At 35.9% G+C, this 72089-nt stretch overlaps 1 protein-coding gene across 1 annotated transcript; it reads right to left on the bottom strand.

Annotated features, from left to right (window-relative positions):
* Positions 1-51331: 51331 nt before the first annotated feature.
* LOC121456239 (coiled-coil domain-containing protein 70-like) lies at positions 51332-52156 on the bottom strand. The gene has a single exon (XM_041664180.1). The coding sequence runs from the start codon at positions 52154-52156 to the stop codon at positions 51332-51334; it is 825 nt and encodes a 274-aa protein (XP_041520114.1).
* Positions 52157-72089: the final 19933 nt, after the last annotated feature.

Below are 72089 nucleotides of genomic sequence, written 5' to 3'. Positions count from 1 at the left end.
AGATATACTGTATTTTCTTTATCATTTCTTAGATTGAGAGGAATCTTTAGGTTCTGGCTAAACACTGCTGCTATGAGCAAACTCAAGCAAGTATCCTTATGGTATGATTCACCATCCTTGGGGTATATGACTAAGAGTTATATCACAGGGTCTTGAGGTAGATTGAGTCTAAGTTTTCTGAGAAGCCACCATACTTATATCCAAAGTGACTATAAAAGTTTGCACCCCTACCAACAGTGGAGGAGTTTTGCCCTTACTCCCCATCCTCTCCAACATAGACTAGAGAAGCTAGGTAGCAGAAGCTTGGGATCTATGGAGTTCCCTGACTTAGGCCCTCTGCATGTGAGTGACAGTTTTGTAACTTTGTCTTTTGGGGGGCCCCTAGAAGTGAGGCTAGGACCTGTTTCTGATGCATGAGCTGGCTCTTTGGCATCTATTCCCTATGATGGGGTGCCTTGCTCAGTCCTGATGCAAAGCGGACAAGCTTGTTCTTGCTTCAATTTGATATGCCACATTGTGTTGACTCCCATTGGAGGCCTCGCCCCATCTAAATAGAGATGGAAGAATATGGACAGGGAGGTAGAAGGGAGGTGGAGGGAAGGCACAGGAAGGGAGGAGGAGAATCTGTGGTTAATATGTCAAACAAATAAATAAAAACATTTTTGAAAAGATAATTATTGCTTCTCTCTCCTACAGGCCTGGCCATCAAAGATAAGTGACCTCATCTATAATGCAATCATTTCAACTGGACTGGACTGTCCCTGGAATCTAAGATTAATGAAGACTCAGACAACAACATTTATCTTTATGCCTACAGACTTTTAAGCAGATACTCACCGAGTGAATACAACGGTTAAAAGAGCCAAGGAGGAGTCTGTAGTCAGAGAATAATCACACAGAAACTACATTAATTATAACACTGTTCTTCTGATGGCTCAGACATATTTCTAGATAGCTCTTAAAAGTTGAATTAACCCATTTTTATTATTTTGTGTATCACTACGAGGCTGTGGCATATCACCAAGGTTCCAGCATGTCCTTCTTTTTTGACAGATTCATGGTGTCTCTCTGACTCTGCCTACTCTCTCCATATGTATCTCTACTGAGATTTCTCATCTGGCTTTATTAAGCCCTGTCATAGACTGAAACAGTTTCTTTATTAACCAATGGTAATAAAACATATTCATGGCACACAGAGGGGAATCCCACATCAGGAGTCTGATCCTAATTAAAGGAGAAAGAGTGTAAATGAAAGGTGTATCAAATTTCCACAATGCTCTCAGTTTGGGAATTGTGCCCCAGTGAGAAAGAGATGCTTCATAGTACAAGCAACAACAGTTTTTGACCGGGGAGATTGTATTTATTTCTTCAGTTGAGTCAGTAAGAAACTGATGACACATTTCTCAGATACCTTACAAATTTAATGACTTTAAGATCAACCAAAATAGAGAGAAGTGGAGAATATATTTGGGATGCCTCTAGGTAACACATCTATAAAAATACAACAGTAAGAATGCAAGGCACACGGAGTAAAAGACTGAACAGAAGTAGCAAAACAAGCACGACTGATTATTTATTAAAGGCTAGAAATAATGAGTTCATTAGTTCGGCTGAGAAGGGCATTCATAGTGCTGTCATTTAAACCTAGTCACACTTTTCATTTAGCATGCATTTGTAGACAGCATGCTATCTCCTACATGCATTTTTAGTTGTAACAAATGAAGTAATGATTGCAAGAAAATTAAATTCACCACATGTAGCCATTAGTATAATCTCATAATATTGTCTTTAATAACTATGTCAAGCTCAATCAACAAGCATTGCTTGCACAGCTGTTCTGCAGATATTTTGCAGCTTTTTATGTTCCTAACACAACTTTCCTTCAGCTTCAAAATTCCATGCCCTCACTACCACGAGGCTCTTTCATTAGGATGTTCCTTGAACTTCCAGTGTAAACTAAAGAGCATTTAATATCATTTTTTCACATTAGTGTTTAAAGCATCAATTTTTATTTAATTTGTAATTATTTGTTTAGTTTTCCCAACTGACCATAACTTTCTTACTTTCATTGTATATGTGTTATAGGAATTGAAAAATTATTTTTTCTTTCTTTTACTTTTGAGATTCTAATATAATTAGATCATTTCTTTCTCCATGTCCTCCCTCCAGTCTTTCACACATACCCTTTCTTAGTCCTGCTTGCTCTCTTTTGAAGTCATGTCATTTTTTTTTCTTTCGTTAATTGTTGTTACATACACATTTGTGTGTGTGCATGTATGTGTTTGTATTTCTAAATATAATCTTAGTTTGCATAATGTTCCATATATATATATGTGTGTGTGTGTGTGTGTGTGTGTGTGTGTGTGTGTGTTTTCAACACTGACCCCTTGTTATTAAATAATCAATTGACGTACTCGTTCCACAGAACATTATTTCTCCTATTCTCAAAATTTGTTATCTGTAGTTCTTATTTATATAGTTAGGTCATTGAGTCCTTGTTTCTCCCTTCCCCCTGTCCACTTTGACATGCCTATTGTTCCTGTCCTGGTTTATCTCATCCTGACATAATCAGGTTGGTGAGATTTTAGGGGTGTAAATTCTGACATTACTGGAAGACACAATCTCACAGTAACCTTCCTTGTCCTCAGGCTCTTATAACCTTCCCTCCTTCTCTTCAGCAATGTCTCTTGAGCCTTAGGTTTAGGAGTGTTTGAGACTGGACTCCACAACTCTACATTTTGGTTGGTTACAGTTTTCTTTTATGGTTTCTGTGTATTTCAAAGAGACATTTTCTTAACAGGGGTTATGGAATACCTTCATCCTTAGTAATAAGGACAAATGATTTGAGTGCATGTATGGATTATTTTGTTTCAGTAAAGGGATAATTATAGATTCTCCTCCAAGGTAAGTGAACTCACTAGCCCTGGGTACTTGACTAGTTTCTAGCATCATTTTCATCTTGTGCAATGGGTCTTCAGTTCAACGAGAGAGCTGTTGGTTACTGCCAAGTTGTAAATTCCAATGTTGCACCCTTAGAACTTTTGTACTATGCTGGTCATTGTTGTGGCTCAGCAGCTTCATTGCTGGGTAAGACTGTTGACTACTTCACTCTTTTGGAAGCTTGTATATTTCCTTTTTTGGTTTTTGTTTTATATTGGGTTTTTAAATGCAATCGCAATCTTTTTTATTTTACATACAAATCCCAGTTCCCCCTCCTTCTTGCCCTTCTGCTACCCCAAACTTTTCCCCAAACCAAACCCCCATTAAGTCCTCAGAGAGGGTCAAACCTCCAATGGGGAGTCAACAAAGTCTTTCACATAACATTGAGGCAGGACCAAGGTCCACCCTCCTGTATCTAGACTGAGCATGGTATCTCTCTATAGGGAATGGGCTCAACATATTTCCTTCTTTTACAATAAAATCTAGTGCTCAGGGAGGAGGCATTTAGGTCAAGCCTAGCTCAGCAACCTCTGGGTCCCACATCTAAAGTGAATGGTCTCTCTATTAGCTCTTTATATTCCACTTGTGGGGTGGTAAACAAGACCGTTTGCAATAGCAAGAACTTATAATATTTTGGGAGTCTCTTGGACAACCCTGACCAAAACCAGGCTACAATTCACAATCCCAGAGATCCTAGACAACAATGAGAACCCCCCCCCAAAAAAAGCATACATAGATCTAATCTACATAGGAAGTAGAAAAAGACAAGATCTCCTAAGTAAATTGGGAGCATGGGGACCTTGTAAAAGGGCAGGGGTGTAGAGGAAGGGAGGTGAGCAGAGAAAAATGTATAGCTCCATAAAAAGTCAATAAAAAATGGCTTCTCATGTCTGATGTTGGGGTTTTTGTTAGGTGATCTTTGTTCTTAGAGGAACATTGACAGTCCGGATGAGACTATTTCATTTAAAATATGTATGCCTGTTTATAAATTGGCATATGTTTGTCTTTCTATAAATTTTAGGTAGATGGTTAATAGTATCCTTATGATTTTTCAGATATGTTTGTTGTTATTTTACCCCCTTCTATATTTATTTCCCTTATTAATTAGAGTTCTCCTTTTTTTTCTCTTTTCTCTAATCAAACTCCTTGTGTTCTTCTATCCTCCTCTATTACTCTCAGTCATGTCTTACCTAAGCAATGGTCTTTTTAACTTTTCTTGAGTGGCATTTAATTGGTTGGTTTGTGCTTATTATTCTTATTGTTGCTATTATCTATTTATTTATTTTTAGTATTGATTTGCAAGTACTCTAGGATATATGCATGTGTAGATTTGTAGATAGAAACATCAGATTCAAAAGAATGTGTAATGCTTGTCTTACTTCATATGTGTTTACTCAATAGAATTTTTCTAGTTCTATCTGTTTGGCTGAATATTTCATAGTGTACATGCCCTTCAGGCAAAATGCATTTAGGTTGTTTCCATTTCTAGCTTTGGTAAACAGAACAGCAAAGAACACAGTTAACCAAGTTAAATGTGGAGTGGTGTGCAATCCTTTGTATCATGGCAAGGACCTATGTTGTTGAGTCAGAGTAGATTTATTTTTTATTTTTGAGAATTCTTCACACTGATTTAAATAGTGACTACCCCAACAAGTTTGTACTCCCACCAAGAGTTACACGGGTTCCTTTCCTCACAAACCTTCTAGCATTTGTTAATGGTCATTTTTTTTTATTCTTGTGCAGTTTGACTGGGGTAACATCAAATTGATAAGTTACTTGATTTTTATTTCCCTAATTGCTAGGGACAAGAAACATTTTTGAAATATTTCATGGGCACTTTCCCCCTTATTTTGAGTATGTGGCTTGGGTCCCAGGCCCGTTCTTTGAATTAATCTATTGTTTGTTTGCTTTAAATCTCTAGTTCTTTAGTTCATTACTGAGTCTGTATATTGAGTCACTGTAAACTGCTTGGGCCCTCTGATGGTCACTGCATTGTTAGTACTTCTTGAAAGTATGGAATCTATGAACAAACGCTTGAAAAGAAAATAGATCTGAACCAATGTTTCATCCATGTATATTTCCCTGTAATTCTATAAACAAAATATAGTGATTGGAGCAGACTAATAAATACGGTAACCACGTATACATACTCATGTTTTTAAGGGGCTACAAAGGTTATTTAGTCAATTTCCTGATTCCCCAGAGAATCAATGTTCTGTTCCCAACACTCAAGTCCTTCGGCAGCATATGACTATACTAGCGTCAGGGGATCGTAAGTCTGCTACTTTTCAGACCTCTGCAGTATACATATTGCATTCATTCACACAAATACACATATGAATGAATGAAGTTTTAAATAGACTATTATCACGAGTCTCATATGTAAGCATTGATTTTTCTTTGTTATACTGTTCTCTTATACTTGTTTTCAAATAGGTAGGAAAACTTGAGCTAGAAAGTTCAGTTCTGGAAATAAAGCATTGTGTGGAGTTTGCCTTTCAGTGTTGTTTCGAAGTGCACAAGTAAAGTTTCTGTTTGGGATTTGAATTCCAGCTGTGTGAGTAGAGCCCGCTCCAACCCTGTTTTCATTTGGTGAATGGCAGCATTGGCAGTTGAAGTCCATCTGGAACACCTCAAGCATTCACTTCATTTATTAGCTTATTACTGAGCTTGGCATATGAATTCCCAGACTGTCAGTGGTGCAGAAATTTAAAAGAAAATAAATAAGTGGACTTTAATAGAAGAGCATGCATATTAGAAATATTGAAAAGACTTTCCTCATTTTTGCTGTTCAATGGTGTCTGTCTGTTTATCTATCTTATGCTAGATTATTATAAATGAGCTTTACAGTAACTTTGTAATACAATTGAAGTCTATGAGACAAAATAAAAATAGTTGAAATAATTTCTGTGGCCAGAAGAGGGCGACCTTGTAAAAACTATTTGAGGCAAGAATTTAGAAGAATTTTTGTTTGTGCTAAGTACAATTCAAAGAAAATATTAACATTTCAGAAGTTACTTTTCCCATAATGAGAAGACTATATTGTAAAATGCATCTCATGAAATTAAATATAGCTTTTCAATAACATATGCACACACGCACAGACAGTCACAACACATGCTGGTTGTGTGTATGTATAAATACGTATATACAATACATATAAATAAACACATTATATATGTATATTGAATAAGAGATAGCACGTTAAAATATTTAAATTGTAATATTAAATTTTCAACATGACTAAAAATTAAAACAAGACAATCAAGTAGAGAACATTATTAATAAATACATTTTCCTTATTTTAAGAAATAAGAATTAATTACTATTAATTCTTCTAAATTAATTGACCTAAATTTAAGTCATTTATATTATTGATACTTTGAAAAGGTGTCTAAAAGTGACACAGTTACACATAGAAAGAACGACCCTGTCATTATTAGTCATAAACCTGTTAATCAATTCTGTACTGAACAAAATAATATAATACAATCTCTTTCACATACAGAGAGAAAGGCATGCATGTTTATGCAAATGTATTATGTGTATAGATTTATATTGTATAATAAAACCATCCATCTTTGCCCTATCTTTCCAGTTATAAAATTCATGAACGAGTCACAGATGGGACACTAATTATACCACCTGGAGGGTTTCACTTGATGAATTTGTGACATGATATGGAGAGAAGTTTGTCACAGACTATTATTAATTTTTCTCCTAATCAATTCATAAAACCAAATAATTGGCATGTGTTTCACATTGAATGCCAACAGTAGCTCTTCCATACTTCTCTAGGTTTCCCCCAATTGTACTTTCGACTTTTAGAAAGGTTCTGATGATAACCAATAATGATGTTATTAATGATAATATCACTTGTTGCCCTACATACATGGGCCATGGAATGGCCTATAAACTTTTTTGAAACTCCTTTGCTTCCTTTGTTCAAGGTCTGTGGTGATGTGTATAATTCAAGTATTTCAGATACTAAAATATAGGAATTGACATAGCTTGCGATTAAGCATTGCTATAGGTTATACCAGACTCCCTATGATCATACAGCATGGGCCCATTTTAAAAGCAAAACTGGAATCTCAGAGATGGCTCTATAGGTAAAACACTGTGTCAGCATGAGACCTGTGTAGGATCCCCAGAACCCATGTATAAGATTGGATGCGATGGTGCACAAGCAGCCAAAGAGCAAATCAGAGAGACCCTGTCTCTGAACAAGGCGGAGGAGGGAAATATGATCTTGGAAGCTGTCTTCCATTATGCACATTCACATCATCCCACATGTACAACCATGCTCACACATGTACATACAAACACCACACAAACTCTCACACAGGCAGGGGTCTCTTGCTGTGTTTATTTATAAAATTTTGCTAATGATAAAGTTTACACTCTAAACTATTTTAATATGGACACTAATCTTACATATTATATTTATATATCTAGGAATTCACCTATGTATTCTTATATCTAACTTGATATATCATAAAACAGTAAAAGGATAAAATATAGGAGAATTATTGGTTTGATTTCTTCTTGTTATTCACTTTTCATTATTATTATTTTCTGGTTTTCATAAATTCTGTAATTGTAATACCGTTACTTATGTTTGCAATGAGTACTATTCCTGAGTGCTAGCTACCACAAAGGAGTCTAATATAAAACCATAGACAACCCGCGGTAACTTTATGTCTAATGAAAGATCATGAAACTTGACCAGGCATCCATAGTTCCATCTATATCTAGAATTGTAGCTATCTGAACCCATATCAATGTTTGCATTCGAGTCAAATGCTTCAGTCTAAGGACAATTTGTTTTAAATCACTGTGTCTAAAGAAGAATATAGTACTAATAAATATTTTCATTTCTTTTGTAAACACCCAATATGATTTTAACAAAAAGAGTGACTAGCAGTAGTTTATAAAAAAAAATAAGTTTGTTTACCTCTGACCTCCATTACTTCATCAAAGCTTCAACTTGCTTTAATGGAGTCATTTTTGAAAGCATACTCTGGGAATTAGTGGGATACTCTGTCTATACAGTCTTGTAAATGAACATTTGATTACTACATTTCTTCAACTTCATTATTACAAACGGGATTTTTTCAGATAAATAAACTGAGAGAATGCCATTTGGGAAGTTGTCTGCTACCAAAGTCTTAAAGTGACTGATTTATCAAATCCATCGGAGCAATTTGCTTTCATGTTTCATCATTATTTTGTATGTTTGCTTTGTCGTGGGTATAAGGTCTTCCTATGTAGTCCAGGCTGGCCTCAAACTCCCTGTCTTCCTGTCCAAGATTTCACTTTCAGGTGTTTCAGGTTTGTACAACCAGTATTCTGAAGTTACACAAACTATGTTTATCCTTCCTTATGTCCTAATTGAAAGTCCCATTCAATAAAAAAGATCATTTTGAAGACTTTTCAATGATGATGTATTAAAATATGTGCTATATAAAATAAAAGTTTAGTAGATAGATACAAGATATATATGTAGGGTTTCTATTTGTTTCTTCAGGAAAAGTATAATAAAGAAAGTATTAGATAAAGAATTAAGTACCATGAGTGGAGCAAAGATGAACAGAAACCTGTAGAGTTAAAATTGAGAGGACCGAGTTTCCACCATCACTGTGTATTTATTCATCCCTGGTTAACTTTATACACTTGATACTGCCCTTGAATGGTTTAAGGATTTCCAATTGTTTCAGTTCATTTCTCAAATAAGCTCTCAAGAAAGTGATGATTCTGAGCCAATAACTCTTATCTATTTTTAATTGCTCCATCTTTAACTCTTCAATGTACAGTTTCTTTAACATGTCAAATATATATATATATATATATATATATATATATATATATATATACACACACACACACACACACACACACACACACTGTTATTTTTTTTGGCACTGGTTCTATGTATGAACTACATTTCCTTGGTTTTCTGTGTTACATAATGTAGTGTCGGCACGTGCATACTATCATGTTACATTTAAAATCCCTGTGAATAACACAGATCTAGACATACAGGGTGAAGCAAGCCTGGCATTCTATGAGACATCTTTAGTTAGCAGCTGTCAACATTAAACCACTCTTCAGTACTCAGGTGCGTGTAAGGATAAGTCCCGCCCCTTAAGGGGCGTGTTCGCCTCGGGCTAATGTCTGCCTATAAATTTGGCGAGCAAGCTCCGAGCTCTTACTTTTGCTTTCCTGGTCTCCGCTGGAATGGTGGTTCTGTAAGTCTATTTCTACATTAAAGCTATATATATATATATTTTTACACTCTGTCTGCATTCGTTTACGCCGCTACATTTTGGCGTCCAACGTGGGGCTATTTTGCCCCCGACTCAAGCGTGTAGCCCGCTAGCTAACACAGCACCCTCCCGGGTGCTGTTTTTCAGTTCGTGACTCCAGCCCCAGTGCTGAGTCCTAGACCCACTCGGCGACACAGGCCCATTCTGCCTGCCTTGGCTAAGTTTTGCAGCGGAACCCCACTGCCTGAATTAGCAGAAGCTCAAGTACTTGCGGTTTTGCAACAAAAGCTGCCACAGCTTCAGATTTGGTCTGTTACAAAGTGACTTGGCCGGTTGTGGTGGCCCACGCCCGTAGGATTTGCTGAAGGAGGCAGAGGCAGGAGGATCACAAGTTTGAGGCCGGCCAGGCAGTGGTAGAGCACGCCTTTAATCCCAGCACTTGGGAAGAAGAGGCAGGCAGATCTCTGTGAGTTTGAGGCCTGCCAGGCCTTGGTAGTGCACGCCTTCAATCCCAGCACTTGGAAGGCAGAGACAGGCGGATCTCTGTGAGTTCAAGGCCAGCCTGGTCTACAAGAGCTAGTTCTAGGACAGGCTCCAAAAACACAGAGACCACCACTGGCAGGAACCGATCATTGCAGGTAAAAAAATTTTCTTTTATAAATAAAATGTCTGAACACATTACTGTTCAAGAATTTAATGATTTTTTTAATTGTACCATGTGGGAGATTTTACAAGAGGTGTCTATCACCCCACATATATGGATCCTTCTGGGATTCGTAGTTTTCATTGGCACCAAATGGTTTGATAATAGAAATATGATAAAGTCTTTATGAGACGAATCCAGGATTCTTAAGGTAGAGATTGAACGCTTAAAAACAATTGAGAATGACAACAATCTTCTCAAGAATCAGTTTGAAGTTCTCCAGGCTGATAACAATCTTCTCAAGAATCAGTTTGAAGTTCTCCAGGCTGATAACAATCTTCTCAAGAATCAGGTTGAAGTTCTCCAGACTGATAACAATCTTTTTGAGAATCAGTTTGAAGTTCTCCAGGCTGATAACAATCTTCTCAAGAATCAGGTTGAAGTTCTTCAGGCTGATGTTAAGGAGAAATTCATTACTATGGAAGAGGGAACAGCTGATCTGGACCATAAGATTCAGTCCCTTTCTGTAGGAAATGAAACATTAACTGAGAGAATCAAAACTGCTGAATGTGACAATCGGATTTTGTCTAAAGCTTATGACAGATTGATGGAAAGATTGTCAATACAAGAAGGCACGGTTTATGCCATAAAAATTATGTCCAAAGATGAGATGTTATCTCTAACGGACAAACTTCATACTTTAGAATCCTCAATGACAGCTTTGGAACATAATTCTGGACAGGAGATTTAGACATTGCAGAAGGCAATGGTGAATAGAATTGAAAAGATTGAGGAATTTCTAAATTCTGATGAGGAAGAGCAAAGGGTAGAAAGGCAAATTTTAACTACATCTGTGGGTAAGTCTCTCCGGGACAATTTCCACAAAGCTCTACCTACAGCTCTATCTGCCTTTCCAGTAATAACAACAGAGAAGGTGATTGGTTCCAAAAACCCTAGGGTCATCAAGGAGGATACATGGGAGCCTGTCCGTTTGAATGATCTCAAGGAAATAAAACAGGCTGTCATGACTTTTGGGATGCAAGCCTCTTTTGTTAAAGAGATGCTAAGATCTTGGGCCACGACAAGCAGAGCAACCCCCTCAGACTGGCTCCAGCTGAGCTCTGCGGTACTCGAGAGTGGACCGCAATTGAAATGGAAAGGCTTATTCAAGCAAGAGGCTAGACTCTTAGAACAGCAGGAAAAAGCGAAGGGAATTGACATTTCCCTAGATCAAATTCTAGGTGAAGGGCTCTTTTCTGATCCTCAGGAACAAGCTAATTTGGATGAAAACACACTCTCCATGTGTACTACAGCAGCCTTAAGGGCTTGGGACAGGGTACAAGACCCAGGACAGAGAATGGAATCATTTGTCAGAGTTAAACAGGGTCAGAGAGAACCCTTTAGTGACTTTTTACAAAGATTAACTAAGGCTGTACAAATAGGAATATCTGACCCAGAAACAAGACGTATAATGATTGAGTCTTTGGCTTATGAAAATGCAAATGTGGAATGCAAAAGGATTTTGGGTCCTTTAAAGCTCAGATCAGCGCCGTTGGAAGAATGGGTCTTGCATACACTCAATGTTGATACATTTGATTATGGCACTGAAGCATGGGTAGAAGAAGCAATTTCCAATGGTAAAAGGAGACACCAGAATACCAAATGTTTTAATTGTGGAAAAATGGGTCATATTAAAAGGAATTGTAGTCAACGGATTTTCAGAAATAATAATAATAATAATAATAATAATAATAATAATGCATCTTTCAGAAATAATAATAATAATAATGCATCTTCTAGAAATAACAGAAATAGGAGGACTCAGCCTTCAGGTTTATGTAGAAGATGTGGAAAGGGCAGACATTGGACGAATGAATGCAGGTCTACAAGAGATAGACAAGGCAACCTGATACAGACGGGAAACGTGAGAGGGGGGGCCTCACAGGCCCCATGGCAAACATGGTTCAGTCATATCCAGTTTCTGCAGAGAACGTGCCTCATCAGGACAATTAGGAAGCCCCATGCCTACTGTTACAAGCAATAATGATCAGAAAGATAAGTTACGTGTGTTTTGGCAAACTTCTATAAATGATCAAAGACCTAAACTGAGAGTGTGTGTAAATGGCATTTTTATTACTGGCCTGCTGGACACAGGTGCTGATGTAAGTATCATTACCCCAGAATCTTGGCATCCGTATTGGCCTCTTCAGAATGTAAATGTTCAGCTCCTGGGAATTGGAACCCTATCTCGAGTAAGGCAGAGCACGAGATGGGTTGAATGTATAGGGCCAGAGGGACAAATACGAAAATTAAAGCCATATGTTGCCAATATCGCAATGAATTTATGGGGTCGTGACCTATTACAACAATGGAATACCGAAATTAACATTCCTGCTAAATCTAGAGCCCATATTTCTGAGAATAATATTAAAAGATATTACAAACGGAGAAAACCAGCCATTCGGGCTGTACAAGAACAAGCAATTGATGTCCCTTCAGAGATACCAACAGCCTTGCCTCTAAAATGGTTGACTGAGAAACCAATATGGACAAAGCAATGGCCTTTAGCTGAGGAAAAGTTACAGGCTTTAGAACAGCTGGTACAAGAACAATTAGATGCTGGACATATAGAAGAATCTACCAGCCCTTGGAATTCTCCTGTATTTGTGGTTAAGAAAAAATCAGGTAAATGGAGAATGGTGACAGATCTCAGGGCCATCAACAAGGTTATTCAACCTATGGGCCCTCTGCAATCTGGAATTCCTTTGCCCTCTTTATTACCAAAAGGATGGCCTCTCATAGTTATTGATTTAAAGGATTGTTTTTTCACTATACCTTTGCAAAAAGAAGATAGAGAAAAATTTGCCTTCACAGTGCCTACTTATAACAATTCTCAACCTTCGAGGAGGTTCCACTGGACCGTTCTCCCCCAGGGTATGTTAAATAGCCCCTCCCTGTGCCAATATTTTGTGAACCAACCATTGCAAATAATACGCAAGAAATTTCCCAAATCTATAGTATACTATTACATGGACGACATCTTGTTATCCGATTCAAACATGGATACCTTGAACAGACTGTTTGAAGATATAAAGATACTTTTACCTAAATGGGGATTGCAAATAGCTCCTGAAAAGATTCAGAAGGGAGATTCTGTTAATTATTTAGGTTATAAAATAGGTTTGCAAAAAATTAAGACACAAAAAACACAAATTAGGAGAGATCGCCTACGGACTCTTAATGACTTTCAAAGACTGTTAGGAGACATTTCCAGTCTACGACCAGCTATTGGAATAACACCTGATCTAATAATGCATTTGAACAAAACCTTGGATGGTGATAAGGATTTAAACAGTCCCAGAGAATTAACAGCTGAAGCAGAAAAGGAACTGACAATGATTGAGGAAAAATTACAACAGGCACATGTGGACAGGGTGAATCCAGAGCTCGATTGTATTCTCGTCATACTACCATCAAAAATTTCTCCTACAGGAATTTTAATGCAGAGAGATGATATTATTTTGGAATGGATCTTTTTACCACATAAACCAAGTAAGTAACTGAAAACTTATGTGGAAAAAGTCTCTGAGTTAATTATAAAAGGCAAGCTGAGACTTCGTCAACTAGCAGGCATAGACCCAGCAGAAATTATAGTGCCTTTCACTGCTGATGAACTAAAGAAATTATGGGAAGATAATGAACCATGGCAAAGAGCTTGTGCTAATTTTTTGGGAGACATTAATAACAACTATCCAAAAAGCAAGCGGCTTAACTTCATAAAGAGAACTTCTTGGATTCTTCCTCGAATCGTCCGTGATGCTCCGATAACTGGAGCCCGTACATTCTATACTGATGCCAATAAATCAGGGAAGGCAGGTTACAAATCAGAAGACTTGGATAAGGTGGAACAAAGTCCATATACTTCTGTCCAGAAGGCGGAATTATATGCCATTCTTATGGTGCTAAGGGATTTTAAAGAACCTATTAATATAGTTACAGATTCACAATACGCAGAGTTATTTTACATATTGAAACTGCTGAATTTATACCTGATGATACTGAACTAACCTCATTGTTCCTCCAGGTTCAAGATTTGATCAGGAACAGGCTTTGCCCTATGTACATAACACACATCCGATCCCATACGGGTCTGCCAGGTCCTCTAGCACAAGGTAATGCAGAAATTGATCAATTATTGATTGGTAGTGTGCTACAAGCCTCTGAATTTCATAAAAAACATCATGTTAATAGCAAAGGTTTGAAGAAAGAGTTTTCAATTACATGGCAACAAGCTAAGGAGATTGTAAAGAAATGCCCTACTTGCTCTTTCTATAACCAAATGCCACTGCCTGCAGGGGCTAATCCAAAGGGCACCCAAAGGAATGAAATCTGGCAGATGGATGTGTTCCACTTTGCAGAATTTGGCAAATTAAAATATGTACACCACACCATAGACACGTATTCAGGTTTTCAATGGGCTACTGCCCTGAGCTCAGAAAAGGCTGATTCAGTAATCACACATTTATTGGAAGTTATGGCCATCATGGGTATACCTGCGCAAATAAAGACAGATAATGGTCCAGCATATGTATCTAAGAAAATGAAACACTTTTTTGATTATTATAATATAAAACACATTACAGGTATACCAAATAATCCTACAGGTCAGGCAGTTATAGAAAGATCAAATCGTACAATAAAGGATATGCTGAACAAACAGAAAGGGACTGAAAATACCCCCAGAAATAGATTACATAATGCTTTATTAACGTTGAATTTTCTTAACGCTAATGAGAAAGGAATGACAGCAGCAGAAAGACATTGGATAATGGAAAAGTCTGCTGAACTAAATCAACCGATTTATTTCAAAGATGTGCTGACCTCTCAGTGGAAGCCAGGAGATGTGCTACGTTGGGGAAGGGGTTTTGCTCTTGTTTCCACAGGAGAAGAAAAATTGTGAATACCATCAAAATTAATAAAGTTTCGATTTGAAGAGGAGAAACCTCTTGGAAAGAAGAAATGACAACTCATCCACAACGATGATATTCATACAGGTGGTAAGAAAAACATATAGAATGGGGGCAGGGTTCTGTTCTTATCTCCACAGGAAAACACTCATCTTTGAGAAATTCAAGGGACCCTGGATGTTTGGATACTGACAGATGGAAAAATACCTGCCCAATAGGAAATATCAAGACAACTGAATGGGTTGTGTAAGTAATATTAAACCATATTTCTAAATTTTTAAAGCTGGTTTAGAAGTTGGACTCTGGCTCAGTCCCTCTCCAATTCCAAGCCTGTTAGTAAGAGAAAAACCCAGAGTTTCTGGAGTTTCTGTCTCATGTCAAGAGCCATGATATGGGACAGAAAGAAATATAAGTTTAGAAAACATCTTTGCTTTTCTTCATATCTATCATACTTTTCATTGAATATATCTATCATGTCTTTCATTGAATATATATATATGTCTATATATGTCTATATATGTCTATATGATTAATGTTTAAGTTTTTCATAATGAACAATGAGTTTTTCCTGAAGTGACATTTGAAGTTTCCAGGAAGAAGATGGGGCCCCATAACAACAACTCCACCTGGTTGATATGACGTCATGATACTGATAGCGCTACTACAAGACCTGCTTTGGGTACCAGCTGCACAAGACAGTTCCAACTTGGTTAGCTGAAATGGTGCACATCTTATACAACATTTTGGCCAGACCTGCACGAAAATACTCAGAGACTATTTGCAATTTTAAAAGACATTATCTTGAAATTTAATCATTTTACTTTCACAGGATCCCCCAGAAAGAACGTCGCCCCTATGACAGCTGGAAGTAATTCTAGAGAACGACGTCCCCTCTCCCAGTAAAGTTTGCCCTTGGGTTTAGGGACATCATTTAGGGGTTGATTATAATTAGTATATGATTGAGGGTTGGGAGAGGAATTTTATAAGCTCAGGGATCATTTTGAAAAAAAAATAGAGGGATGATGGGATAATAGACTAATATATTGGTATAGATTCTTGTATATTGATACAAAGTTAAATTATATTGACTATTGTACGCATGCATGTTTCTACCTCTGTTTAAAACATTTTTATGTATTGACATATATTGTATTGATATATATATTGTATATATTTACCATATTGCAGTGTACATTTCTACCTCTGATTAAGATACTTATATAATATTTGTGTATTGATATATATTTACCTACTGCAATGTATATTTGTACATTGTTTATATTTGGAGGCTATTGTCCTCATTTGTTTCACAGTCGTTTATTGTCTTATTCTTTAAGTTAGATAGATATTGAGAATTATATAGACTAATTGTCATCTAAGTTTGTCATTTATAATTAGACTAATCAGGTTCTTTAGATATATATAGAGATTATACTCAGTATAGATAGATAATCTTCAACCTCTTCAAAGAGCTGTAGAAAATGGCCTTTAATCTAACTCAGAGTTTCGTGATAGTGAGACACAATTGCTCCTGGCAACACCGCTCTATTCCCGAGAAAATGTTGAGCACCAAAAACACTCCACCTGGAGCCTTTCTATTTGGCAGAACTGGCCTTTGGGCAAAGAAATGCCCATACCTCAACCACTGACACAGACACAGAGTGTGCATCAATGGATAAAACAGGACTGTCATATCCTGCCAAGACAGGGTAAGATAGTTTTGAAAAGTTCCTTGCCTTTAATAATGGTATGTCAGTTATGTTAGGCCTTAGCCAAAATTGGTTGACTCAACGTTGCAAACGAGACTTTGGGTGATTGCCCAGGTAGTCAGTTGTCTCTGTCAATTGTTGCACATTTTGAATATATCTCGTTTGTTGAGTAGTGTTTATTCCCTTCTCAGATCTTTGACTGAATTGAAGATTATATAATTGTAGTTACTCTTTACATTATTTGGACTTCTTGAGATAGAATGTTTAGCAAAGCTTTTGTTCTCAATATTGTTTGTTGTATTTATTATTTGTTGTTATTGTATGTAGTTGTATTTGGTTTAGTTCTGTCTTATTTAGACAAAAAGGGGAGATGTAGGGATAAGTCCCGCCCCTTAAGGGGCGTGTTCGCCTCAGGCTAATGTCTGCCTATAAATTTGGCGAGCAAGCTCAAAGCTCTCACTTCTGCTTTCCTGGTCTCCATGGGAACGGTGGTTCTGTAAGTCTATTTCTACATTAAAGCTATATATATATATATATATATATATTTACACTCTGTCTGCATTCGTTTACGCCGCTACAGGTGCGTTCTTCTTCAGTGTCACAGGCAAGCCTCATTACTCAGATGTAGAAAATACTTTTGTTATCAAAGGTAGAGTACACACAGCCTAGGTGGTACAACAAAACAAAAGGATATAAAGTATTCTGATTTTTAAGTTGTCCCACGTGCACAAATCTTCTCAAAGCTCACATGCTACTGGGAATAATTGGCACATAGCTATACCTAGCTACTAGAGAGGTTGTGCCATGTAAGTCCATAGCCAGATTTTACAATGGTAAATTGAACATTTGGTTTTTGTTTGTTTGTTTTTACATTTACTTTTGTCTGTATGAATGCTTGGCCTACATCATGCCTTATGTCGACAAAAACCAGAAGAGAGCACCACATCTCCTGGGACTAGAGATTGTATGAACCACTGCGTAGGTGCTGGAAACTGAACAAGGTCCTGAAAGCAAACTTATGTCCTCTGGACCAGCAGCCAGGGCTCTTCCCCAAGGAGCCATTTCTATAAACATCTATCTTGGTTTTTAAAGAAGATGTTTCTGTTTTCTAATCAGACAGTACAGGTGAACTTTATCTTATTCTAGTCTGGAATAAAACAGTTCAATTAGGAAACAATATAAAGTCTTCTCTTACTGCTGGAATTTCAGCTGTTTGCCACCCTAGAAAAGTGAATGTTTCGGGAACTTAAAGTACATTTATGTAAACAGTAGTAATTATGTGGACTATATTAATAGAATAATAGTAAATAATTTAGTTTAATATAGATGTTCTAAGAAAGATGACAAATTAAATTCATTTAAAATAAATTCTGTGCAAATTTAAGAAGAGCCACTGAAGCAAACCAATTAAGATACTTATTAGATCTTACACTATATTTCAAACTCTTTATGAGTTTCTGAGTTCATGTATATTTTTCTCAATTTTATATATCTGTTTCAGTGAATTAATAGTGCTCTATGGAATTCTTTATATGTATATATTAAAACATTAGAAATTTTAAGTAGTGGTTTTTTTTTTTTTTTTTTTTTTTTGGAAGTGGTCTCCCGTGCTAATGTGTTCAAGTGTACTTCCTACTTCTCTTCTTTGAGGTTCAGTGTGTTTAGTTTTTTTTTTTTAAGATTTACTTATTTATTGTGTATACAATGTTGGCACCAGATCTCATTGTAGATGGCTGTGAGCCACCATGTGGTTGCTGGGAATTGAACTCAGGATTATCTAGAAGAACAACTGGTGTTCTTAACCTCTGAGCCATCTCTCCAGCCCCAGTGTGGTTAGTTTTATATTGAGGTCTTTGATCCATTTGGACTTGAGTTTTGTGCATGGCCATATATATGGATATATTTTGGTTCTTTTACATGTTGATAACTAGTTATGCCAGCACCATTTGTTAAATATACTTTCTTTTCTTCCATTTTGTATTTTGTTTTTGTTTGTCAAAAATCAGAGTTCATAGGTATGTGGATTGATACTATTCTATGTGGCTTTGATTCTATTCTATTGGTCCTCCCGTCTGTTTTTAATGCCAATACCAGGCAGTTTTCAGTGCTGTAGCTCTGTAGTAGAGTTTGAAGTCAGGAATTCGTACACCTCTAAAAGGCTATCCTGGTTTTGTTGTTTGTTTGTTTGTTTATTCATTTATTTATTTTTACTTTTCCATATGAAGTTGAGTATTGTGAAGAATTTTCTGGGAATTTGATGGGCAATTGATTCAGCCATACTACTTTTGAGTATATACGCGAAGGATGCCCAACCATACCACAAAGACATGTGCTCAACTATGTTCATAGTAGCAGTATTTGGAATAGCCAAAACCTGGAAACAACCTAAATACCCCTCGATCAAGAATGGATAAAGAAAATTTGGTACATTTACACAATAGGGAAAAAATAATGACACCTTGAAACTTGCAGGCAAATGGATGGATCTAGAAAACATCATACTGAGGTAAGTAACCCAGACTGAGAAAGACAAATAGAATATGTGCTCACTTATAAGTAGCTCTTAGACATAAAGCATAGAAAAGCCATGCTATAATTCATAATCCCAGAGAACCTAGACAACAAAGAGGACCCTAAGAGAGATATAAATGAATCTAGTCTACATGGCAAATAGAAAAAGACAAGATCTCCTGAGTAAATTGGGAGCATGAGTATCTTGGGAGATGATAGAAGGGGTGGGGGGGGGAGGAAGGGAGTAGAGAAAGATCTATAGCTCAATAAAAACAATAATATAAAGAAATTCTAAGTAGCCATTCTATGATTATTTTGATTGGGTTAGTACTACACTTGGATTTTATTGTTATTTTTTCCTAATCTTGATTTGCTTTTCAGCATTTCATAATCACTTTGAATATGTGTTTATTTGTTCATTTGTTTAAATATGGGTATGTGAGTGCATATGTATATGTGTGTACATGCGTGTATGAGGTCTATGTTAAGTACCTTATTGAGTCTCCTATCTACTGAAATTGAGATAGGGTCTCTCACTGAACCTGAAACACACAGATATAACTAATGTGCCAGACCAGATAGTTCCCAGGATCTACCTGTCTCTGCTTTGAAGGGCTGAATTTGTAGATATTCTCAGTATTCCCTGAAGCATTTATGTGGTGGCACTGAACAGTTAAACCTTTGTCCTCTTGCTTTTATGGAAGGTATCTTACTTACTTGGCAATATCTCAGTTTCCAATATTTGGTAGCCTTTGGAGTTGAAATATTTTTCAATGAAATCTCATCCAAGAAAGTCTTGCAGGGTTTAGCATTAGGAAAAGTTTACATTTCTCCCATCAGTCTTGCTTTCAAGCATCAACTTTCACCTATTTTTTTTATTGTTTGTTTGGCTGGAGTTTTTCCAAATGTCTTGAGGAAAAGTTGTGTTTGAGGAAAGTTGTTGATATCTTATTATTTCATGGTAATTGAATTAACCAGAGTTTAATAGGCCACAAGGAACATTCCAAATCTTTTCTGAAGTTTTCTCTTAAATAGGACTCTTCACTATAGTTACAAACAGCTTACTCTACTTTTCAAGTTATGGCATATTACCTACAGTAATTTGGAAGAACCACATCTCATCTTTTTGATCAAGATCTTGATGTACGTATACTTGAATCCTCAATCTAAGGTAATTATTATACTATTTAATAACATGTTAATATTTAATGTTTCTTATAATTGTAATCATAATCAGTGTTGATAATTTTCACAGACATGTGGTCATAAATATTAAACACTTTATGAAATGTTTCTTAATCAGTGAAATCTAGGCACAATTATCATATTTTAATGCTTCAAAAGCTAGAAGAAAATGATGCTTCATTTCCAAACTGTGTCTTTCAGCCCTAACTCTGTAACATGTTTTATCATTTCTCAGAGTCTACGTCTATTTAGGCACTGGGTCATGTGGTGGCCTTTTTCATTTAGAAGTGCTGTTTTAATATCTGTTTGATTTCTAATGAAAGACAGAAAGGAATCGGATCTTTATAGGAAGGAAGTCTGGAGGAACCAGAAGGTGTAGAAGGGAGGAAACCATCATCAAGATATAGTCATAATAAGAAAAGTTGTTTTCAATAAAAGGCCACAGGGTGCTGTAGAGAAAACAATGAAGCTGAAGCAGGGGTAGGGCACAGGTCACTCTCTTTGCAATCTTATTTGAGCTCTCCTCCACCTATTACTACCCTACTCCTGTATTTTCAGCCTAGTGAAAGGAAATTACTATGGCTTGTGCTTTTTTTTTTAATGTCCCTCGGAGACATAGCTTAACCCTTTAAAGATAATTGGTCCTATGACTATGAGACACTCCTCTCACCTCAAGGGAACAAACAAATTGAGCAATATCATGATTTCAAACATAAATCTTTCAGCTTCACAGAAAAGACTTAACTCCAGTATTCCAATTTTAATTACCGGGTCTAGAGAAATAGCTTAGTGGTAAAGGATCTGCTATACAAAAATGAATACCTATTCTAGTTCCCTCGGAACCAATGTTAAAATCTTGTTTAGCATGTTCCTATATCTCTAGGCATGTAGGTACAGGGTTATTCTGATCACTGAAGTTCATTTTCCAGTCAGCTTTGTAAAATCATTGACCTCCTGGTTCTGTGTCTCAAAAAGCTTAAGACAGACAACATTTGAGGATAAACACTGAACAATGGTGAAAACTGACAAGAGTAATGCGTCATTTCATCCAGAAAGTCGGTTGAGTAGGTAGTGGTACCATAGGCAGAGAGTCTAAAATTATCAAAACAAAACTGAAAGAAAAAGTTGAAACAAGAGAACACGCATGGGTACAAACTAGTCTTTCTGAATGTGGTTGACAGCTGGGGCAGACAGAGGGGCCAATGATAGTGACACTGGGCTTTGTTTCTACTGCATATACCGGCTTCATGGGATCCTGTTCTCTTCGATGTATATGTTGCTCAACCTAGATGTAGTAGGGAGGGCCTTGGACTTCTCACAGGATGGGGTGCATTACCCTTTCTTAGGATTGGAGGGAGATGGGGTGGGAGGGTGTGTGGAGGGAGTGAGAGGGCCTTCCTCCACACTCCAGCAAAGGCTATCATTGGTGTTTTTGATTTTAGTCATTCTGACAGGTGTAAGATATCTCAAAGTTGTTTTGATTTGCATTTCCATGATCGCTAAGGAGGTTGAGCATGACCTTAAGTGTCTTTTGGCCATTTGAACTTCTTCTGTTGAGAATTCTCTGTTCAGTTCAGTGCCCCATTTTTTAATTGGGTTAATTAGCATTTTAAAGTCTAGTTACTTGAGTTCTCTATATATTTTGGAGATCAGACCTTTGTCTGTTGCGGGGTTGGTGAAGATCTTCTCCCAGTCAGTAGGTTGCCTTTTTGTCTTAGTGACAGTGTCCTTTGCTTTACAGAAGCTTCTCTCTTTTAGTAGGTCCCATTTATTCAATGTTGCCCTTAATGTCTGTGCTGCTGGGGTTATACATAGGAAGCGATCTCCTGTGCCCATCTGTTGTAGAGTACTTCCCACTTTCTCTTCTATCAGGTGCAGTGTGTTCAGACTGATATTGAGGTCTTTGATGCATTTGGACTTGAGTTTTGTGCATGGTGATAGATATGGGTCTATATTCATTCTTCTACAGGTTGACATCCAGTTGTGCCATCACCATTTGTTGAAGATGCTTTCTTTCTTCCATTGTATACTTTTAGCTCCTTTATCGAAAATGAGGTGTTCATAGGTTTGTGGGTTAAAATTTGGGTCTTCTATACAATTCCATTGGTTGACTTCTCTGTTTTTATGCCACACTGTTTTCATTACTGTAGCTCTGTAATAGAGTCTGAAGTAAGGGATGGTAATGCCTCCACAAGATCCTTTATTGTATAAGATTGTTTTGGCTATCCTGTTTTTTTGTTTTGTTTTGTTTTGTTTTTCCATATAAAGTTGATTATTGTCCTCTCAAGATCTGTGAGGAATTTTGATGGGACCTTGATGGGGATTGCATGAATCTATAATTTGCCTTTGGTAGAATTGCCATTTTTACTATGTTGATCCTCCCAATCCAAGAGCAAGGGAGATCCTTCCATTTTCTGGTGTCCTCTTCAATTTCTTTCTTCAATGCCTTACAGTTCTTGTCTGGGAATGCAAACTTGTGCAACCACTTTGGAAATCAGTGTGGCTGTTTCTCAGGAAATTTGGGATCAACCTACCCCTGGACCCAGCAATACCACTCTTGGGAATATACACAAGAGATGCCCTATCATATGACAAAAGCATTTGTTCAACTATGTTCATAGCAGCATTATTTGTAATAGCCAGAACCTGGAAACAACCTAGATGCCCTTCAATGGAAGAATGGATGAAGAAAGTGTGGAATATCTACACATTAGAGTACTATGCTGCGGTAAAAAACAATGACTTCTCGAAATTTGCATGCAAATGGATGGAAATAGAAAACACTATCCTGAGTGAGGTAACCCAGACCCTAAAAGATGAACATGGGATGTACTCACTCATAATTGGTTTCTACCCATAAATAAAGGTCACGGAGTCTCTAATTGGTGATCCCAAAGAAGCTAAATAAGAAGGCGAACCCAGAGACAAACATATAGTTATTCTCCTGGCTATGGGAAGTAAACAATATTGCCGGGCAAAAAATGGGGATCTTCGGGGTGCGGTGGGGTGGGATGGGGGTAAGGGGAGATGGGGAGAGAAAAGTGAGAAAGGGAGGATGGGAGGAACTTGGAGAAACAGGATGATTGGGATAAAGGAAGGTTGGATAGGGAAGCAGGGAAGCACATATCTTAGTTAAGGTAGCCACCTTAGAGTTGGCAAGAGACTTGAACCTAGAGTGGCTCCCAGGAGCCCAAGGCGATGTCCCCAGTTAGTTCCTTGGGCAGCTGAGGATAGGGTACCCGAAATGACCCTATCCTATAGCAATACTGACGAATATCTTGCATATCACCATAGAACCTTCATCTGATGATGGATGGAGATAGAGAGAGAGACCCACACTGGAGCACCGGACTGAGCTCCCAAGGTCCCAATGAGGAGCAGAAGGAGGGAGAACATGAGCAATGAAGTCAGGACCACGAGGGGTGCACCCACCCAATGAGACAGTCAAGCTGATCTACTGGGAGCTCACCAAGGCCAGCTGGACTGTGACTGAAAAAGCAGGGGATAAAACCGGACTCTCTAAATATGGCGGACAATGAGGGCTGATGAGAAGCCAAGGACAATGGCACGGGGTTTTGATCCTACTTCATGTTCTGGCTTTGTGGGAGCCTTGCCAGTTTGGATGTTCATCTTCCTAGACATGGATGGAGCGGGGAGGACCTTGGACTTTCCACAGGGCAGGGAACCCTGACTGCTCTTTGGACTGGAGAGGGATGGGGAGAGGAGTGGGGGAAGGGGAGAAGGGCGGGAGGACAGGGAGGGAAATGGGAGGCTGGGAGGCGGTGGAAACTTTTTTTTTTCTTTTTCTCAATAAAAAATTAAAAAATAAATAAATAAAAAAGAGTAGAAAAGGGTTATTTGAGGAGAAAATCAGAGAACTTGAATTTCATAATATAAAACTCAAACCATGCAGTACAAAACAATATGAATTACAAATTAGTAAATATATAAGAATGTACAGAAATAAAATAATTGTAGAAACTGAAAATAACATTTTCAAGTTGTCAGAATCCAATGGCGATTATCTTCTACTCAGCCGTGGATGCTTAGGTTTGAAGCACTATCAGAGAGTAAACTAATACATCAGACTTTATGATTGTGTGGATAAAATAATCAAAGCAAGTAGCTTATTTGAAATTTCTTGGCAAAGCACAAAGGCATCCCTTGGGTTTCTTTGAAAATTCTGGATGTTCTCTTTAGAAGTTCTTTTTAAGAAATACCTCAAAAGTTGAAGCAAGCCAATTTTCAGGGTTTTATTATTTTTTATGTCTTCCACACTTCACCAGTTCAAGAAAGGAAGTCCAATTACCTCAGTATGTAACCTCAATGTGACCTCTATAAAAATATTTCTAAGAAAAAGTAATGAGTCACTGTTGAGAAGAGGTACATGTTGGAGGAAAAGCATGGTATGGAAGGGGCATTATTGAGGGTTGGCACTTTTTACAGGGCTGCTCAATACAAGTTGTCCAAACTCCGCTTGAGAAGTCATCTTGTAGGTATGTCAGCTGTCCAGTTTTGGTCAAGAAAGCAGTATTCTCTCCTTTCCCTGGTATCGAAATGGTTCTAACTTTTGCAAAACGGTGTAATTTTGTATGAGTGACAATTCCTTTTCCTGTCTCCTCTCCCTACATTCTCTGAAGAGTTTTTGTTGATTATGTTTTTGTTTTGTTTGCCTGACATCATGTATTTACAAATCAGCCATAGCCATACTAAATATTCATTCATAAAATCATTTCATGACAAAACAGATGAAGCAGACATGAGGATTATTGTGGAGGTTTGAAAAAAATGCTTCCTATGGGGACTGGCACTATTAGGAGACGTAGCTTTGTTAGAGTAGGTGTGGGCTTATTGGAGGAGATGTGCCACTGGGAGGATGGGGTCTGAGGTCTCCCTTGCTCCAGCTTGCACTCTGTGTGACAGGATTGGTTCTGCTGCTTGCAAATCAAGATGTAGAACTCTGAGCTCCTCCTCCAGCATCATGTCTGCCTGCATGTCACCTGCCATGACAGAAATGGACTTAACCTCTGAAACTGCAAGCTAGACCCAACTAAATGTTCTCCATTGTAAGAGTTGCCACCATCATGGTGCCTCTTCACAGCAATAGAAACCCTCACTAAAACAATTATGCAAGGCCACACATTGTATTAGATTCTCATGATACTTCAATTAGAAACACAAAACTCCACAGGTACATAGTCATGTCAAATGTTACTGTTCTTTAGATTTCTATTTTGTTTTTTTCTAGAAAGCTCCAGTGATATTCTCCTTGTTGTATTTTCATATCACTCAGTTTGGTGATCATACCTAAGCAGACAACATCCTAAAATATGAGTTTAGCTCAGTTCTTTTTTGTGTGTTTGTTTGTTTGTTTGAGTGCATGTACATGCTTGCATATATATATATACATTCATGTGTTTTGATACAGGTACACTGGCCACAGTGTATGTATGGATGTCCTAGGACAACCTCAAAGACAAGTCTCGTCTTCCACCTTGTTTGAGACAGGTTCTGTGTTATTTGTACTGTGAATTCCATTGTATCTGGCTTATATGCCTCAAGAGATACTTTTGCTGCTGATTCTCCTCTCTCTTTAAGAGTTCAGCTATTACAGATGGGTGCTAACATGCTAGGCTTTACTTGGTTTCTAATATTTAATCTGAGGCATTCACAATTGTGCAGCAGATGCCTCAAGTACAGAGACACCTTTCCAGCCCACAGGCTTGTTATTCCTTCTTAAGATTTATTTGTCTTGATCCTGTTCGTTCATTTGAAAATCACTATCAAGAATATTTCTAGGCCGGGCCGTGGTGGCGCACGCCTTTAATCCCAGCACTCGGGAGGCAGAGGCAGGCGGATCTCTGTGAGTTCGAGACCAGCCTGGTCTACAAGAGCTAGTTAAAGGACAGGCTCCAAAACCACAGAGAAACCCTGTCTCAAAAAACAAAAAAACAAAAAAAAAAAAAGAATATTTCTAACTAAAACTGGTTAACTTGAAACTGAATCTCCAAGTCTGTTGATAATTTAGTGGATGTGGAATTCCCCTCTGTATGCTGTGAATACTATTGCTTAATGAATAAAGAATCTGTCTCGGCCTGTGATAGGGTAGTGCAGTGCTAGGTGGGGGAAAACTAACCTGAATACTGGGAGAAAGAAGGCAGAATCAGAGAGCAGACATGTAGCCCCGCCAGAGAGAGACACAATACAGGACCTTGCTGGTAAGCCATAATTACGTGGCTAAACACAGATGAAAAGGAATAGGTCAAATTTGATGCAAGAACTAGCTAAAAATATGCTTAAGCTATTGGCCAGGCAGTAATTCAAATTATATAGTTTCTGAGTGATTATTTTGGGTGGGAAGCCGGGAATGAACAAGTGGCCTCCTACAACACGTATTCTTTGGTCTGAGACTTACTTTTGTGGATACACGAGAAAAATAATATCTACAGTTCAAAGAAATCTGAAGCCAACAAGAAGTCGGAAGAGAAATGAAGTGCATCCTCCTCATGGATGTCGGAAGAAAGTAACCTTGCTCACATCTTGGTTTCAGAGTTGTGCCCGCAGATTTGTGAGCAGTACATTTCTGCTGCTAAAAGCTGCTTGTTTTAATGACATTATTGTGGTGACCAGGAGCTGATAATACAGCCGTGAGCAAATGCTTTGGAGTATTATTTCTTTTTATTAGTTCTGTACTGCTTTCAAGTACGACACAGAATTTCTTAAAGTTAATTTGCTTTTAGATCTAAATTCACTTTTTTAAAGTTGCTCTAAGGAAAAAATAATATTTAATATTTGTAGTTGACAGATTATCTTTTCATCGATTTCACTTTGTTTTGGTCCAAATGGATGCTTATTGTAATGGTGTGTTATTCATGATTATGGTTTAGTAATTGCCTGGAGAAAGAAGTATAGTATTTGAATTTAAAATTTTAAGAGCTCTCTGTTCTTTCAAATATACCTTGTTTCTACAAATAGTCTAATTTTATATAAAATATCAATTGAAAATTGTACTAGTTATATATAGTATACTTTTTAACACTTTTTAATTTTGCATCAATTTTTCTAAAATCCCACAAATAGTCCAAGTTTTCTCTGAAAGCACAAAGGTTCCATGCTTTCTCACCTACATTGTTGTTTTTGAACAGTAAGTTCTACATATACTTAGATCTCATACTTTTAATATTTTTCCTGAACGTTTTCAAAGTTTTCTAAACAAATTTAAAAAATACAAAATACTGTTGGATTTTATGATTAAATATCTTTTCTCTATTCTTAAATTTTTCATGGGAAACTTCCAAATTATAATTTTACTTGATTAAAACTGTAGGATATGTCTTTCAAACAAGACCAAGAAGGAAAGTACCTTCATTCTCAGCACCTTTGGCTTTTTAAAGTCATTATATTTTAATAGTCATCCTTATTTTATAGATTTAATTGAAACCTTCTTCATTTTCTAAATTTTTTTTACATAAATCAATATTTTCGTTTGCCTTTCTTTTATTCTGAGCACTCTTTCCTTTTTGTCTGAAAAAGTAAAAAGAAATACTTTCTAATTCACTGTGCCTCTCTGCATTCTGAAGTCCAACTAGCAAATCATGATGAAAAGAACATTTTAAAATTATCTCATTGCCCCTGGGTTTATAACTACAATATGTCTATTTCTTACCTTAGTGGTATGATAAAAACTTGTGGAGTGAGCCCTCTGGTCCTTATCATCACTTCATTGAAGAAATCTACTCCACTGTGATGTTAATTGCACCACAACCCTAGGGTTCTGAAAAGCACAATTGTGATCCATGTGAATGTCAAAAGCCCATAGAAAACATGGAATTACAGAATGAATAAGGGCTTCTCTATGAAAGACATTGAGTCAAGAAACACATTTCTTCCCAGGACTTTGAATGAATCTCCAACAACAGCAGAGCAAAAGAGTAGAGATCAGGTCAATCTTTGTGCTTTTTAATTGACACCTTCAAGTTTCAGAGTCTCCAAGGTCACACGAGGGTATAGTATCTTTTGCCCTTTTTGATTATATTTTGAAGTCTCCTCTTGAATAATTTGTAATAAAAATAATGCATAAAGGATCCACTAATTGATATCACACTTTAGTCTGTATTGACCTCTCCTCAGAGTCTCACTGACAGACTGTTTGCGATTATTCTTCCACCATATCAGAATCCTCAGACTCTTCTCACAAAGATTGACCCCCAAATACACTTCCTTTGCTAAACTATTTTACCGCAGAAGTATAAGGAAAGTAGATTATTTGTCTTTAATGGTGAAATTCGTTTTGGTTTCTGTGAATAGTAAAACAGAACATTAATTTTATGGGTTTTATAAACATTTCTTACCCTTTTCTTCTCTTTTTTTTTTATCTCAAATCTCAATTATGTGAATTCTCTGAATTTAATTTATTTGGACTTCAGTCAGCGGGACAAGTTTCTTTCCAATCAAAGAAGATTTAATTTCCCAGTCCTTCTTGGTATTTGAGATAATCTTGTCACATACACAAGGTTGCCCTAAAACTTTTCATCCTCTTGACTTTACCCTGGAAACTCTACAATACCTGACAAGTATCTTTGACTTTTTCACTACCACCAAATAAAATGCAACTGTAAATCCAATATTGATTTCATGCAAATTTCCATGATTAAAGTAGCTAGAAAGGATGTAACAGAATTTCAAAGTTCTGCACTAGGAACACTAGGCTGCATGATTGTTTTTACATTGGAGTGTTTATTGTCTTGAGCAGATCAGTCCTACAGTCATGAGTCAAGTGTCCCTATCTAAGAGCTCTGCGTTATTTAAGTCTGATATTAATTAGTAGAAATGATAGAAAAGAGGAAATTTCTAGAAAAAAGTCATTTAAAATGTATTTATTCCTAATAGTTGGCTATTAATACCTATGAATTCAGGAAGAAAAAAAAAGAATATTGAAAATTTTCAGATGTCTTTAGCTCATCATAATTCTATAAAGATTTTTCCTGACTATAAAATTATGTAACAAATGTCCAAGCCTATGAATTCAGATAGTATATACTGGGTCATGAGAGAGTCATGGCAACTAAAAGCAATCGTTAGCACTTTTCCCTGTTCCTAATGTAGAATGAAGAAAAACTGACCATCTTTCTTTCCTAAGCATTGTTCTTTAAACATACAAAATATAATTCATAAATCTCAGTGCAACTAATATCATTGAATATATCAAGAGAATTTATCAGCTATCAGACTAAAGTACACAAAGTCCTATGTAATAGTCTTTCAAATGACAAAAACAATTTCTTTAATTAAATTCTACATTAGTGAATAATAATTCTATGTTATAGGGTTGTTATTTTAGGGTATGGAAGATGATATATCTTACTCCATAGAAGCAAAAAAAAATTAAAAGAGTAGTCCATTCAGCTAGAAAATCTTTAGTGAAACTCCAAGATAAGATGAGAACATTGATCTTTTCGTGTTTTCAATAGTTTCAACAGCTGGGCACAAACTGTTCAGCATTCATGTTCTTAGGGGATATTTCACATCCTTCATATATATATATCATCATCATATATATATATATATATATATATATATATATATATATGGTGATGATGCTTAACCACAGCATTATCTCACCAATAGTGCAGTCTAGTAATAATAGTACTTTCAATTCTTTATCAAATTAGCAATCTGAGAAAAACCCTTTTCTTGGGCTCTATGTTCTTTAAAAAGCAGCCTAAGGTCACCTGAAAACTTTGCAAAGTCTTTATTAAAATGTTAAGACTGGGGTGAAATTGAGTAACACTAAGCCAGTTCTAGAAAATATCATTTACTTTTTGTTTCTCCAACCTTTCTTATTCTTATTTCCTATTAGAAAAATAAGATTATATGAGGTGTGACATTTTATGACTGTTTTCTTTGAACTTATTCAGATATCCTCAAGGTTCTTAGTCATATTTTCTGACATTATAACAAACAACATATTATTAACTTATAAACAGAAAAAATGTATTTGCCTCACAGCTGTGGGTATTATAGCTCATATTTTACTGGATCACTTGCTCTAAACCCATGAAGAAATAACACAAAATAGTAGAAGTAGACTATGAACCATGAATGATCACATCATTGCCAGAAGCAAGAGTAGTGATTGGAAACCCAAATTTTCCACAAATAGATGTACAGACTAATATAAAGCACCATACAAAGTGCCACATATTTAATACTCATCAGGCACCATATCTTAAATTTTGAGCAACTTCTCAAACATCACTGATGTTGGATTCCCCTCTGTATGCTGTAATTACCATTGATTAATAAAGGAAATGCTTTGGGACTATAGCAGGGAAGAACCCAGCTAAGCCGAAAAACTAAACTGAATTCTGGAAGACAGAAGATGGAGTCAGTGAGAAGCCGTGTAGCCTCTGCCTTGGACATATGAGCCAGAACCTGGCTGGTAAGCCACAGCCAACCTGGCAATACAGAGATTAATAGAAATGGCTTAAATTAATATGTAACAGCTAGCTAATAAGAAGCTAGAGCTAAAAAGAAAAGCAGTGATTTAATTACTACAGTTTTAGAGTAGTAATTTTGGGACTCTGATCACTGAGCAACAAACAAGCGACCTCCTACAACACAACACACAATAGCATTCTCATATAATCTCCATAAAAAACACTTCAAGACATATGCCTTTGGGAGATATTCAAATCCAGGTTTCACTACTTAATGCTGAAATATCTTTTAATGCATCATTCTTTTCTGACTAAATAATACTTTGTAATATAAATGATCATACTTTGCCTATGCATAAAGGAAATTTGGATGTTTTTACTGTGCAGTTATTCTTGAGAAATATATTAAAACAGTACTCTATAGGTTTTTAGAGGGACATGTTTTCAATAGTATCTCATATTAAACTGCTTAATATAATTTTAACATGTTGAAGGACAGTTCAAATGTTTTCCAAAGGAACTTCTGCATTTAATAATCTTACTAGCATTATAATACTAGTTTAATTTTTCCACATTCTTGAGTATTGCTGTTTTGTGTCTTTTAATTGTTAAATTTATTCTCCTCTTATATAATACACCCCCATGGCTGCCTTCTTTCTCTTCACGCCCCAGTCTATCCTCCTCTGGTCTCCCACACATCCACTGTTTCTCTTTTTTCCTTCAGAAAAGGACAGGTCTCCCAGTGGTATCAATGGGACACCAAAAAAATGCAATAACACTAGGCTTAAAACGTCATATCAAGGCTAGTTAAGACCCCGGTAGGTGGGAACAGATTGCATGAAGAGGCAAAAGTGTCAGAGACAGTGCCAACCCCACTGTTAGGAATCCAACAGAAACCCCAAGGTAAACCACCATAACATGTATGAAAAGGACCTATAACAGAGCAATGTAGGCCCAGTGATTGCTGCTTCAGTCCCTGGGAGTTCCTATGAGTCCTGCTTAGTTGATTATGTGGACTACTCTCTCCTGGTGTCCTTAAACCCTCTGGTTCCTGCAATCCTTTCGCTTTGACTTCTGTGGAATTTCTCAAGCTTTAGTCATTATACTGGTTATGAGACGGAATCTTACTGGGTTACTGTATTTTCCATTTTTAATGACTAATTATATTGCGGACTATACTGTGCATTTATTGTCTGCTTGTATTTTTTTTTGTGGGGCAACTAGATGTATTTAAGTTTTCCTTTTGTTCCTTGTCTCAGTTTAGTGAAGGCCCTATATTTAAAAGGTGGGTTTTATAAAGCATTTGGTTATAGCCTTCATAACAGCAGGAGAGGCCTAATGAGATTATGCAATAATAATAAGATCAATTCCAGCTCTTTATTATTTGAATATGTTTTCCATATTAAGAAGGATGGTGGGACAAATTCATTACTTGGCTTCTGAAAGCTAATATCCAACCCTATGGCTCTGTTCTTTTAGAGGAAAGGCAATTAGCTGAAGATATGTAGCTTGCTCAAGATCACCCAGCAAGTTATTGGCATAGTTGGAATGTGAACACATGGGCTCTGAGTTTCCCATCTGTTGCCTGGATCATTTGGCTGCTTTTCGAGAAGTGGGTGTATATATGTATATTTATGTTGCATTTCAGGAATGAGCAAAGAAAAATATGAAAGCTTATGTATTGTTTCAAATAGTCACAGGCAAATAAGTCTATATACTTTTTTTTACAAATACATATGTACATATATAAATATTATTCCATGTGCATTATATGTTTTACAAATATATTTCCATATGTATCTATATGATACACAAACACATACACACACATATATTAAAAGATATATAGAGGACCATAAAGACCAGAAGAATACTGTTAAAAAAAATGAAAGACTGTATAAATCCTTACATAAATTTTCAAGACGTCTAAGTCTTTATTATTTAAATAAAACTAAACAAATCAAATTTGATTTAATGCCACAATTTAGTTTTTTCTGACACTACATGCAGGTATATATTTGGGATGGATGTTTTTCTCCTCTCTTTTGAACACCCTTCTTGTGTGTTGAGAATGGACCTACAAATAAGAAAGTAGAGAAATTTTGTCCAACATACAAGTAGAATATTCAACTTATCCAAAGCATGCTGTTTTTGCTTCAACACCATGAAGACTGTGGAGGATAATAGCCACATTGTACATGTACACATTATACATACAGCATCAAAACCTGAAAACCCTGAGGATGTATAGGGAATGTGCTTCTCTTTATTTTTAAGAAAGATAATTATATTAATTTTCCCATCTACTTTCTATACAATATAAACCTACTATGATAAAATCATTAAGATAGATTATAAAATCAATTCTCATAAATAGTGCCAGCTGAAAATATTCCAAAATTTTTTCTTATCTTCAAATATTCCAAAGAAATTTGTAAAACAATCTTTGATAATACACATGTTCTTTTATAGAATATAAAATATTTTACTAGATGTGCTTTAAGAAATTAATTTAGGGACTGCAGTTTAAACTTGTCATCCTCTTCTAGAGGACTCAGGTTCAGTCCCCTGTACACATGTCAAATGAATCAGAATTGCCTTTAACAGTAGTTCCAAAGGATCTGATGCCTTCTGACTTCTGCAATCACTGGTCACATGAGATACAAATACTTACTCTCAGGCAAACAGGCATATGTAAATGAATACATATATCTAAAAAGAGAATTTAAATTTAAAAGAATGAAGCAGAATGAAGTTTCATGGATTAATTTTTATTTCATCAATTACCAGTTATAAAATTTAACATTTGTGAAAAATGATGCACAGTATTTAATATGTAAAAGTTGAATATTGTGACATTTTTATTATAATATATAATGTTCTTCACGTTTTTTAAATTAAAGGTATTTAAAAAATGTTCTTGCCCTCCACCATATTCTTCCAGATCATCTCCCTCTATATCAATGCAATTAAAAGCTTTTCCAAAAAGAAGACCCAATACAACAAAACCCTTCCAAACTGAGAAAACAAAATGGAACATCCAAAGAGAAAGTGTCAGCAACACACACACACACACACACACACACACACACACACACACACACACCTCCCACGTACAAACAAACAAAATTTGGAGTCCCCTAGATATTTGTCAACTCCTCAGCATGAGGTCTGCTTGGAGTGGCTGATATGCCCAGTGACACTCCATTGGAGAAAACTTATTTTCTTCTTCCAGCAGGTATAAATGACAGTTCAATAGTTAACTTATACCCTAGCCATTTAGGTTTTCCTTCCTTCCCACTCTCCTTCCTTCATTTATTATTTTAAAATATAAACAATAAAAATAATAGATAAAATATAAACTACCATACCAGAGTTAGACAAGAAAAACCAACAGAAGGAAAAGAGCCAGAGAGAATGCACAAGAATCTGTGACCCACTTGCTTGTTTGTATGGACTCTTAGGAAGCTTGTAAAAACTTTAAATAAATAAACTGGAAGCCAGAATATATATATATACATATATATATATATGTATATATATACGTATATATATATATATATGTATATATATATATGGGTCCTGGCGTATAAGGGCTCATAAGAGCTCTGCTTATGCTGACTTAAAGGTCCTTTGGATGAATATCTTAAATGTCACTATAGAACCTTCATCCAGTAAGTGATGGAAACACAGCAGAGCACTGGGATGAGCTTCCAAAGTTCAGTTGAAGAGGGAGGAGTGAGACTATGAGCAAAGAGGTCAAGACCATGATGGGAACACCTATTGAAATAGTTTATGGGTTTCAATAGTTCCTGAAATAGGAATAACTCCTGAGCTAATGGGAGCTCACCAATTCAAGCAGCACATGTAAGAAACCAGCATAGGTGAAAACTAGATCCTCTGATTGTGGGTGACAGTGTATGCATGGGCAGGCTGCAGGGCCACTGGCAGTGGCACTAAGACTTATCTCCACTGCTTATACCGGCTTTGTGGGAACCCATTCTCTTTGGATGGATGGCTTGTTCAGCCTAGAAATAGTAGGGAGGGCCTTGGACCTTCACCACACAATGTGCCTTACCTTCTCTGAGGAATGGATGGGGGTGGGGAAATGGGGATAGGCGGAGGAAATGGGAGGATGAGAGGGAGAGGGGACTGGGATTGGTATATAAAATGAAAAAAGATACTCTGTTTTCTTTTTTCAAATTAAACAAAATAATGCCGCCCACCCCCACTCCCCACCCCGTCTGTGCCCTATGCGCTAGAACACACCCAGTTCGCGAGCTTCTGGCAAGGGGTTGGAGGTTGAGAATACACACGCAGGGATAGACCGACACACAGACCTTCAATCACTGGTACCAAAAGCCCCTCTTTAATAGCACAGTGGAGGCTTAAATACACTGCATTCAATGGCCAACAGGTGAAAATCCCATCCTCTGCTCCTCTAAGCTAGGCACAGCTTCTAGTAACTTCAATTAGAAGGCTCTAGACAGGGAAGAGCAGCTGAGGGCCAGGATTCAATTAGTTCCAACATAATAAAACAGGGCCATATTTTTTCTTGGTGTCCTCCATCCCCTCTAGCTCTTATACTCTTTTCTTCTCCTTTTCTGTGGCATTCCCTGGGGTCAAAAGGGAAGGACTTGATGGAAACTTCCATTAGTACTGAGTATTTCATTGTGCTTCACTCTCTGGGCAATGTTTTGCCGTGGGTCTCTACATTTGTTCCCATCTATTCTGAAGTAGAAAGTTTCTCTAATGATGGAGGAGCAAGGCACTGATCTATGAGGATAGCTGGATATCATTAGAACCCCTGTTTTTATATTTTTTCTTTCATTTAGAATATTAGTTTGATTTTTACCTAAGGTCCTTGTGCTATATAGTCTCAGATTTTTGGTCACTCAAGCAATACTGGGCATGCATTCTATCTCATGCATCGGGCCTTTAGTCAGATCAGTCATTGGTTGGTTACTTCTCACTAGCATGTCTTTCAGGGTGTCTTAGGGATTTTTATTGCTGTGAAAAGACCCAAGCAACTCTTATAAAGAAAACATTCAGTTGTGGGGGCTTCGTTACAGTTTCAGAAGTTCAGTCCATTATCTCATGGTAGAGAGCATGGAGGCATGCAGGGAGATGTGGTACTGGAACTGAAAGTCCTCCATCTTGCAGGCAACAGGATCTTTTTTTTTTTTTTTTTTTTTTTTTTGGTTTTTCGAGACAGGGTTTCTCTGTAGCTTTGGAGCCTGTCCTGGAACTCCCTTGGTAGACCAGGCTGGCCTCGAACTCACAGAGATCCGCCTGTCTCTGCCTCCCAAGTGCTGGGATTACAGGCGTGCGCCACCACAGCCCGGCAGGCAACAGGATCTTGACTCTCTGGACAGTATCCCAAGCATATGAAACCTCAAAGCCCTCTGCCGCTGTGACACTTTTTCTCTAACAAACCATACATAATCTAACAAAGTCATACCTCTTAAAAGTGACACTCACTGTAAGTTTATGGGGCCAAATATCTTCAAAGTACCACACAGGTAGTATGCCATTGCAGATAAAGATCTTGTAGCTGACCTAATGTTTACATTAGGTAGAGTACCTTCCTATAGCAAAGATACTAGACCATAAGGATGAAGGGTCTGAGTCACCAGCTCAATGACTTGCTGTACAGTGAGTTGTATAGGTGCTGTCTTCAGCAATGAGGCCTTGCTATTTGTGGAGAGTAGCCTGTAGTCTTGGCAACAACCCTGGTTTCTTGGATATTCCCAAGAGGCCCCTTTGGCAAACAACTCAAGTAGTTGTAATCCAATCACAGTACTGGAAGCTTTGGTGACAAGAGGGGGCAAATTAGAACTATGTCTCTCCCATTACTTGGAGATTTCATTTAGATTGCCCTTATATATGTTATATTTTAGGAAAGTTCACCACATTTTCATATATACTAAAAGTATACTCTGGTCTTATAACGTTTGTAATAAAAAGATCCTATATTGTAAAAGTAATATGTTGGCTGAGTATGCTTCTACAAGCCTTAAATTTAATGTTGTTCTTGACTACATAACAAGTTTGAGCCAAACTGAGCTTATCTAAAAGCAGAGTAAACGAAGAAATCAACACATAATGAAAGTTTGGCAGTAATTATTTTCTAAATCAACTTTATTCTATAAAACAAGCACATCGTTGACTGGATACAGAAGTGGTCATGGTTCTGAAAGCAGTGGATAAAAGGGGTGAGCATGATCAAAACACATGAAATTCACATTTAAACATGACAATCTATGATGTCACAGTTGTGCTAGATAACTATACTGTTTTAGGTGGTTTTGAAATATTTAATAGGTGTGTTAAGGAGTGTAGGTCTTGGGGTTAATAGCCAACCCTACTCTATTCTTTCTGATTCCAAACTACCATTGTCACATGATCAGTCAACTGTCTCACACTACAACTCATATGGCTTCTGCCAGTCCTTCTATGCTGCTCTCCCTGACAGGGGAATGTACATCTCTGATAATGTGCCAAAATAAACTTGTGCTCTCTGAAATTTTCCTTATTAAGTATTTACATGCAGAAATGAAAAAAAAGCTCACAAAGTGACAGTTATTTCTATTATTCTACTGTAATGTTTTCTATTATATTTTCCATTTTTAAATGTTGGCAATGACTTCAAATGTTTCAAGGTGATTCACAACTCTTAAATTAACCTGATGAATATAAAAGGGCACTTATTTTTGTTGAGTTACAGCATTGTACTCAGAATGATTTGGCAGGAATGACAAGTGACTTAGCATATGACACTTTGAGGCCAAGCGGCTTCCAGAGAGAATAGAATTCCACTTTTTATTCTGCTAGAATGGGGGTTGCAGAGCCTCAGACAAGTGACTTTCAAGCCTCAGGCAGATAAAACTCAAAGAAACAGAAGGTAAGTGTGTTTGGCAATGATGCCTGCTAAAGGAGTACAATTGCCCTGGAAGTGGGTTATTTTTATCTTCCTCACTGTCTGCTGCTCTCCCTGGAGAGCCACTTTCTTTTTCCTCTACCATTTTCTATCCTACAGAGTTAATAGGACATACAACATCAATAACCCAAGCAATCTGTGATGTAGTCATGAAAAGTCTCTCCTAACACTGATGTCTAAAAGTAAAAGTATCGCAAAATAGGATTCCAAAAGGTAGGTGAGAGGCTGGAGACGTTAAATGAGGTGTGAATTTAATTGTATATAGTCAATACATGAATCAAGTACTACATTCTATATCTTTTAATGTATGCACTTACTGTTGATCACTTTGGAAAATGTTTTTAAAAATAAAAAGATAAATTCCATTCTGAATTATGTCAACTTGAAAAGGTGACTGAGTACCTTACATCACAGAGGTGAGCTACAATATTTTAGAGGATAGATCATTCTCACTGCTCTGTCTTTCTATATCCTTAATTTTACTTTGTTCTTGGCTTCATGATGCTACCATTTCTTTCATTCCACAAATTTCAACCTTGTAAGCGAGTTTATTTGCCCATTTGTATGATAAAATGATATTTATTCTGTACTTGGCATGTATTTAGACTTACACTTTCCTTCAAAAAGTGAACCTGTGATTTTTATTAGGTTAACATCTCTAAATTCACCATTATTTGTATCTACATTTACATAATTTACTTTGGAAGTTTATAAGTGCACACAGAATTTGTATAGCCTCTGGCTTTCATTAACAAGAGATAGAATGTCTTTGTAGAGGTACCGGCATCTACCATCTAATATGGAAGCATTTTACGATATATCAGATTTTTTTCATCCTTCAGTTTTGCTGAAGCTTCTGTCGAATAGAATATTTGGGCCGTCCAGTTATCATAAATGTCCTCTTGAAAGATGAAGACAGGTTATTCTGGTGCAGCATAAGAGAATTACATGAGGCCGGGCGGTGGTGGCGCACGCCTTTAATCCCAGCACTCGGGAGGCAGAGGCAGGTGGATCTCTGTGAGTTCGAGACCAGGCTGGTCTACAGAGCTAGTTCCAGGACAGGCTCCAAAGCCGCAGAGAAACCCTGTCTCCAAAAACAAAACAAAACAAAACAAAAAAAAGAGAATTACATGAGGTTACATGCACAACATTGCTTTACAACAGCCATGTGAAGGAACTTTTTGAAAACCAAGAATTGCACTCATCTTGTTTTCTCTAGAACACACACACAGACACACATGCACACAAAACACACACACAATAACACACACATAGAGTATTATTTTGATGAAATTTATGAACGTGTGTTTTTATTGCTTCCATTTGTTCTGTGACACATCAAACAAGTATGTCTATATTGTTAGCAGAAATAAAAGGCTTGAAAAGAGAAAGAAAAATCATACTGCAAATTCAGTATTTAGGTAAAATGCTTCTATAAGCTGATGCCCTGCGGTTTTTTTTCCCTTACTTACTTAATTCAGTTAATTAATTCAGGTTAATTGAGTTACTTAATTCAGGTAATGGGTAAAAAAAGGCTAATGTGTATTTTATCCTATGCAACATGGTGGCATTTTATAAATATGTATGTAGTATAGTCTTTAATGACTAAAGTTAATTAACATTATACCTAACAAAATTGCCCTTTTTATAATAAGGCTTTAAAGTTGACTCTCAACAGCTTTCAAGAATATAGTAGATTGTTATTAGCTATAGTCACAATGCCATAAACAATTGCTGAATATACAATTCTATGCAATTAGATTTATGTGATATTCCCCTTAACATGTTTATAAACCTCTCCATCTCTGCTAACTGATAACTTTGCTAGTCTCCAACTCGACTTCTTCTGTAAGACCGTGCTTTAATTTTCCACTTGTCAGTTAATTATTAGGTGTTTGCATTTCAGTACTTGGTCTGTTTCCTATAACACGATGCTTCTGTTTAATTCACGTCACTGCGCATATTACTCACCATTACAGAATCATGTAGATTGTTTGGACTGATCTATAAATCCTTTCTCCTGCACTGAGCACTTGATTTCTCCCTGATGCCGTCTTTTATCAAGACCATAATTTGCAACCATATAAAAGCAGAATTGAAAATTGGATCTTCGCAAAAGTATTATACATTTGAATATCTTTTTTTTTTTTGATTTTTCGAGACAGGGTTTCTCCGTAGCTTTTGGTTCCTGTCCTGGAACTAGCTCTTGTAGACCAGGCTGGCTTCGAACTCACAGAGATCCGCCTGCCTCTGCCTCCCGAGTGCTGGGATTAAAGGCGTGCGCCACCACCGCCCGGCTACATTTGAATATCTTTCATACTATTCATATCTTCACACTTTCTCCATCTATTTTATATGTTTATTTTTATATCTGAAAAATATCATTGTCTGGATATTACATAATTTATTTACTCACTTTCTGAAGAACACATGATTGTTGCTTCCATGTAGTGGGAATTATGAACAAAGCTGATTTGTTCATAAATGCTGTTGGGCACTATTTCTTATTTTTGTGTGTTTATAATATCCAATATACTTTGGTTAAAAAAAATCCCAAGGAGAGGATAAAATATTGGAGTTGGATAAAATATTGAAACTTTGTTTAATTTTGAAGGAAGCTACCAAAGTGTCTAAGGTGTCTGCACTGTTTGTCACCCCTCCGTCTACCAAGAAATGAGATTTCCCGTTTCACCAACATCATTTGATATTGTCATACCTTTATGTTTTCGGAAGTCTATGAGGTGTGTTTTGGTCACAAGACCTAATTTTAATTTGCAATTAAATTTTCTAATACTATTCCAACCTTAAAATATGTTGGACTTTTAAAGCCTATTTATTTTCAATTATTCCAACAAGGAATTTTTTCATGAAAAAAACAATTTTATCATTGACTTTTTATTATTTCTTGGTTTTATTCAGATTAGCCATAGCATAAGATTGAGAGTTGTGGTTTTGTACATTGTGTGGTGACTTTATCAGATAACAAACATTTTTCCCAATATTATAGATTATTGTTTTTAGTCTCTTTTTTATCATCTTTTTAAAGAAAAATTTCATTTTTAATGAAATTAGTCATTTATTTGAAGTATCATATTTTATTTGTAATGTCTAAAATGTCATCACTGTACCAAATTTTCCTGGTTTTCATGCTGTTTTGTAGGAGTGTTAAAACTTTGTATGTTACATTTTGGTCCAGATTTATTTTGAATTAATTATTTGCAAAGCATGTTAGTCCTGTCTATATAAAGACACATTTATTTGCATGGAGATGCCAAGTTGTCCCTGTACTATCTTCTCTCCATTGTATTGATCTTGTTTTTCTGTCTCTGTTTATGGCTCTATCTAATTTTAAACCACCTGGTTTCTTTACCAATGTATTACTTTTATACAATAATAATTATACAATAATTATTAATTATTGTGTACAATTATATTACAAATATAATAACAATACCAAGCCAGATAGTGGTGGCACACACTTTTAATCCTAGCACTCAGGAGGCAGAAGCAGGCAGATCTCAGTGAGTTTGAGGCCAATCTGGTCTACAAAGTGAATTTCAGAGCAGCCAGGATTATTACACAGAAAAACCCTGTCTCAAAAAGCCAATAAAATAATAATAATAATATTAATAATAATAATAACAATAATACCAATACCATACATGTTAGGGTTAGGTATGTCACGATACAACTCTTGCTTATGCGTCAATATAGTATGTTATTTTGTTTTTTTTTCTCCATCCGTATACTTTAGAGATAGTTTATTGTTGTCAATAAAATAGCTCATTGAACTTTGATTTGGATTTCATAAAATGTCCAAGTCAGGATAACCTGACAATTTGAGACTTTTAATTCATAAACAATAACAGGATATTTTTATCTCCTTGGTTTATTAGATATTTATACTTTTTCTTATATCAGCATTTTGCAGTTTGCTTTATTTGTAAACTAGGAGATAAAAAACTATAGACTGTTTTATGATTGACAGGATTCATTTTCTCTATGTTGTTCTGCATAAATCAGTGCGAATTTTACGTTTGAAATGTAAAGTGTCTTCTATCTATTGATAAAGCAAGGCAAGGGAACAAGTAAATTCCCATCTCTGATCTTTGGATTTCTCAAGAATCTCTAAACTATTATTAAATAGATTGTGAATAAAGCCTATGCCTATAAGGATCCAACTAAAAAAGCAAGCTTTGCATCATCTTATACCTTATTAAAAACACAAAAATGGGATACATTAATATATTGTATGACAGAATAACTTAATTTTGAATTGGCTAGCTCTCTAAAGCTAGTATAGAGTTACTTAAATTCAAGCAGGATATATATGAGAAGATTATATAATGTATAATATATGTGTATGTTAAGATGGTGAGAAAGTACATTTAATATGAATGAATATTAAAATTGGTAAATTATAACTTCAGCAATAACATCAATAAATCCAGTGTAAGCCAGATTTTTGTTCAAATTAATATACACATCTTGATTTATATTATATAATATACATTATATAATGGGATTAGGATATTATTCCGTATTTTTATTGTTTTTTTTTTGTTTGTTCATTTTGTTAGTTTTTTAAAGTAGGTTACCCATAGCAACTAGGTTCATTGTAACTAGGATGCATGTGCTTAATGTATAATTTACTGTCCATTATATTTCTTAGTAGTGGATTGAAAGATTCAACAATATTTAAATAAGCTTTAAAGTCATAATAAATTCAATAGCAAATATCCATTTGTGTTCATGTGTGTATGGTATATGTGTTTTAGTTTCATATCTTAGCATAACTATATAGATATTCTTTTGGTAAAGTCTGTAAATCAGTTGTCTTCCAATAAAAAATGTTCTTAAGGAGCACTAATTTATTTCATTAATAATTAAAAATATGTTAAGGATGATAAACTTAAAATAGGGATTTTTGAGTGACATAATGATATATCTGAAACAGACTCTAATATTAAACATGTGAAGATGAGATGCAAAAATATGCATGTGCTTATTTCAAATAATTTTATCTTATTTGTCATTGTAATGCCTCCTGAATGCAAACAGACTGACAGCGTCTAATCCATGACATTGAATCTTGAGGGTTTTCCTTGATTTCACACATGATGTGAATGCTGGATGACTCATTTGGTATGATTGATTGCCCTTGAGGAAGGTTGAATAGAGGAGCTCAAACAGGGCAGATAAATTCCCTGTAGCCACCCAGACTGCTGCGTTTTTAAAAGCTAGAAATATTTTTCCACACAATTAGCACAAAATCACATTGTCAGAGATTTGCCTTCAGGTCATTAACTAATATGTTCACTAACAACTTGCACAAAGTGTATTGAAAAGGATATATTTTTTTTTTCTGCCTGAGTCAGAGCTGTGACTGATACAGAATTAAACCATTCTTAGTGGAAATCCGCTGGGAGTCTTGTGCTCGCAGGGATTCAGCTGCAACTCTACTACAACACTAAAGATATATTTTATACTTCAATTTATTTCATACTTAAATGCATTTAATGTAAATTTGCTTGTTTCTTCATATTTTATTTTTATTTTTGTGACAATATAAAATATAAAATGTGCTCTCTTTGTATTATTTTCATGTATTTATGTAGTAATTGTACTATGTTCAATTTTGCCAAAGTGTCAAACAATATTGAGTAATAAATTACTTAGAAAGAAACTTATCTAGAGTTCAAAATAAGCTTTGAAAATATAAAATTTGAGGAAAACAATACGAATTTTAAGGTGACCATGGATATTTGTAACAAAAGTTAATATCTAGGTACACTGAACATTTTCACAGCACCATTATAAAGTCTTAGCATGAGTCCTTATATTAATATTTACTATCATTAGAGCTAGGACATGGAAGAGTTTGGAAAGCAAACTTATGGGACAAAAGTTGTGATAGAGACCCAGTTCTTAGTATTATTAAGTGACAGGATATCTGTGATTGTTCCAGGATCCCATATCTGATCTTCTTAGTTCACAGTATTTTCTATAAGTAACATTTCCATCATTAGAACTGTGTTATCATTCTACCCTGCGACTATGCAGGTATTTGTGTCTGTATCACAAAATCACAAATTAATTGCCCTGAATAACTGCAACAGTGGTAGCTGCCAGTGAGCTCAGGAACATTTCTCACAGGACTATCTACAACCCAGAAATGAGCAGACATTCTCGAACAGGCTGGAAGCTTTAATCTCCTGCTGCCACCTTGCCATATTCCCCGTTGCTAACACTATAGACGTCTGAGAAACTAGGAGTAATTTTGACAGACATGTTTTTCCAGTTCCCAGAAGTGAAATACTATTTCCTCCTGCTGGCTTGAAATATTTTCCCTGTAGTAGATACCTAAAGAAAGGTCCCACAGGACCAGATGGAAAATATATCCAATATACCATCGCTCTCTACAGATGAATTCCCTGAGAAAATCTAACTTGACCAAGCCTTAAATGTGCTACATGTCATTTTTCAGGAGATACCAAAGATAACATTGTTGGTCAAGAATGAAACATTTCTATACAATCATTTACCACTTACATTCCTTCTTTGTAACGTTTCTGGAATGATCATTGCCTTTTACGGAGGCAGTAATAGGAGGGGAATATTAAACTTTTCTCCCTGAACTTTTATTTTCCCTATTTGGTAAAACTAATAATTTCATTGAGGAGTTTAGTTTTTTCTTTTTTTTTCAAGTTATAAATAGATAAGTCGTTGCAAATACAGATCATAAATTTTCTACATTTTTCCATTGATGCATCTCAGTTGACATATTATCTCATTTATAGCATTCAGTCTCCACAAAATTCATATATATATATATCCATCCTTGATCCCTGGAGATCTGTGAGTTTCTTCCACCTCCCCTGGGCACTAGACTGCATGTGACTCATAGACATATATATAGAAAAAACACCCCTACACATAAAATAAATTATAACAAATAAATCAAGGATTTTATATATTAACGTATATTTTTATAAAATTGTTATGAATTAGCCAGGAGTTATGTTTGTATTCCATTAACTCAAATCTCTGTTTCAAGCTTAATTTTATGCTCTTTGCTGTAAAATTGTTAATTGTCTTAAATAATCAGTTAAAAATTTCATTTCCATGCTTGAAGAAATATGAATAGTAATTTTACTTGATGACTGGATATAATTTAGACACAAATAAAATAATGTGTATAGTATCATAGAAAAATTCTACCTCAACAGAGATTAATTAAGGTCCCTAAGTTAATATAGATAACTTTGAATTTTGAGGAAGTTGAATCATTTTTTGACAACATAGTTTCTACATTTGCTATCAAAGACTTGTTTTTAAATACTTTTTAGTGCTATTTTTCTTCCTATCTCCTTTCTGAATAAAATATTTTTTTTTTTTTAGTTATCCTATGGTTTTAGTTCAGGAGTCAGACAACAATTGTTGAATCTGTAAGAATGCAAAAAGTACAATCATAGGAAAGAAAGTAGTACAGTATTTGTTACATATAAACATATCAGTGTGTACTCTAAATAATAACCCTTATGTTATTATTTCTTTTTAAAAAAATAAATAAATAAAATAAAGTTCTTTAAAATGGTAACTATTTAATAATAAGAAAGTAGACATAAGAGTAAAGACATGAAATTTAAAAACATATATACTAAGTTGGAGGCTTCATCCTAGGTCCTGGCATCCATCTTTGGAAGTCCTCTCCCCTGAGAGTTGCCTCAGTTCAAAGTCCACTTTCCTAGAGAAGGTCAAGAAAACCTAACAGGCTCCAAAAAAAAAAAAAAAAAAAAAAAGAAAGAAAGAAAGAAAGGAAGGAACCCTTTTAGTGGTGACCCCTCTCCAGGGAGGGTCCAGAAAAGCCCGCCAAGCAGTGAACCCTACACAGGGTGGGACAGGGAAGGTCAGAACCACTCCCACAGGCTATTTAGCTATTTAAGCTGCCCCCACCAGAGAATGAACACGTGGTCTTGGGTTTTGCGTGGTCTTCCCTTTTCTCTCTTCCCCTAGCCATGCTTTCCCAGTGCCAACCTGGAGTATTGCATTAAACATGGACATCTTTTATTAGGTCTAATTTGGTCTGATTGGAATTATGCACATTGGTAGAGGCTTGTCTTAAGAAATATTAACAATATATTTAAAACTTTTCAGTATACATAATATTATAATGCAATATTTTGTGTAGAAGTGTATTGTAAAAGTGAAGAGAACAATGTGATAGCAAATCCTTATGATTTAATATCTGTTTTTTGAAATAAAACAACACTATTTATTTTAGGAAAACTAATTTTTTATGTGTTTGATTTTTTGTTGTAAAATGAGGACTGAAATGATATTCAAGATATCTGTCTGTTAAGGTAAACGGTATCTTAGTGGATAGTTCTGTAAGTATTAACAGATAAAGTTCTAGATCACAATACTGTATTCGAGCTAATAATAAGAACACTTTCAGCAAGTTTCATCTGCTCTGATACTTTTCAAGCCATGCATATTGTCACAAGGAAATCAGCATAACATACTTTTCAAATCTGCACAATACAGATTGAGTAAAGGAATTAAAAAACAAAAACTAAATAACAAAAATATAACTGTCAGGCATTATAGTATAACAGAAATGCAGGTAAGAAATGAGAGAAGCAGGAAGCAGCAGTTATCAAATGAATCTCGTTAGTATTCAGGCATCTGTACTGGCCTGCATTTAGGGTCCTGACAGGATATATCCTCAGCTGCAGCCATTAATACCACCTCCTGTGTGCATTCCCTGTGTTGCCTTTTAAAAGGTGGGCCTTGGCCACCTCTTCTTTGTCTCTCTCTCTCTGTCTCTTTGTCTCTCTCTCTGTCTCTGTCTCTCTCTCTTCTCTACCCGTCTCTGTGGCTCTCCCTCCCTCTTTCACATCTTCTGTTTCTCAGGCCCTCCTCTTCTCCCTCCCTCCTATCCTCTCTGCCTCTCTCTTTTCTTCTGCTGCTCCTGTACCCAGAGGCTGGTCTTCCGCACCCCACCCACCGCACTCTTCCTCTCTTCCCTTTCCCCTAACAACAACAACAAAAAATCTTCTGGAACTCTGTCACAGGACCTCTTTCCCCCTCATATCATATCTAGTTTTAAATTACAAGGCTGATATTCAAGTAATCTTGATTCGACCGTAGTTGGTTGTGATGGAGGAAGGCTATTGGTTAAAAAAATAAAGAAACTGCTTGGCTGGCCCTCATAGGTTAAAACATAGGTGGGAGGAGTAAACAGAACAGAATGCTGGGAGGAAGAGGGAGTGAGCTCAGACTCGACAGCTCTCCTCTCCGGGGTAGACGCCTGAGAGACGCCATGCCCTGCTCCCAGGCAGACACAAGAGATGAAGCTCTGACCCAGGATGGACGTAGGCTAGAATCTTCCCGGTAAGACCGGTGCTCACAGATTATTAGAGATGGGTTGATTGGTATATCAGAATTAGCCAGTAAGGGCTAGAGCTAAAGGGCCAAGCAGTGTTTAAAAGAATACAGTTTCCATGTAATTATTTCGGGGTTTAGAGCTAGCTGTGTGAGTGGCCGGGTGCTGGGGACGCAGCCCGCTGCTTCTGTTACTACATGGTTGAGTGAGGGACATAAATTAGATGGGTGAACAAAGTAATTCACATTTCTAACCTAATGTGCTTGGTGACTACAAGTATTTTAAGGTGGGTAGGGAGTAAATGATTTTATATAAAATTAATAAACAAAGGTGAATAGCACATTGTTGGAAAATCACCCAAATGAAAGCTGAAATCTGAGAAGTCAGGAAAATTGCAGAAAGATACTCCCATCCAGATTACAGATATTAGATCTTCCGAAAGACTGAACAGATTGTCTTGAGATGACTTAATATGCAAGATAGAAAGTGGTAAAGTCTAATATCATGTGCTTTCGTTGAAGCTGTGTCATCCTCAGAGAAAACACATGAAATTATCAGAAATACTGTGAGAGGGAAACAGGTGTAGCCCAGCTCGACTTTGCTCAGCCTTTAACAGAGAAGAAAACCACCTGGTGATAGCAACAAAGTATTTGCTAGCTGTGCTCATCACATTTGCTTTCATTGTGATGAAAATCCCAGACATCTTTATGGAGGAAGGTTTTTTTTAGTAATAAATCAAACATTTTGAGTCAGTTATGACTAGGAATGTGTGGAGCAACAGCTAAGTTCACTGCAGTAGAACAGGAAAACAAAGTGTGCAAGCAGGAAGCAGGAGTCAATTTGGCCAAGTGAGCTGCTTCTGCCAGCTATGTCCCCACTCCCAAAGGATCTTTGATTTCAAAAATTACACCCTTGGAAAACAAATATTCAAACCATAATTGTGTGGCGGAAATTTTGCATTCAAATCATAGCATAGGGTGAGAAGACTGAAGGAACATTGCAGAGGGAACTTTAAAAGGTTGAAGTCTTAGATGATGTGGAAATCAGAAAAGAAAAAGAAGGTGTATGGTGATATGGAAAGCATAATGGAGTACAAAAAATGGGGAAGGATGGAAATCTTCACCATAACTAATAGGTTGAGGTAGCTTCATAACTGAGTTTAGACCTTATGGTCTTTCAGTTCCTCTGTGTATCTTTGGAGCCTGGCCTGTAACTCCTTCTGTAGAGCAGACTGACCGTGAACTCAGAGAGAACTGCCTGTCTCTGTCCCCTGAGTGCTGGGATTAAAGGTGTGAGCCACCACCTCTCAGCTCTTGTGGTCCTTTAAAGAAGTTAGTTGATCTACCATTTCTAAGATGTTGGTAGCAACTAGTATCTCTTCAAGCTGATAACATTGTCTTGGTCTCGTTTCAGAACAATACCACTGGGAACACTTGATTATCTGTAACCAATTCTTCTAGAAACAATAACGAAAAGGAACATTTATTGTTTAGTTTCCACTGAATATACAGAACAAGCTTGCAATGATCACAGCTAACATATGAAATTTTAGCAGAAGGTTTTGGTTAGTATCTGATAGTACAATAAGGCATTGAAATAGTTAAGTTTACAGAAGTTGTCTAAAAGGTTCATGAATTATATAATTTGTAACCTAGAGAATGTACCAGAAAAATCAAGGTGTTGTAGAAATCTTGATTTTTGAACTTAACATTTAAATTCCAAGGGTGTGGAAAACAGAACACCCTGAGTGAGTTCCTGAGTGAGTGTGTGTTGTTTTACATGGTCTCAGTCTAGTGACTAACTCCAAAGCCTCGGTTCCAAGGAGGCGTAATGTCTTTCTTGAAGGCTGGACTGTGAGTTTGAACAGCGTGTCCTAAAAACTCCTTCACAACTCTATCCTTGGTATGTTTCATGCTTGAAGACTATTGCCTAAAAATACAGTGCTAATGTTATGATCAAGGTGAACACCATAAATGGTGACTCATTTGTCTTTGTGTAACAACACCATCTTCTTGTTCAGTTGTATACAACCAACTTGCACACTGTTTAATTGTGCATATTCAGCAGGCTAAGCTTCAAGGGTAATATTGCTTCCCATCAGAAACTAGTTCACTCAATACTAACATTTTTGTTCATCTGTCTGGCGTTTCCTCATTGCCTTACCACTCTAGTCAGGCCAATTCCTGGAGCCGTGCAAGGATGCAGCTAAAGATGAGAGACTGAAAATATGAAATATGTTCTACCAGCATTCCCAACAGTTTGGCATGGAATAAGATGCTATCATCTACAAAGTTCACATTCTAGAAATACAAACTGAGTTAAAAAAAAAAAACCCACATGCCCAAAATACTCCTATCACAGAAACTTCTTATAATCTTAATCCTTTTTATTCTGGTCCATTTGTAGATATCCTTGCCTGTGTAAGGTTGATGAACTGTTGGTAAAAGTTTGGGCTTCCCTGTCAGTACTTCACCTTCTAGTAAACTACTGCTCTTTAACTGTGATACAATAATGAGATATTCATGACAGAAAGAAGCCCTTGGTAACAGTTTCCATGTAGATAACACGCCTCCTGTTTTCATCAACAAGTTATAAGGTGTTTTAAAGCACTATGACTCTTGTCTGTGAGGAATAGCATTGAAGAATATATAAACTATAGAGAAGCCTATCTACTTAGGTCTTGATTTCTAAAGTTGGCTTTCAGGTATTTTTCAACATTTTTTTGAGGTAAAACTAATGGTAACTTTATTGTATTTTTTTCTTCTTGGTTCTAAATTGATTACAACTCCGATAAACACATATCTAAATCCCATGTCATATCATGGCTTTCTCCAAAGTCAGATCACGTATTTGAAAACAAAATATGGTAGAAATAATGTCCAGTGAGATTTTAGAGAGACAAATTGCATAACAAATGAAGTTATGTGTTTGAGAAAAATGTTCATTAACAGACTATGGGATCTTAAATTAGAAGTATTATCTTATTTTTAATTAGTAAATTTTTCCAAAGAGGACAATACAGACAGGTAAAAATTAGATGTAATTTTTACTCAGAAATTTTTCTAAGTGGACATGGAAGCATAAATGTGCTTCTTTTTTATAATTTTTTTACATTTCCAGTTTCTGACAAAACAATAATAGACAAGATATTTCAGATATATTCAATAGAAACTATTATGTTTTATAGTGAATTAAGTTTTCAAAATTATTTATACTTTTCTACTGTTAGGTAACAAGATATTTACTGAATTTGTATAACTGTGGAATAGTATGATTTTTAAAAATTACATTTAGGTCAGCTGTCATTACTAATATGAACTATCATGTATTTCTCTAATTTTTCTTTAAAGCAAGATTTCACTCTATATCTTCTGATAAGTTAGATCTAACTATGTAGATGGTTTGACCTCAAACTCACAAAGCCCCTTCTGCCTCTTGCTCTATAGTGGTAGAATTGTAGACTTGTTACACCATGTCCGGCTCTTTAATTTCTATTGAACATAAACTCTTCCGAATATTCACATATTAATCCATACCATTTCTCTTGTATTTTGGAGAGCTTTATTCTCTCTTTTTTCCTATTGTTCAAAAACTTTTATGAGTAAAAGTATTTCTTTTACTAAGTAAAATTACAATAAATGAGAAGAAAAATTTAAATGTGGGGAAACTGAACATTAATACCTTTTGTACTAACACAAAACTTAAATTCTTTAGCATGATAAGTAAAAGTCTTTACTCGACATGAATTTAGTATAAAGAGGAAGAAAAATATTCTATAATATAGAAATTATACACATTTTTATTGCTTACCCATCATTTAATTTGTAAATTAAAATTGAAAAATATTGCTGCTTTGTCTCTGGAGACAAGGTCTGATGTAACCCAGGACAGCTTTGAAATCACTATGCAGTAGGCGAGGACAACCTTGAACCCTGATCCTTCTTTTTCCCCAATTGCTGGGATTACAGATAGGCATGGCTCATCCAGGAGAGGCTCCAAAGCCACAGAGAAACCCTATTTCAAAAAACAAAACAAAACAAAACAAAAAAAGTTTTATAACTTGCTATAAGTTTCTTACAATGGAATTTTGATATTCATCAAAATTCTCTCAACGGACAAATCTGACTTGTACATTAAATGTGTGCTTCATGCTACCAGCAATTATCTGTAATTCAGAGAAAACTAAGGAACCAAATATTTTTGTTCAATTCTCAGTTTTTTATTTAGTTTCCAGGATCAAATATCGAGCTCTTTAATTTTTGAGGCTCCTGACAATGATGTATCTCCTTCGAATTCTAGTTGTATGTTCCGGAATGACGATGATGGCCTGGGCTTTGTTCTTACATTCTTAGGTCACACTTCTCTGCGTCATCTCTGTGTGTTTGCCCTGGGAGGTTGTTTGTGATCTTCCCCTGAAGAATATTATTCCACTCTTGCAGGATCTTCGCCTCTTTCTGCAGGGCGACTTCCTCATCCTGTAGAGCCCCATGCTCTTCTCTCAGTGCCTTGTTCTCCTCCCGAAGAGCCTGCTCTTCCTGCCACAAGGCCTGCTCTTCCATCTCCAGAGCAGCTCCCTCCTTTTTCAGCACCTCCTCCAGCTCCACAGACACTTCATCCCTCATCAGAGCTTTCTCTGCCATTCTGAGAGCCCTCTCCTGGTGCTGGAGAGCCTTGGTCTCTTCATGCAGGGATTTGATCTCCTCATGGAGAGCCTTTGCCTCATTCTGGAATGCTTTCTCCTGCTGCCTGAGAGCTGTGATCTGAGCCTCCATGGCTCGGTTCTGTTGCCAGTAAGACTTTCTTTCTGTGTTCAAGGCACTGAGTTCTTCATCGGAGAGTTTTGGGCTCTCTAAAATCAACCTTTTCACTTTCCGGAGTAGCTGGTTCTGTTGCCTTAGGATACGATTTCTTTCCCTGATGAATTGGTTGTCCATTCGAAATGTTTTATTTTCTCTTCCTAAGGCTTTATTTTCCCCCCAGAGGAATTTGTTGTCTGTTCTCAGAGCCTTGTTTTCATCTCTCAATGCCTTATTTTCTCTACAGAGGTTTTTTTCCACATCATGAGATTTACGCTTGAGTTTACTTTGATCTCTGGTACAAGAGAAACAAGAAAGCAATCGCAGTATTTTCCCTTTATGTATTCGATTGGATCCAAAGACATCCATTGCCTGTCTGTTCACTACTGATAATCCCAAGGGAAAATGTCCTAAATCTGTTCATGCAGTCTTGGCTGTCTGTTGACTTCTTAGTGAGCAATAGAGTAGCTATCTGTTCAAAGCTCAGCCAGGTGCGCTGAAGGAGAGAAAATGACGGGAGAGACAAAATTAGACCCACTATTAGGTTGAGCTCACTAAAATTATAGTTAATTCTAAACAGATTAATTAGAAATTAATCACTTTATTCTATATAAGACATTACATTGAACAAGAGTAATGAATTGAAATGTCTGTCTTCACAAGCTAAGCAGATTTTTAACCAATATTAGTGTTTTATATTATTACCTATTAGCTATACTAATTAATTGTCTTTAAATGAAATGACTGCTAGTATGGGAGCTTACTATTCCTTCAAGAATGTTTCTATTGGAATAACATCCAGTAACAAAGAAAAGAGAATGATGGAGAAGACACTGAAGATATTTTAAGGCAATATGCACTAATGGTTACAGCACTTAATTAACTTAAAAGGAGAAATTAAAGTTTGGGCAACCAGCCTTACTTACATTGCTGTGTTCTCTAAGTGACTTGTAAGCCCAGTTTCTGTTAGTAAAAGAAAACAAATAATCAACATTTTATGTCATCTATAGTGATGTCACTTAGTGTTAACTCTAGTAAAGTCATTGGCTACATATGTTGTCTTTGGCTTTTTAAGGTATGTATTTTAGGAAAACTAAGAAACTTATATTTGATGTATTTGTTATTAAATTCACGTATATATAGTGATAGCTTGCATATTAGTTATTAAAATTTATTTTAACCTAATGCTTGTCATGATTAGACAAGTATATATATTTTTTTACTGGCAAGTATTTGTATCACATTATTTATAAGTAGTAAAGAACTTTATTAGTTGAAAATATGTTAAAATTTAAGATCATTGTTTAATAATCTGAGTGAGGTAAATTTATATGTTAGGTATACCTGTTAAAATTTTAATTCTGGAAATCCTATTGAACACAAGTATTACCATGGAATGATGTTTCAATTTGTATTTATTACTTTTATAGCATTTTCAGAACAGAAACATAAAGTGATGAACAGTGTATTACTATTTTATATGACAGAGAGACTATATTTTAATTCTTTAGAAATTTCTCATTGTATTTATATTTATACCTTAAACCTTTACATAAAACACACTAAGCCCAAACCACCATATCCACACTTGAATAAAGATTTGCCAATTTATTTTAGCAGAATCAATAGTAATTTTTTTGTGATTAACAGGATTGAAAAATATTTATACCTCTGGTATTTTCATACTATCTAATTTAATCCAGAAAGCAACTGAAAACCTTAAAAACATGTACTAAGGTATGCTGTAAAACTAATAAAAGATGTGTGAAAGTGAAAGCATGATACTTTTAGAGTATCATTGTCAGGAACTTAACTGAGAGTGTGTTTACTTGAAATTTGTGGGAGCCTCTTCCTTGTGCTATTGGTTCTGTTTCTGTGCTTTTGGCAGCTGCAGGTTCAGGAGGAGTTCGGCAAAGCAAATGCTTATGATACTGTGATGTCTGAACTTTTAGAACAAACAGAAAAACTAAAACAAAGTTACTCTTGTCCTTGATCTACTGAAAAAGCAAAATACGGAGATTGGTTTTATTAACTAATTCAAACCTCATCAATGGTTTATAGGTTCTTCATGGTTTTACACACACACACACACACACACATATATATATATGTATATATATATATATATATATATGTATATATGTACAATGTAGGATGATGAAATAAAGTTTAAAAAGTAAAGAAAGCAGCCTCATAATTCATCAGCTCTTTCAGGTAACAAAAGTATAGTCTGAAATCAACTCTAACAAGAATATGGAAACTGTAGTCTAAAGTAACTAATGCACTAAAGACAAAATATGATGATTAACAATCAAATCTAATGATGAAAAAATAATTCATAGAAAACAACAAATTAGACAACTGTTCTATCATTAAGTTATTAAGTAATAAGATTATTTAATAGGCTTATTTGACATCATGTCAAATAATCATGTCATAATCATCTTTACAGATTAACTCCAAATTGTTTATATTATATAATATATATATGTGTGTGTGTGTGTGTGTGTGTGTGTGTGTGTGTGTGTGAAACTATAGTATGAGTGAGTTATAAATTGGGTGAAAGAACATACTGAAAAGAACACATTATATTTAGTTATGTTATCGAGAAAAGAAATACCAAATATTCTCACACATATGAGGATGTAAGGCAGACACTTTAGATTTGTATGCTTAACTTGCAATACCTATGTAATTTGAAAACTAGAAAAAAGCAATGGACAAGGAGCTATAAAGTCAGATCTTAAGAGTGGTTGGCATAGTAAAATACAGGCAACATGGGGAAGGGGAATAATAGCAGAGGAAACTAAAGTGGAGAAAGGATTGGGAGTGTAGGGCAGAGTAAGTGGGAGGAGCAGAAATAATAGTAAGGATGCTTAAAAGGCATGTGGGAAACCTACTAATGTATGTCCTTCATTAGTTCGTATTCAGAAAGAGAGAGAGGAGTTAGAGAAGGGAAAAGTGAGACAAGAGAACCTTATTCATTTCACTGCTTACTAAAAACAAGAGCATATTTACTCCAGTGTCACTGAAGTCAATGGCCATTTCACTGCCATTGTGTTTCCTCCACTTTATTTTATAAAATATGCTTTCATTATTTTCTAAAATTATTGATTCTATTTTGCACAAATTTATTATTTCTTTCCTTTGTAGATGAATTATAAATTTCAGAATTTTTAACTTTTGACAATCTAGATGATCTGGCTGAATAAATTCCTTTCTGTTGTATTACAAAACACTATGATCTAAATTAGAATAGATGAGGGAAGGATTCATGTGACTCATGCTTCTATGTCCTCTTCATCACTAAGGCAAATAAGAGCAGGAACTCAAACAGGAATAGGAAGAAGAAACCATGAAGAAAGCTGTTTTTTTCTTGTAGGCGGGAGCTTCTTATTTGTTTCCTGGCCACCCAGATGCAAACAATCAAACAGAAACTATATTAATTACAACACTGTTTTGCCAATAGCTTATACATATTTCTAGCTAACTCTTACATCTTGAATTAATCCATAATTCATGACAATGTTAGCCATGTGGCTTGGTACTTTTTATCATTGAGGCATTCTCATCTTGCTTCTTCTGCATCTGGGTGATGACTGCAGACTGACCCTTTACTCTTCCCAGAATTCCCCTTTTCTGCTCATCCTGCCTATACTTCCTGTCAGGCCCTGGCCAATCACTGCTTTATTAAATACAAATGACAAATGTTTACAGGATACAAGACCATTTTCCCAACAGTACTGCCTTGTTATATCTTAGAAGGAATGGAGCTACTCAGAAGGTGCTGGACCCTCCTATATCAACGAATAATCAAGACAATCTGACATTATCTAGAACAAGCAATCTCACAGCAGATTTCATTTAAAGTGAATCTCAAATTATGTTTGAAATATCCATACAATTCAATAATACATATTGGCAGAAAGTTCAGACAAAAAAGTATTTAAAGAGATTAGAAGGGACTAATGTTTGTTTGTTGGTTGGTCGTCCTTGCCCTTTTTATTTTTTGCCTAAAGCTGAATCTCTTTTTCATCTATATTTAGTTAGAAAACACTGAGGTTGGGAAGTCAGCATCTTAAAGCATGCATGCAAACGCCACCTGTGCCAGCTTCAGGTACATGTGTTAGCTGGCTGGGGCGTAAGTAATCTCCTCTTTGCAGACAGCAGTCTTCAGTCTTCCCATCTTTTGCTTGCTAAGTCCCCAACAGTTGGTTCTTGTTTATCAGATCTCAGCTGGGTTCTGACAGCAGCTGAGACACACAAGTATGTCTTGTAGAGCACGGAGCACTACAGTGTCTCAAACGGCTCCTTGTAAGCATTTCTGAAGTCTGGGTATTTGTGAAGTGGATGACCTGAACTTCTCTTGGCAGCATAAGTGTCTTTGTTTAATTTTCTGCAGTCCCACAGTAAAATATCTCTTCTGGGCCTCAAGATAAATTCACATGTAAAAATATCATCGGAAGAGATCACAACCACACACTAGAACCGAAGACATGGTTCCAAACCTTCCATGTACAGGTAGTCCCTAAGTTGTTGCTACACATTATTTTTGCCATACGAATGAGATTATCTAGCAAGTACATCATCTTAAGCCATCTCTGAATTTAACGGGACAAAATTGCAGTTGTCCAAATGATATTCAGTACTTGTGTAACATGTAGTCAGAATGTTTGTGGATACTAACTCCACAATATACTAAACTAGTAGACCGTACACCTTTTGAGATACAACACTCCACTTTTCCAAAGTAAAATGGTTAAACTTCCCTCAGGAAAAGAGAGTATTGTAATTAATATCGATAAGAACCCTTTCTTTAGAACTCTGTCCTTGGGGCGAAAGACTTATGGCATTAAATTCAGATGCAGGAATGAGAGTGCCCTGTTCTACACGAGTCAGTATTAAGAGCACTAAGCCAGTACTAAAGTCCTTAGTGAGAGAAAGAAAACCATTTGACACTGTTTTAATGTTTCCACAGGCCAATCAACGGCAGGCTTTCATGTGCTGGGTGTTTGGAAATGTTCACACTGACTGAGGTTGTGAAGACAATGCTAGACATGTTACAAAGAAATAATCGCTTTCAACCCCCAGGTCCCATGATTGTTTTTCCAAGTAACAAAAATGAAACCGATAACTACTAAAATCAGCCACTTAAATTTTACTTATGTTCAAAGGACTATTTCCTAGAGTTAATGAAAATAAAATACAATCACAATGATGGTTTGCTTAAGTGATGATCTAATTACTTTATAGAAAATTACCTTCCTTCCTTAAAACAGCATGAAGCTGCCAACCCCACTGTTGTAGTGAGGAACCTCGTGCTATTTGGCTTCTGGGCTCCATCTGTGTCTGCCTGCATCTGCTTTCATCCTCCTCAAACTCCTCTCCAAAGGAGCAGAGAGAATCTGCAATTCATGTCGGGGCACCCAGCCAGAATAGAAGCTGCCAGCAACATCAGGTTTTGTGAGAAGAATTAAGTTACTTAAGCATTCTCTGCAGCATAGCCATGGTGCTGCTGGATGCACGCTTATGCAGCTTGAGTCTGTATTTCCACCCTGCTAAGAAAAGATAATTTAGAAGTGACAGTGTGAGGTTATGATGTGATTTGGACATTTCACGGTGACCTGACCTTTTCAAGTTTTCTTCCCACTGTCTGTTTATGTCGATAGTAAATTTTTAACCCCAACCCCCCCCCCCCCCTTTTCTTGCATGCCTTGGTTGAAGGAATCTAAGAGACCCAAATATGCGAACACGGTGTCCTTCCCGGTTCCTCTTTTGGTAAACCATTAGTTTCCCCGCTGGACTCCTTCTTTAGCCATTTCCCCATGTCTGATTCATCTTTGTTGCTGACCTCAATAGCCTAGTGACCCAAACTCTGCATTTGGCTACACTGACACTTGAGTATATAATCAAGACTTACTAAGGCATCCTAGCTAGGACCCCTCTTGTCTCCTCAAAACAATTTTTATGGTGTTACCTGCTACGGTTTCTGTCATATTCAAATTCAGTCACCCCCTCTATCTTGCTTAATAAAAGATGTCTTTGTCTTGAACATTGGTGTTTAAGTGTGGTCCCTGCCTAATCTGCGGTCCTGTACTCACAGGCCCTTTAAGTCTTGAAGCTGTAACTTGGGGAGTAGAACATGAAAAACTACACAAATTCCATTGACATGAGTTTTGTGGTCTAGGATTATCCTCAATAATTCATTTCTTAGAGAAGAAAAGTGGTGATATGTGTCTTTTCATTTATCCATGAATTTGAGCTATTTTTTAACTCTGTGCCTCGAAAATTAAAAGCATCTAAAATTTGAGAATATAAACAATAAGAAATTTTTGTATCCACAAATATTTATTTGAAGGTGTAAATGAGTCATTATATATGAAATATTTTTTAAATTATGAAAATATTTACATGTATCATGCAGGACCCTGTCACAGCTTTCTCTGTCAATTTAACAGAACACATGGTAACTTGGAAAGAGGAAACATTCGTTGAGCAATCACCAAGATCAGATAAGTCTAGGCCTTTTCTGTGAGTCACTTCCTTAAATCCTCTTTGATTTAGCAGCACCCAGTCCACCTTAGAGAGGACATGAGTTGCAGGAGAAAGGTCCCTGAGTAACACTGGAGCTAGCCTGTAATGACTATTCCACCAATATTTTGCCTTGAATTCCTGTGCTTCATTTGTTAAAGGAGTGTAGCTGGTGCATGAGCTGGAAGCCATGCTCAGCAAAATGCAGTGGGGAGGGGCTTGGTCCTGCTGAAACTTAATGCACCAGACTGATGACTTCCCATGGGAGCCCTTCCCATTGGGAGGAATGGATGAGGGGTGGTCTGGTGAGGGGAGCAGGGGAGGGGAAGACAGAACCGTGGATAGAATGTAAAATAAAATTGAAAAAGCAAATTAATTTTTAGAAAAAAAATAGTATATCCTGTAAGCCAAATAAAGACCTTTCCTTCCTCAAGTTGATTGTGATCACTTTATTAAACCAACAGGAAAGGAAACTAAGACAGGCGTTTTTCAACTCTCATCTTTAAATAAGAAGACTAACAAAAAGAAATATATTTTAAAAGTTTAGGACATCTTTGTACTGTGAAAAAGTTTTCAGAAGTCATGTGACCCTAATCTTAAAATTAACTTTATAAATTTACATCAAAATTCTATCTGTAGACCAGCAGAACTGTTTTGGTAACTATTTGTCAGTTGGCTACTAAAGTATGATCAGATAGATGCCTAGAATTTTGATGATAGCATGACTGTATTGTAGTCTGTGAGCATCCAATTGGTGGCATTGGGGGCTTTAAGTTCCTGGAAGCATTCGTTCAAGGTACATAACATGTGGAATACTTCCATTTCCACTTGGCCACTAAGTTACATCCCCACTGGTGCTTCATTATAAACATGAATCTTCAAGATACTAAAGAGAAAAAGAAGCCACTAATTATGAGCAGAAAAATGACAAAATCATCCATAACTACTAAATTTTAAAAAGCAAAAATTTGATTTTATTTTACTTTTCCGTTAGTACAATGGCTTGATACCATATAGTTTAAATGAATGGTTTTTGCTATCTGTATCATTCAGGGTCTATTCCGGTCATCAGTCCTTTTTACAATATAACTCTGAATGAAAATGCATTTTCTTTTTCATTGGAATACACCAATGAGTATCATATTCATTTCCTTTTCATAAATTAAATTTTACATTATTTATCTTTCTTTTGAAAAATAACTGAGATCCTAAAACATTACTGCCAAGTAAAACTATCAATATGAATATATTTAATTATTTTACTGGCCAATGACCAATGAATTTCTGGCCCACAGAACTATAAATTCTAAGATGATTGAATGGATTTCTTTCTCAAAGTTTTCCAAAGTTTCAATCAAACAATGACTTTGGACAAAATGTTTGAGTATTTCTAGTCTTTTTAAATTATTTCTATCCTGGAGATTCCAAGGGTAAAAAGCCAAAAAGAATTCTTCACAGCACTAATCAGTTTTCTTCTTTCATTAATATTTAGTAACAGTCAATTGCACCAATTGGTTCAGAATTTTACAAAGTTAAAGACTCAAATTTTCTTATTTAAGTTTTAATGAGTGTGAAGACCAAAGGTGAGTGTTAATCTAAATCACTTGGTTAAGGAAATTTAAATAATAAAGATCAATTGTATTAAAATCTAGCTATTCTCAGCTTTTCACCCTTAGTGAGCTTTGATGGAAAAGAAAGAACAATGGGCAATGGGCACCTTTCTTTTGAAACTTATGTTTTTGTCTCTTCTCATGTCGTCTGTGTGTGCTGCTTGTGCTTATTCACCATTTCATTGTAGTAAGGAGCTGGCTGCTAGTTAGTTCCTGGCCACTTAGCCCCCAAATAACCACACAAATACTGTATTAATCAAATCACTGTTTGGTCCATTAGCTCTAGCTTCTTATTGGCTAACTCTTATATATGAATTTAACCCATTTTTAGTAATCTGTTTATCGCTACATGGCTTGGTTTACCAGGTAAAGTTCTGTCCGGCTCCAGCAGGGCTACATAGCTTCTCTCTGACTCTGTCTCCTTTCTCCTAGAATTCACTTTAATTTTCCACACCTAGCTCTGTTCTTTCACCCTAACACAGGCCAAGACTTAACCAATAAAAGCAAAACAGACAGAAGGACCTCCCACACCATTTCATTTTCTTATTTTCTTTGTCTCTTTGTTTTCTAGAGAGGATTGGATGGATGGATGGATGGATGGATGGATGGGCTAGTAAGAAGTATCTGGAAGTGACAGAGGAATGGTTATTATCAGAATATACTGCATGAATTTTTTATTAAAATATGATTAAAATTCACTGGAAGGCAAGAGTGCAATAAAACTAACAAATTTCCTTTAATCAAATTCATTTCTTTGTTTAGATAATTCTTCTATGTAGCTATAGTTTGCCTGTTACTCAATAAGGAGACCAGATTAGAAGGAGTTAGCTTTAATTTTTCTATCTCTGACTACTCAGTGCTGAGTTTACTGACATGCAATACCATATCAGGAACAAAACTGGTAGTTTTAAAATATTTATAATACACTAGAACATAGGTGGTAGAGAAAGAAACACTTGTGTCTAGCATATTTGTAACTTATATAAAAAATGAAGGGTTGGAAAAATGGAGAGACATGTTAACAAATGAATGAAAAGCTTATAATTTATAATAAAAATAAAAATGCCTTCAGTATAGCATTGGCAAAACCAGAATGATTTTAAAGGTAAGTGAATCTAACATTCTCCCTACATGGGAGGGACGTGGTGAACATTCATTGAGCATCTTATATGACTTAAGGTCATATAAGTGGTCATCCAAAGAACCTTCAAAATTTTCAGTTTTCCAAAAGAGAGGACAGATCACTGCTTGGAATGTCCTGGAAAACTTTATTTTGTTTGATAAAAATATTTTATTTCTTTTCACATGGCTAAAATTCTGCTAAAACCTTTCAATTTGTATTGTTTCTTTCCTTGTTTTTACCTAAATCAGAAAAAGAAAATTCATTCACTCCTTGCCTTCAACAATCTATCAGACTTTCCCTCTAGCTAGGAAATTGAGCTACAGTTTTTGTGATACAAAGTGCTTGTTTATGGTTCTGAGATTTTCATGATAATCCAATGTCCTACACATTAAACACTTTTTTAAGAAAAATGGAGAAATAACAAAGGCAACAATGTGGTACAAATGAACCTATGTGAGACAGTCAGGAACAGGAGATTGGTGGTGAGGAGGATGGTGCCATCTGAAAAATACAAAAGCACATAGAACATTCTACATGAATCAAATGTGAGGTCTGGTTTATGGTAGGAATGTGAACAGAAGTTCCGGAAACATTCATGCCCTCGTCCACATACAATACATGGAAATGGCGGTAATTGTGGAGGTTTTACACTGCTGCCTCTCCAGACAAATTGCCACTTCTCTTGGCCTACTTTACCCTATTAGCAACATTCTTTGTACAGATCTGTGTCTGTCTTAACATTCTTGATACTATCAGGCAACATCTCTGGGAATATATTAACAGAATGTTAGTGTCAACCAACTAAATGGTTAACAATGTTGTCGATGCATCTGAAGCCTATAGCATATTTACCTGCAACCGGCTATCTCTATCAACATACTAGAAGACGGGCTTCTTGATTATGATGTTCTTTGTCCTGTTACTGGAAAGTTTTCTGAAAATGTTGTCACACTGGGAGGTGAATTTGGAGTCTCTCAAAGCTTTGTGCTCAGGTCATGGTCACTCATATTTGGCTCCAAAATAATTTACCTCTTTGCCCCTTTGAGGAGAGAGTTCTGTTCTTACAGTTAGAACAACTAATTGAGATACTGCGATATCAAACAGGAAATACCCAGGGCATACTATTAACTAAGGACTCTGAAGACAACGAGCAGATGCACATAAGGATAGCTGAGCAAGCAGGTGCAGGCACTCACCTGGAATACACTAGCACTGTTGGAATCCTTGTAGGCTCGTGCAAGGAGAGAGAGGCGGTTCTGGTAGGACTTGTAGAAAGAAGTTTATTTAATTAATACAACTTGACAAAAATTAATAAATGCAGGAAACAGGGAAAGTAAAGGAGGCAAAAAACCAGAAAGCATTTCAGTAATCAAGACTAAATGAAACTCTAAAGAGACGTGTTCTGGCTCCTGGACCAGAAGACGTATGTACAGTATGTCACCCTTACTTAGAAAAGTCAGTAGATTGGCCAGATCTTTAGTCAGTTTTTAGTTTTTACATAAATTAATTTTTTATACTATTGTGCTATTTTAATAATATAATCCTGTCTTATTAAAAATAGTCATTCTCATGTTTTCTGCTTCTCCTATTTCTTATACTTATCATACATGTTTCCTTTATTTCCCTCAGTGTGTCTTTAGAGACAACAAGGATACACAAATTTCTGTGCTTGAGTTGAAGAAATTCACCTGTAATTCTGTTATTATAACCAAATAAAATCAACATCTTCCTCCCAAACAGATTGCATTAAGTTGAACACTTAAGAGAAATAGAAAAAATCCACAAAGGCTTTAACCTTAGAACAAGGATCTTGCTATTTGTGCCAATTATTTTGTTTCTAAGCTTGTACAGAGAACTGTGTAAATTAAGAAAATGTAGCTCTATTTACAATACTTATGTTTTTAATCTCACTCTGTGGAAATGAAATTCTTGGAAACTGATCTAAATCAGCAATATTATTTAAAAAGAGGTTCAAATTCAAAAGAATATGTGAGCTTGTGGTTTGATAAAAGGATTATGAAGAAAGAGCATGCTTTTTTTCATTACTCAGATAAATCAATTGCAATACTTTGTAGTACTAAATTGTGTTCTGAGAATAGAGTCCAGAGAGTTATTTGACATTGAAAAGCTCCTTTACTGAAATGATTGTTTAAGCCTGATTTCCCCTTATATGTTTACACAAGAAATATGTTATATAGAATGATACTAAAAATACATATCTGAAAAACAGAGAAATATCTTTATAAATGTATACATATGTATATACATATGATAAGGTAACCATACATATGCTTTTAAATATGTAGAGTGACATTCTAAATTATAGGAAAATGTATGAGATTTATAGGAGTATTTACTCCCTCTCAACCTTTCAGAGTTCTAAGATTTTCTTTTAAGCATGCTTGCACACACACACACACACACACACACACACACACACACACTCTCCCACCTCTCTCTATTTCTCCATCTCTCTACCTATCTACACACACACACACACACACACACACACACACACACACATATATATATTTCAATCTGTTTAGAGCTGCCCTTGGGAAAGTATGTGCTGATTACATGGTGTAGACTGAAGTTTCTAGTTTCTGTCCTGCCTGGTCCTGCAGCTATTCAGTGTCAAACACACACACACACACACACACACACACACACACAAAGGTTTATATTAATTATTTACTGTTTGGCCTATTAGCTCAGGTTTATTATTAACAAGCTCTTATAACTGGTGACTGCTTCTCTGCCTTTCCTCTTCCCAGAATTCTCATAGCCTGGTCACCCTGCCTATACCACCTGCCTGGCTACTGGCTAATAAGCATTTTATCAAATCAATATGAGTGACAAATCTTTACAGTATACAAAAGCATTGTTCCACATGGAGAAGACTTCAGTCATTGATAATTGATACACTTCATTTAAAATGGAGCCTTGTGAAATTTCCCCTAGCTGTGTTGGACTATTTTTTTTTTACCAGTGGTTTTAATTTTAATTAAATTTTAATTCTGAACTCTTGTGGCCCAAGGTATATCAAGGTTCAGTGACTGTGCCTAATGAAGGTCTCTATGGAAAGATCATGCTTTAAGTAATTCTAGAAGCAATTTAGATCTACTAGCATGAAGATTTAAAAGCATAAATATATCCATGTAACGATTACCATGAGTGAACACTTTTACTAAACAATGTTCAATGATAATAAGTTTTCAAAGAGATGAGGAAAAGGCGGGGAAGAAAATGACTTAACTTTCTGCCAAACTGGCAAATGTGTTCACATGCTTTTAATGGTTGGTAATAACTTTTAAAGCCGAGTAAAAAACAAAACTGACCATATTAATTTAAGAAGAGTGATTTGCTAATTCTAGTGGGCAAGTTTTTGATGGCTTACTGAATTAATGTTATCTGGAGGATATTTTAGAAAACAGATTGAAAGGAAGCTTTGCAGTTTCACATGTGAAAGTCTAACAGAGTAAGGATTTATCAGACACAGGAATTCTGACAGGTGGTTATCACAAAGGCTTCATAGGAGATTTAAGAACATCACATCGCTTTAGTATAGTGTTTGGCTGCTCACAAGTCATCTAGAAAGAATGTTTCTTATAGCCATAGTGATTCCCAACATCAAATCTGAATAAAGCAGTAGGATTATGAGCAAAACCATACCTATTATAAATAGAATGTTGATAAAGTAGAGTAAGTAGGGCAGAAAAGAGGAAGACTACACTCAGAAGTATTAGAAGGACTCTGTGAACGCAGCTGATTAGCACAGTAAATAATAGGACCACAGAACAAGACACAGGCTTAAAGGGAGATTACACAGAAGAGCTGATTATGAACAACTAAAGCACAAATTTGAAAACTGAAAAACTGTTGGCTATTTTTTAATATTTTCCATGAAAAAATGTAAATAATTGTCAAACGTGGATCAAAATGAGTGAAAATGTAAGAAATTTGAGCAAAGAGAGGTCTTAGCAGTAGAAGAAAATTGTTCATAAATACTTGATATAAATGTTAGAGAATATTGTGACTCTAAAACATCCTTGAATACCAATATGAATGAGGTGATTGCTCTCTTTCTGTCTGTCCTCCTTCCCCAGTCTGTTCCCCGTCCCTTTGAAACATAATAAGTGTCTATGTTACCCAGTTTGTCTCTTTGATTTCTGTATTGAACAGCTACGATAGGGGTAGCAATTATCCAGATCTTGACTTTCCTAAGTGATCTTTGGTAATAGTTAAATGTTGAAATACTTTTCACTCCTTAATTAAGCCAGTGAGGAGACAGAGCATGTCAAATCTGAAAACTTGAGAGGCGGGAAAGGACAAGTATAAATTGTCCTCCGTGGTATAAAGATTTAAATATCTTCATTCTATGTTACTTGGATATATATCTAAAGAAGACTTTTCAGACTGTGAAACAATAAACTTTCATTCCAGCAGATCACTACAGGTTTCTTATGGTGTTTCGATAATTTTAGGATGTAGCAGTTACAAAAAGCCTAAAAGTTATAGTAACTTTATCATTATCATTTGTGGCTGCTTTAATCAATGGCAGTAGTTTTAGTGGATGTTTCTGAGAGTTTAAAGGAAAAGCGTTTTGAGGGGATTCATATTATCTGCTATGGAGAGATATAAACTCCATGAAACAACATTAGCAGTCACAACTAAGAGCCTCAATGTGGAAAATCAGTGCAGCTGAGACTGATTCCTGAGACCAGATTTTTTTAAGATGAGGACATTTCTTCGACATTTCTTCAGTGCCACAAGCAAGTCATAAATACCTTGCCAAAACAGTACACACTTCCTGCCATCTCCTCTGATACATAGATCTATTATTATGCTATCATTATTATCATTCTTATAATGTTATTTTCTAAATAATTCAGAAGGAAAAAATAAACATTTTCTAAATATAATTCATTCTTTTATTTGTTAAAAATATGGTAGAAAAGATAAGTGAGTCCAAGACTTTAAGTCTGAGTTTGTTATCTTCCACACAATTCAAGAAAATATGATACATATATGTGTGTGTGTGTGTGTATGAAAATTGTTTCATGTTTATATCATGAATTAAATATAACAAAATATCAGATACAAATATGTTTAAAATTTATAAAAAAATATAATTTTAAGTACTAGTATGTTCTTCTTTGGAAGGTTTCTTTATTAAGACCTATTTTACAGTCCCTCGCCTTTCCTTTAATTATACCATGTCATTTAAAGTAGCAAATCTAGCAGGCTTCTCAGTCTGCAATTGAATACCCTTACTCTGATGTCAGTATTGTGATGTTTAATAAGTCAGCACATGAGGAAATAAAGATAAAGTGTGTGAAGCAGTTCCTGAGGGAACAGGACCATACAGGTGTATCATATGCACCAGAGAAACAAAAACAGACTCCAAATTAAGTAAACATAATCTCATAGGAGACAAAATATACAGTACCTAAAGGTAAAAAGAACATTTTGAGGGAAGATTGAGGTTGTTCTTATATTCATACATACAACTAGGTATGTGTAGATGACTGTTCCCTGTGTTTATACCTTGATTGCAGTATCCTGTCCAGCACCGATTATTAGTGTTGGAATTCTTATTTGTCATGTTTCTGGGATAAAACATTGGCAAGAAGTGACTTCTGTAGAAGTTATTTGAGCTCATGGATTGAGCGTACACTTCATCATGATATATGGGATGCTTGTGATTTTCAAAAAAGTAGATAATTTAATTTGGACTCCCCATATCTTGAAAGATGCAAAGTTGAGAGGACAGGAAATGAAGTTTCCTCTTAATTTATACCTCAAGGCACAAACACAAGTAGATACCCCACCTTCTCCAAACTCCAAAATTGCCCCAAACAGAGTCACCACTTGACTATCAGTGTTTGCAAATCCATGAGCTTGCAGGTGATAGCTTATCTAAAATGATGACATATGTTTTCATTTCACCATATGTTTCTATGTAATACCACCACAGAGTCCTTCCCTGTCCTAACAGTTCGTAGCAGCATCTGTATATTTCTCGCTTGCTTTGACCTCATTATTTCACCTATAATGCAATTTTATTACTAAAATTGGAAAACATGCAAAAGTAAGCATTAAATATACACTGCGTATTGCTCATACCTCCAAGTTCCGTGAAAACAAGGGTTTTTCTATTTTGTTCAGTTTACAATTCACAGTATAGATGACTTCTAATTTTTTCTTAGTTTATTAAATTAGCTGCAGAAAAATTTTGTTCATAACATAACACTGAATATTGAAAACACTAACATGTAATGACAACATGAAAAGTATGTCCAATGACTTAAAAGTTTAGAATTTAGTTTCATGAAAAAAAAATAAAATAAAGGACTTGTTCAGTTGAGACTATTCTATTGTTTCTATTTTTATTTAATCACTATCATGTAGACTACTTAATTATTTTTCAGTCTTGTTCTTCATCTTATTAGGTTTTTGGCAATTCTCCTAATTTATTAATTATAGGAATACAGTTTATTAGTAACTTTAACTAGTAAGTATCACATTGAAACATTTCATAATTAAAGAACAAATTCAATCTTTATAAATAAATATATGTGTAGTTTTCTACCAACTCTATTCATTTTATATCACTCTTAAATATCCAAGCTGTATTATGCAAAAATAGCTGTTTTTCAAGTGATTAAACAGAAGCATTTTCTCTCAATGGTAAGAGTATGCAATTCCAGGGTTTTTTGTTGTTGTTGTTTATTTGTTTGTTTGGTTGGTTGCTTTTTTTGTTTTTAAATGGGGACAGAAAGCTTGCATCAAGTCATAGCAGCATTTTACCTGTCACAGGCTAGGGGTACACCATAGACTAAAACTGATGGCCCTGTGCATCTGTGCACCCAGCACTTCATGGCTCGAAGCCACTAGACTCTTTTCTGCATGACCAACTGACTAATTGCAGTACTTGGCCTTTTCTATTCTCTCCAATTAATGCAATGCACAATTGCACATAGCAACAGAGTCACCCATACAGAACAGAATCTGGGCCAGAATTAGGCTCTAAATCCCAGAAGCACCTGTTACAAATATAAAGTGTCCAGATGGTCTAGTCTTTGCAGGAAAGTGTCAAGCACTGACTTATCTGTCTTTCTTACTTCTGGTTTAAGGTCAAAACCATGATCTGTTAGAAGCAGGGAGCCAAATACAAATCAGAAAAAGAAATACCTAGGATTACTCTAGAAACTTCGCAATTTGTTTATCTAAGTCTTCAATGCCCAGTGGAGCTCACTGTTATCATTTTCAAAGCATGCGAATGGGATTAGCCTGTGATTACATGGCAGGCTGCAGTATAATTAGATAGATTTATTTAAACACAGCTGTAAATCATAAAAATTGTGGACTATTTTGTGATTTCAAATTCATCACTATGTGTATTCAAACTTCAGTCTTCAATCAACTTCATTGTTTTGATTTGTTTGAGTTTCTAAAAAATGCAAAATAATACCTTACTTTAGGTCATTTTTTTTATTGTTTCATTTATTTCTCTCATGTACCAAAGAAATGTTATTATATTGAGACATGTTTCAAGTAATCCTCACTATATAGAGTATATGTATTCTTTCTTCTCTCAGTGGCATAATATTTAAACGTACTTTTGCCACCTGAACTAACATTTATCATATCAATGCAAATCTTGCTTAACCATTTACATAGTTGTTGCCTTATAAAAGAAGTTAATGAGTGTTTTCCCTTCATTTTATGAATCCTGAAAGACTATGATAATTTTCTCTTGGAATTAATATCTCATGCAATTACCCTATAAGCAGTGAAGCTATTTTTATGAATAAACACCTATTTCCTTCACGGTAAATAATTCTCAAATATTGCAACCAATAAGGAAAATGACAATTATTTTCCATCTTCAGCTCATGTCCAAGCTGTATTGATACATATTATTATATGCATATCCATGCATGGATTCTATATGGAAACCCTTATTAATGATACAATTAAACAAAATCAAGTGCATGTGCATTTTATTCCATTCTGATGCATAATTTATCAAAATTACTTATCTGTGGCCTTGCTGTACCTGATTAACTTGCTTAAAATATCAGGATTATGAACACTCCTTGAGGCATATTTCTTGTTACTTGTGATAAATTTAAAGTAGATGAAGCAATCTGGCCTCTCAAACAAACGCTTGTGATGAAATACAGCCAAAACCCATCCAGCATGACAGGTATTTGTTTCATCCCCAAATTTCCACTGGTTTAGTAAGTAGGAAAAGTAGTCAAGATTTATGAATGCATACTTGAAGTTGTCTGAGGACCTAGAATAGAGAAGGGGGTTTCTCACATTTTGAAAACAAGCAAACAAACAAAACAGATGCTTCAGGACTTCTTAAAAAGAAAGTCACTGGTGAGAATTTATATAAATTTAAGCAACGAAGGTCTTCTACAAACTTAAAGTTCACCAGCTTTATAGAGAAGGATGTTTTCTTGAGCCAGCTTAGATCATCGTTGGTTTGAAGTGATCTTAAATGATTATTTTTCTTAAAGCACTACTCTGTTGATATATAATGACATTACTTTAGGAGAAAGAAGACTTCATACAGATCTTTCTCTGTGTCATTAGAAATGATTAAGGCTTTGTGGGAGCCTAGGCAGTTTGAATGCTCACCTTACGAGACCTGGATAGAGGTGGGCAGTCCTTGGGCTTCCCACAGGTCAGGGAACCCTGATTGCTCTTCGAGCAGATGAGGGGGGGGGACTTGATCGGGGGAGGGGGAGGGAAATGGGAAGCGGTTGTGGGGACGAGGCAGAAATACTTAATTAATAAATAAATAAATTTAAAAAAAAGAAATGATTAAGGAAAAGTTTATCAGATAAGATTTAAGGATCAAAAAAGACCGATACATAATGTGAAATGAAATAGAGCTGCAGGAAAGTAAAATGGTGACATTATAAGTCAATACAGAATATTCTTAAGGTATTATCAAGACTAAAAGCTACCTAAATTGCTTCCCCATAGAATATCATGTTAATAAGAATATTTGGTCCTTGCTGGGTGGTAGTGGTACAGGTCTTTAATCCCAGCACCCGGGAGGAAGAGGCAGGAGGATCTCTGTGAGTTCGAGGCCAGCCTGCTTTACAAGAGTTAGTTCCATGACATGCTCTAAAGATAGAGAGAATCCATGTCTTAAAATATATATATATATATATATTTATATATGCATTGTAACTAAGCCTTCTTGAATGATATATACATACATACATACATACATACATACATACATACATACATAAATACACACACACACAGACACACATAGGTTTAATTACAATGCAAGACAACTACGGCTACCTGTAATCAATATCAATCCTTGCTCATACCAATATACCTTTGATTGCAAAGGAAACTTGAATGTGTGTTTTCTTTCTTGGGGGCAATTAGGTGAAAATGAAACAATGTATATCTGTCATTTGGGCTCTTTCAAAGGTTGCCTCAAGGAGCTCAATCCATGTCACTGACTTGGAGAGCCAACAGCGTTCATTTAAACATATGACCTCTTTGGATGATGGGATGGGTGGGGATGAGATGACATACACCACAGTAGATTCCAGAAACACCAGAGAATATACACCAGTATAGAAAGACATGAACAGGCTGGCCTCAAACCTATGATCCTCTTGCCTATACCCTCTCTGACGAGTGAATGGGAGTTGGGGTAGGGGAAGGAGGGGAAACTGGGACTGGTATGCAAAATAAAAAGACTGCTTTTAAATTTTTAAAAAAAGTAAAATTGAAAAAAGAAGATGAAGAATAATTTCTCATGACTAGCAGGAAGTACTTAGTTCGTTGCAGACTTATTACCATGCAGGTCAAGTCTTGGTGCTAACATGATTCTTTGCCTCATAAACACCTCTAAATGGGAAGAGATTTTACTGTAATGCTTTTTGATCTCATCTGAGAGGTACTTGTGAACTCTGGTACAAAACGTCTCCAGTCATTATTAAAACTGTGTGTTTTTTTTTCCTTATGGTACTTTAAATAAATAACTGTATTGTATTTTTCATTATTTTTAAAAATAATTGATTTAGAAGATGATACCAATTTTATTGTTATGATCAAACTACTTTGCTAGAAATTATATAAAATATATTCTGAGCCGGGCAGTGGTGGCGCACGCCTTTAATCCCAGCACTTGGGAGGCAGAGGCAGGTGGATCTCTGTGAGTTCGAGGCCAGCCTGGTCTACAAGAGCTGTCTTAGTACAGACTCCAAAGCTACAGAGAAACCCTGTCTCAATATATATATATATTCTGATTTTTTATAGAATTGTGAATGTTAGAATAAGAAAACAGTTTGTAGTAAAAAAAAAAAAGAATGGCTTTTTTTCTTAGTGAGAAACTTCTTCATGAGAAAAGTTGAAAAGCTTTACACAATCAAGACAGTGATCCTACAAAGAGGCGATGACTATAGTCGACAATTAATTGACTGCTTCAAATCAGATATTAGAGATGACTGTGAGCATTCCCAACCAAATTAATGTCTGTGGTAGGAATGCCCATGACCCCAAATTTTATCCATTTACCTATGGCTTCACATATCCTGCTTTACTCCCAAAACATGTACAATTTTTCTTTGTCAATTAAAATATAACTTTTTCAAAGCTAAATCAAGTTCTTTCTTTGGAAGATCTCTATCTTGCTATCTTTTCCACTCAGCATATGATAACAATTCAAGAAAAATTCATCATCACAAAATTTAAATTCAGATAGCATTCCAAAAGTCAACATCATTTTATTTAGTATCAGAGTTCAATTTGACCCACACGCCCTAGTAGAAAATAATCAGTTTCTTCCTCGCTTTCTTTGACCTGCTTACTAGCTGGCTAAGTAGCTTGTTCCTTAGAGGTTTTGTATCTGCTAGAGACCTCTTCCATTTTCCATCTCTCTGATCTACTGTCAAAGTCTTCTCAGAGCCCTTTGGGCTTTCTTCCTGTTTCTGGGCACACCAAAAATAACAAAAATCCAAGACAACTCTTCTTTGTAATAAAGGAAGCT

The sequence above is a fragment of the Microtus oregoni genome, unplaced genomic scaffold, assembly GCF_018167655.1.
Source record: "Microtus oregoni isolate MIOR12 unplaced genomic scaffold, Mior012 000001F_ref0000356, whole genome shotgun sequence".
Classification (NCBI taxonomy): domain Eukaryota; kingdom Metazoa; phylum Chordata; class Mammalia; order Rodentia; family Cricetidae; genus Microtus; species Microtus oregoni.
Note: the sequence above shows the minus strand (reverse complement) of the source record. Positions and strands in the feature narration are given on the sequence as shown.

Bases quoted from the DNA above. Each gene is read 5' to 3' on its own strand.
- LOC121456239 (XM_041664180.1), bottom strand. From the start codon at position 52,156: ATGGATGTCTTTGGATCCAATCGAATACATAAAGGGAAAATACTGCGA.